The sequence below is a fragment of the Pelmatolapia mariae genome, linkage group LG20 (assembly GCF_036321145.2).
Source record: "Pelmatolapia mariae isolate MD_Pm_ZW linkage group LG20, Pm_UMD_F_2, whole genome shotgun sequence".
NCBI classification, from domain to species: domain Eukaryota; kingdom Metazoa; phylum Chordata; class Actinopteri; order Cichliformes; family Cichlidae; genus Pelmatolapia; species Pelmatolapia mariae.
Window position 1 is genome coordinate 30,880,410 of NC_086244.1, and position 61,400 is coordinate 30,941,809.

Here is a 61,400-nt window from a genome sequence, read left to right on the forward strand (position 1 = left end):
ACCCCCAACCTCCATTAATGACCCCCACACCCCACATACTCCTCCTGCACCTCTGTAGCATCCGGAGTAGGCAGTCTCCTGGTCCAGTCTATGCGCGCACACATACACACATAGAGACTGTTCCAAACATTTGCGCTCTTTTTCTATAAACCTCACACGCACGACACACGATCTCAACGCGGTTTTTGGCGTGGGTATCCCATCTGCAAGCTTCTAATAGGTCCATGTTGTTAGGGTCCAACTGAAAGAAGCTTTGCATCTATCGCGTTTTACTCTATGCTGCAGTTGTCTCCCATAGCTTGCCTCTGTTTTGTTTTCTTTTTTTTAAGCGTCCACGCTATCGTGACATGGTTTATCATAACTACACGATAACAAAGCTCAATCTTTTCACGGAGATGAAAGATGTTTGAGCAGGAGTGCATGACTCTGTAGATATCTTTTCGAAGGAGTATTATTTTGTCTTACTGGAGACAGTGGTAGAAAAAAATAAAATAAAATATGACTGTAAAATTCTAAATTCTACTACTAAATTCTCTAATATAATATATATCCTATCTTTCCACCTGGTTCAGTTTGAGTTAATAATTTTTTTAACGCAATAGGGTATAGGTATAATATTGCAATGGGGTCGATTTGTGAAGCTATCTTAGTTCAGCATTTAACTTCAAATGTAAATAAATAAATACTAAAAGGGTAAAATATGGAGATCAGAAGCCCACAAAAGATCTTCAAACGAAGTCAAACCCTGTCCTGAAATTGAGAGGCACACTTGCTGCACGCGCCCCTCGCGCCCTGCTGGGATTGCAGGATGATGGTGGTGGGAGGGGTCGGCTCTTCTCTGTTTTGCTCTTACGGTTAGAGTCCTCTTTTGTGTTTTCAATCAAATTCGGCGTCGACAAACCATCTGTGCAGACCGATAACAGCGAGCCTTTGTCTGAAATGCACCGACACTTCATGGGAATTAAGGGTGGAGAGACTTTTTGCCTCATCTCGAGATTCGATGCTTTTCACGACTCAAGCAACGGAGAGCACCAAATTCAGTATTTTTTCTAACCATGTACAGTTCACCTATTTTAGTGGAGGCTATCAATTCGGTGGAAACGTAAAAATATCATTTGTCGGTGAATGTAAAATTGAAAAAAGTTTGAAAGAGTATGAATACTAATTACTTCAGAAGAGTGTCAATTAGGCTAAACTCCCCAAACTGAGCTCTTACTACAACGTCTATATGTCTGCTCGAGTGCAGAGCGTCAAACAGGGAGTTAAACATCTAAAGAGTAGTGATATGAATGAATATGAATCTCTTTTTACTACTTCATATAAGAGTTTTTTTTCTGACACCTAAACTGTGAAGTTCTATGACAACTGACTGTTATCATAAACTGTTCTATGATAAAGTCAGAACTATGGAGAAATTGGAACAAATGGAAGTAAATTCTCGTACTGTGCAAAAGTTTTAGGCAGGTGTGGAAAAAAATGTTGTAAACAGAGAATGCGTTCAGAAAGATAAATAATGATTGTTTATTTTTTTTTATCAGTTTAAAAAATGAGCAAACAAACAAACCAGCATCAGTTCTCATAGGTACACTTGCTCAAATTCAGAGACTTTGTAGGATTAGAGTCAGGTGATCAACCAATTATACCAAACAGGTGCTAATGATCAGAAACAGCTGTGTAAGAGACCTAAAACTGGGTGATGAACAGCCAAACCCTGCTACCAAGGTGAGGTTGTGAAAGACACAAGGTAGTTTTACTGAATCAGCAAGGTCTCTCCCAGACAAAGATTTTAAAGCAGACTGGGGTTTCAAGATGTGCTGTTCAAGCTCTTTTGAAGAAGCACAAAGAAACGGGCAACATTGAGGATTGTAGACGCAGTGATCGGCCAAGGAAACTTAGTGCAGCAGATGAAAGACACATCAAGCTTATCGCCCTTTGAAATCGGAAGATGTCCAGCAGTGTCATCAGCTCAGAACTGGCAGAAACCAGTGGGACCCAGGTACACCCATCTACTGTCCGGAGAAGTCTGACCAGAAGTGGTGTTTATGGAGGAGTTGCAGTCAAAAAGCCATATCACTGACGTGGAAACAAGGCCAAGTGACTTAAGCATGCATGAAAACATAGGAACTGGGGTGCTCTGGACAGATGAGTCAAAATTTGAAATATTTAGCTGTAGCAGAAGGCAGTTTGTTCATCAAAGTGCTGGAGAGTGGTACAATAGTGAGTGAGTGAAGCAACACCATGCTTCAACAGTGAAGCATGGTGGAGGTTCCTTGAAGGTTTGGGGCTGCATTTCTGCAAATGGAGTTGGAGATTTGGTCAATTAATGTGAGGAAGCCTACATCCAAGCCTTGGATTAATGGTGTTCTTAATCCTGAGAAATACAGGCAGATACTTATCCATCATGCAATACCATCAGGTATTTGCAAACACACGGCCAAAGTCATTAAGAACTATCTTCAACGTAAAGAAGAATAAGAAGTACTGGAAGTGATGGTATGGCCCCCACAGAGCCCTGATCTCAACATTATCAAGTGTGTCTGGGATTACATGAAGAGACAGAAGGATGTGAGGAAGCCTACATCCGCATAAGCTTACATCCAAGCCTATATTTCTCCAAGGTGTTTGGAACAACCTTCAAGCCGAGTTCCTTCAAAAACTATGTGCAAGTGTACCTAGAAGAATTGATGCTGTTTTGAAGGCAAAGGGTGGTCACGCCAAATGTTGATTTGATTTAGATTTCTCTTTTGTTCATTCACTACATTTTGTTGATTGATGAAAATAAATGATTAACACTGCCATTTTTGAAAGCATTCTTTGTTTACAGCAAAAAACTTTTGTTCAGTACTGTATATACACCATATATCAGTTTATCTTTAAATTTGGGTTTGTTTTCAATAATAAACAGAGTATTTTGATCTTAGGATCAAAGGACACCCCTTAAGAAGCTTCCAATCAGAGATAATATCAGTTTATCAGTATTATCTATGGTTAGGTTTTGGGTTAGTCTATCCAGCTGGTGTTAGACATCCAAGTTACTTAAATATATTTCAGCCCTTGAGTAAAATGGAGGGACAGTATCCTGGCATAACCACCAAACTGAAGACACAAGAACAATCCATATAGGAATGGGACAAGTGGAGGGTTTTTGTAAAGCCTTTTGACACGAATAAAGCAGTACTTTTTCATTTCAGAGGCAGAAAATGGGTAAATGGCACATGGTCATAACATCAGAAACATCTTTATTTGGCTACATTTGTGCACACAAACAAGGAATTTGCTTCCAGTTTACTTTGCTCCCTGTATGCAAAGAAAAGAAAAATCTTTTTTAAAAAGTAAGAAATAACAAGTTACAGAAATTATATGACCTGAACAATATAACAGTGGGTTATTTAACTGTGTTCGTCACAGTGACAGCCTGTGAGAAAAAATTGTCTCTGTGGCAGCTGGTGTTCGTAAACAGAGCTCTGTTGCAGCAGTTTGAGCAGTGTATGTCCAGGATGTGAGGGGCCAGCAGAGATGTTTTCTACCCATTTCCTTTATTAAAGCTGAAAATCTGAACTCCAATCACATCTTAATGTTTTCATGTAAAATGTACTGTGGTAGTGCAAAGAGGGATCATTGCAAAAACACTATCATTGTATCAGTGTCCAAATAAATATGGACCTAACTCTCTGACTGACATGATGGAGACCAAATGAGTAATTCCATGGAAATTCAATGAACCTTCCATATAACCCCCTCCAAATCAGCAAATTGTAATTTTTGGACTTTATCAAGTGTATTTGACCATTTTTGTAAACATCAGTGTGTTTAATGAAAGTATGACAAATTTTATCATCATACTATAAATATATCACATGTTCTAGCCCCCCAAAGCTCATAGAGATAGATTCAAACTCTTTTTTGAATTCTTGAATTTTTGAACCTTCATAATTGCTTGAGCATGAAACATAGCCAGATTGAGTTCTCAGCACTGGGAAACAAATTTAAGCTCTGTTAAAACCTGGAAACAAATAATTTTGCGTTATATCAAAGTGTCCCAGTCTAAAGCCAGAATCTCTTTTGGTTTCTATAACGAAGTTTAAGTATCAGTGTACCAAAACTGCACCGATATAATATCAGTGACTAATTGTGACATAAACAAGGACAATACATGGATGTTTTATCTGTTTTCTGTAGAAAACTGTAGAAAAGCACATTTTGGTTAAACCTTCAAGGGTTGTATCATCATGTGGGATGGGTGGTTGATCAAAAAAAGTTATAGTATAAAAGGTCACCTTTTTGCTCTTTATGCCAGTCGCATTTTGGTAAATGGACTGGTTCTTATATAGCGCTTTTCTACTCATCTGAGCACTCAAAGCGCTTTACACAACTTGTGCATTCACCCATTCACACAAGCACATCTTTTTAAGTGCTTCATAGCTAACATTCACACTCCGATGAATGCATCGGAGAGCAATTTGGGGTTAGTATTTTGCCCAAGGATATTTGGCATGTAGACTAGGGGAAGCCAAGAATCGAACCACCAACCTTCCGATCAGTGGACGACCTGCTCTACCACCTGAGCTACAGCCACCCCCCGCATTTTCTAGCCATGATTTCATCTATTAATTGATCCATATGTTCTTTTTCCAATTCATGGTCATGGGTAGACCCTGGACAGGTTGCCAGTCTATTGCAGGGCAACCACAGAGACACAAACAACCACTCATGATTGTATTCACACCCATGGCCAATTTAGAATCACCACTTAACCCATATATGCCCATACATGTCTTTGGACTTTGGGAAAGACCTGGAGTAAGATAAGATAAATCTTTATTAGTCCCACATGTGGGAATTTTTTTTTTTTTTTTTTGGTTACAGCAGAAAGTGGACAGTACAATTTAAGAGCAGCAAAAAATTTACAAAAAAAATAGAATAAGATAAAATAGAATAAAATACTATGTCGTATCAGGGAAATTGCACTTAGTAATATTGCACATAAGGGAGACTGGGCGAAGGCTATCATGGTGTATTGGATGTGTGTGTCTGTCTGCGCATGTGTGGTCATCTGCAGAGACCATGTTGTGGAGTCTGACAGCAGTTGAAAAAAAACCCCTGCGAAATCTCTCCGTCGTACATCGTGGGTGCCGCAGCCTGCCACTGAAGGAACTGCTCAGTGCTGTTGGAGTCTCCTGCATGGGGTGGGAGATGTTGTCCAGCAAAGATGACAGCTCATCCACCATTCTCCTGTCGCTCACCACCTCCACTGAGTCCAGAGGGCATCCTAGAACAGAGCTGGCCCTCCAGATCTGCCTGTTCAGTCTCTTCCTGTTCCCAGCAGAGATACTGCTGCCCCAGCACACCACACCATAAAAGATGGCTGAGGCCACCACAGAGTCATAGAAGGTCTTCAGGAGTGGGCCTTTCACTTGAAAAGACACAGGTACAGCCTGCTCTGCCCTTTTCTGTACAGAGTATCTGAATTGCGAATCCAGTCCAGTTTATTGTTCAGATGAACACCAAGGTACCTGCAGCTATCTACAACCTGAATGTACAGATGTTTAGTGGTTGCAGTGGAGGATGTTTGTGCCTGTGGAAATCTACCTTGGTTTTTCTATTGTTGATCTGGAGGTAGTTCTGCTGGCACCAGTCCACAAAACCTTGGGTCAGTTCTCTGTACTCCCCGTCATCCCCATCAGTGATGAGGCCAACTATTGCAGAGTCATTAGAGAACTTCTGCAGAAAGCACTGGGTGGAGTTGTGAGAGAAAAAGAGAGGGGAAGACATGCGGCAAAGGGCCAGGGGTCAGACTCAAACCTAGGCCCACTGCTTTCAGCCATGAGGCATGTGGTTGCCTGCTCATCTGACTGAGCTAAAACCGCACCCAGAGAGAATCCAGAGTACCCAGTGCCCAGAGAGAATACACGCAATCACAAGGAGAACATGCAAACGCCACACAGAAGGGTTCCCACTGGCTGGTGGAGTCAAACTCAGGACCTTCTTGAAGTGAAGCATCAATGCTAACCGCTGCACCAACATGCTGCTCCATGATTCACTGTGTCAAAATAATTTATCATCAAATCAGATTTTAACACTCATGAATGTAGCTCAAGGCTATGAAATGGAGAAACAGCATAACAGTTCTGGTGAAACAACTGAGAGGTTTTCTCTGATATATTATCATAAAATAGAGAAAACACCCGAGTCTCTCTAAGTCTGAGACCAAAATGCAAAAGGTAAACATTTTTCAAAGTCACCATCAATGGGAAAAATAGATGAAACACATGAAAAAATAAGTTCATATTCCAATTGTTAAAATCAGTATTAGGGGTTCTAGAAAAGGTGCCAAATAACTAATTTGTTTTTATCACATGGCAGTTGGAGCCTGTTTAAACCTTTGATAGGTCTAGTGATCTCGAACATATAGAAGTGTGTGGATTCGTGGCAAAACAAATGTGCAAAGGATCCATTGATACCAGAGATATCTCCAGGAAATGTTTCCTGTAACCAGAGTACTGACAGTAATTTGACTGCATAGGAGGACCCTCAAATATGTTGCAACTAAAAGAATTATGCATGAAATAGTGGTCAGAAATTTGATTAAGCATTATTGTAAGAGTCAAAAAATACCATATGGAAAGCTGACATGTAAGTGTTGCAAACTCAAAAATGCAGATAGAAGTTTCTAGTTTTTAAGAAAACATTTTACAATGTTTTAATTAAATTTCCAAATGTATACATTCGGCAGTATATATCCTTCTCCTAATTAAAAAAAATGCTACAACACCAGCAGCTATGCAACAAACAATTTAACGTAAACACCTGAAAAACATCAAATGCAAAAATTAATTCTTCAAAAAAATTTCTGCATATTTCATCTCTATAAAGTACAACCATCTTTGTTCTTCACCAGCTTCTTTTTCATTTTTTTTAAAAGACACATTGATGCTTTAGGTTATGCGCTGTCACCATATTGGTTGAAAACAAATTTTTAGTTAACTTAATAATTCCTCTTAGATTCCAAATTTTCCTCATTTTGAGCTCATGCAGGTCTAACAAAATTTCTGCACAATATGATTTCTGCAAGATTTTTTAAAACCTTTTATATTATCATTTGTATCTGAATAAAACATAATTATAAACGGCTTTCTCTTTTCACAAACTGAATGTAGATAAAGTACGGGGATTACGTCTACCATCTACGTCACACCAAATGCGTTTTCTGCAAAAGGTGTTTCATGGTTTTCTGTAATAAGGTTATACATTATTTAAAAGCAATACAAGACATACACTGCATATATATATATATATATATACATTTTTATATATATATATATATATATATATAAAAATGTATATATATATATATATACATTTTTATATATATATATATATATATATATATATATATATATATATATATATATATATATATATATATATATATATATATATATAGGGGTTTTTTGTTTGTTGTTTTGAATTGTCTAGTCTGTTGTTACTCCCGCAGTAATCTCTCTGTGTTTCCTGTGACACAACCAGTACTTCTTCCCACAGATTTGGCGGCAACTAGAGCGGCGCCTCACATCAGCAACAATAGAGCAGCTGCTCAGCAGCATCAATGGGCTCTGGATGACCTGTGGCTTTGTGCGTTTGCGCGCCTTTTTTCTTCTTTCATTTCCCCGAGAATCGTCTCATTAAGGCATCCGGGGTCAGTGATAAATTTGAGGTCCTTCAATCACCGCAACAAAAACGATCAAACACCATAAACATCTTTGTCGAGCATACGTTTATTGAAAATATTTTGTCATTGATAAAACAGAAATGTCACAAAACGTTTCTTTTCTTACATAAATAATATATAATCCTAGTTAACACATAGTGTTTACAGAATATTCTGTTGCACAGACCAAAATACATTTAAGTCAATCGTGCAAACCTCAAACAAAATAACCCGTGGGGTTTACAAAAGTGTTGTCTACAACCCGTAACTCTGAAACCCCAAAGAGGATTGCATTTTTTAAGTTCAAAGCCTTCAGTTTCTTTGATATCTGTGCTCGAGTCTTCTAGCATTAAACGCAAAATGACTTAAACTTATATACAGCTCCAACAATTCTTCTTCACCTTACTCACTAAAACTACCACTGATTTAGTACAAATAGTAAACAGCACAAAATAAACAGGCGTGAGATAATTGTCCGTCTAATCTACCAAGGTCTCCACATAGCAGCGCTGACAGCCTGCGGGTCTGCCTGCGCTCTGCTTGGAGCAACTGTGCTGCTGCTGCGGTGCTGAGTCTCCAGCCTGGAGGTGAAGCTGGATTTGAGGCTCATAATTTTCTCTTGGATCTGAGGTAAAGTCCTGGAGCTCTGGGCACAGCAGTTCAGGCAGGTTGGAGTGACGGTGGCAGACATGGACTGCTGGACGAAGTCGTGCACCCGCTGGCACGCGTCCTGGTCCAGGCTTTTGGGAAGCAGCGCGGAAACGCGCTGGAGGCAAGCTTTGTAACCTTCTCTGTAACTGTCTGCGGAGTCTGGAGAGAGGACAGGAGATATTTGATCAGTGGCTGAGACTTTCACAAGAAGCGTGTTAAAAACTTGCAGGATAACAGTATGTTATGCATGTCGTAGATGTAATGCTCACCTTTGACTGGGGTGGAAGGAAGATCTCTGAGGAAGCGGACTGTCATTTCCAGAATGTCCGCTTTTTCCAGCTTGGAGTAGCGTGCGTTATCTTTGCCAACAAGGGGCAAAATCAGGCTCTTCAAATGATTGAGACTGTCATTGATGCGAGCTCGTCTTCTCTTCTCCAGCAGGGGTTTAAGAGTCTACAAAAAATAATTTCAACACTGTTACTAGGCTGTACCGATAGAGTTAACGCAGAACACATTTCCAGAAACAAAACAAACAGCTGCGTGGTGGTTCATCTTCTCCTTACCTTTCTAAGTTCGTTGGCTTGTTTTCTCTGGGCCACGGTGGACCTTGCAGGGAGAGGCTGGCTGGCCTCAGTAGTGAAGCTGGGACTCATTCTGTTTGCGTTTTCTTGTTGTGCTTTTTGACGGGAGATACTTGCTTCTTGAGCGGCTGAGCTGAAGTGTGCCGCTGAGCTGGTGAGCTTCCTATTTATGTGGAGCCGGAGCGTCAGAGGGGAGGGAACACAAGCCATTGCAGCGGGGGGATGACACAGGGGGCGATGCCCTTGGGAGACGAGTAGAGATCCTGTCTGGACCATCTGGCCCCCCGCTTCTGTATGTTGGTATGCGGAGTTTCGTGATGCTGCTGCGTTTTACTGCATTTAAAATTTAAGGCTTCAACGTCTATCCAAGATCAAATTACAAGTGCAGGGTATGAAATCTTGTTTTTTTCTAAGTGTAGGCAGACAACCGCCATTGTAAATATCTACAGTGTATCATTGTTCTTTTCGTGACGTTGTTAGTTAATAACTTAAATTATTAAAAGTCGCCTATGTATCATTTTGTTTATGTTTGTATTAAGCACTTCCTACAAGTAAAGTCAGCATGTTTTTATGAGACCCATCAAAGTTAAACAGCTATAAATGAACAATTACAAGTTAGATTAAAAAAAACAACAACAAAAAAAAAACAACGTCCTGCATAATGAAAATTAATACCGTGCGTTTATTTATGGTTTCGTTCCCGCCACAACAAAACAAAAAGGAGCTAGATGAATGAATTTGAGGGGAGGAGAGTAATCTATTCCAAAATTAATAAACCAGATACCCAAGCCACGCCATGTATGGATTAACATCTGCTTCTGGACCCTCAGCAGCCTGCTTCCAATATCGACAACACGGTGTTTACCTGTAGCAGTGGGGGAGGTGACGGACACCTCGCAATGCAAGCAAAAGGAAGCGTGTATGTGCAATATAAGATCGCATATCATAGCCGTGCAATACATGTGCAATACAATACACGTTTAAAGGAAGAATTGAAAAAAAAAAGATAAATACTCCCACGAATCGTCGCACTTAAATATGAATTTTGAATTATGAATTATGGAAATGTTAAGTATTCCCTACAAATTATGTAAATACAAGAATAATGCAATCTGTAAACGATAACTGTGACACATATAACATCAACCTCCAGAACTTTAAACAGCTTTTATTTAAATGCTGTTTTAAAGAGTGTCAGTTTCTCAGGCCTATGAGCTGCCAGTAGGATTCACGCGTTCGGCACGCGCCACGATCGGAGCAACAGATGGGACCCCCCACCCCACCTCACCCCCGCCTTTCTCGTCTCCCGTCTCTATGCACACCCCACCCTCCCCCGTCTGCCGCTGCTGCACCACTCTCGCATCAGCATCCCAGCCCCTGCTCCAGATCATGTGTCCTCTCGCCATAAATGTGCTTCACTCTTGTTTTGTCTCTTTTTTTTTCTTTTCTTTTTTTTGCGAGGGAGGGGGGCTGTGGTGGTGGGGTGGGGGAGGGGGACATGGCCACAATGGTGCAATTGTTGAATTTTTGTAACAGTCAAGTTAAAACGACATGATGAGTAGAAAAGGGAGAAAACATCTAGAATACTCAGAACTAGGAGTTCATAATAAAAACAAAACTGCAAAAATGCATATAAGCTCTCTCTGTTTTAAATGATGTCAAATAAATGTAGTTACAGATCTTTTGATGTTTAATGTCATTGGAAGCACCTTAGAGTTTTATGGATACATTTTGCCCAGGGAATTTCCAAGGAAACAAGAAGGAGCGAGACATGTGCATCACACTGAAGTAAATTTTTACACACGCGAAACCAGATATACCGCACAACAAACTCATAATTTAGGCAAAGATACGCTGTCCCATCGACTGCAATCTGCTCTGCTCTATAGCTTTAGGGATTTAACCTACCTATTTTGTCAAGCATTACACATGCACGGTTTTGCACGCGCCCAGCCCCATGGGGCCTCAAATAACCGCCACCAAGTCCAGTATGGGAACTGGCACTTCGCGATAAGACGAAAAAAAAGTCCAGGAAAGGCTTCGGTTGGGACCCTTTTTTGTTTTGGTTTCAGCGTGGGTATCCATCTGTGCACGATCAGGGCACAGTGATCCTTTGTTGAAGGGTGTACAGAAAAGTGGAGTCACTCAAAGTTTTACAGCAACTGTGTGGGAGATGCACATAATTTGTTTTGTTTGTTTTTTCCAGCAAAACTAGGTATTTAAATCCCCATTTCATTTCTTCAACTCAACCAAATGAAATAAACTGTCAAATTGTTTATTACCGCGGAAATAAATCAATAAGAATACCAATTATAACATCTTCAGTATAATTTTGGACAAGGTACAATCTGGATGAAGAGATGAAACGGTAAAGAGCTATCCTGTGCATTCAAAGAAAACATCTTTAAAATCCTAATCGCTGAGTTTGCGAATGAGATCTAATAGAATTTGGTTGTATAAACGGCATGAGACTGACACGAGCCAAAGCGTTCAGACAGATGGAGCTGAAGCGCACTGAGGCGTAAAACCAAAAGCGTCGAAGGACTCTGCTCTGCCAAAGGTGATCGTCTCCACTTCATGGAGCCACATGAAAATTTCCAGACTTGGAGATTTTCCAGACTTCAAATCGCGACTGCACCCTAAACGATGTTTGGCGACCCAAGCCAAATTCTACGCTACCATTATCCACATGACACGAAAGCATCTGCTAGACTCAGGACTGACCTTTGTGTACGGAGCAAAGGGGGGGGGGTTGTTTGTTTGTTTTTTTTAACTATTTTATTCTATGTAACCTAAAGTAGACTGAAAATATATATACCAAATACATAGCGGTAAGCTCAAAAATACATATTTTCGTGAAACGCTCAAAAAAGACACATCCAATAATCGTTTTTTTCTGCCAGTTTCCATTCTTTCATTGACAAACTGAACTCTTTATTGTCATTGCACGATCATACTTTGTGCAATTGTACAACGAAATTAGAGTATTGTCCCACTTCGGTACTAAAAGAAAGGCAAGAAGTAATCGCAATAAACAATATATATGAATATAATGTGCAGAAACATTAAAGACGACAATTATATATAAAATATCATCTTTTTGTTTGTTTTTATTTTAAAATACGCCTTTTCCATGGTCACTAATGTTTGGCTCCACATTAATTCTGTTAGAAAAATCTCCCACAACTCTGTATCGTACATTTAGTTAAGAAAATAAAACATATCATATTTTAAATTACACTAAATGTGTTTAAGATGAAACATAGAAGTCTTTGTAAAGCATGTTTCATACAAATTTGATTATAACAGTCAAAAATCTGATTGTAATCAATTATTAAGCTATTTATACACATAGTACAGATATATAAGCAGAAACTGCTTAAAAATTACAAACATCCATCCATTTTCCTAAACATTTATCCAGTCCAGGGTGCTGGAGCCTTTCCTAGTTGTCACAGTGCAAGGTTTTACAAAAAGCAAGCCACAGCAAAGTGATGGCAAGACCAAGAGGTCACAAGGCGTAGCAGAAGCAATGAGTCTTATTTTGATCTACAAAGTACCACAAAAAACAAAAAGACTACAGTACCCTTCTGTTTTGGCTCAAACAAGAACTGACTTTTGTTGATGTGATACTGTGATGATCTGTGCACTCAGTGCTGGACTCATGAGAGACATAAGACAAACATTTCAGTTGATTTTTTTTTTCTTAAAAGCATATCAGCACTGGTGTATTTATCATTATTTCTTTTTTTTCCCTGAAAGCTTAAACAAAAATGCCATTCCAGATGAAGGCTGGTGAAATAAATATTTGATTCAATTGAAATGTCAAATATTTAATAATTCTAATTCCTTGACTGTGTCCTTTGTTTGACATGATATGACAACCTGGTAAATTGAATAGCTTGGATTTTCCAACAGATAAGACACAAACAAACTGTGCACTGACTTTGGCTTTGTAAAAAATTATTATGGGCTTTACTGTTTGCCATTTTCTTAAGAAAAGGTTTGATCCATGGTAAACTAAGTCATCTGCATTGCACACTTACTGTAAACTTTTAGTATGGTTTTAACACCATGACTATGTTTAAACCATCTAATTTTCTTTTACCATCCCCCTATATTCTTTGTAGTTTGTAGTAGAATTCACATTATATGACTGAAGTATACTGGGTCACCTACACTACACCTACAGCAGCTGCTCAGCCATGGGAAAACCACATTCCAACTCAATGATCTCTTTAAAATGAACCTTTTTTTTTTCTTCAGAAATGTAGCCACATTGTATGGCTAGGTGTTTGATTTTATATATCTGTGGCATTTTTGGTATCATCCAATACAGGAAACTGAGCTTAAATGTTTGAAAATAGAAAGCTTACACCTTAGGGATGCGAGACAATAGCATAGACAATGAAGGTAACTCAGTTTCAAAAATTGGGAAGCTGTGTAAAAAGTAAATAAGAACAGAATGCAATGATCTGCAGATCTCATAAACCTACATTTTAAAACTCAAATCTTTACATTTGGAACATGTATCAATTTAAGAAAAATATTTAATCGTTTTAAAATTGATTGAAGCAAAACATCTCAAAACCGTTGTCACAGTTTACCACTGTGTAGTATCCACTCTTCTTTGAGCAACAGTCTGTAAACATCTGGGAACTAAGGAAAAAAAGCTGCTGAACACCTGGGAAAGCAGTGTTGTCCCAGTCTTGTCTGATATAATGTTTTAGGTTCTCAGGAGTCCTGTGTCTACTTTGTCATGCTTATCATTTCATGATGCTCCAAATGCTTTCCATTAGTGAAAAATCTGGACTGCCTGCATGATAGTTCAGCACCTGGACTCTTCAAGTACAAAGCCATTCTGTTGTAATAGATGCTGCATGTGGTAAGGCATTGTCTTGCTGAAATATGTGAAGCCTTCCTTAAAGAAGGCTTCTTCTGGATTGGAGAATATGTTGCTCTAGAGCTTGCATGTACATCTTTCACAACTGATGGTGCCTTTCCAAATGCACAGTGCACCCTTATACCATCATCAGCATTATGCAGACTTTTGAAATGAGTACTGATAACAAGCTGGATAGATTTCAAATTCAGATTTGTCTGACCACAGAAGAATTTTCTACTTTGCCGGAGTTAATTTTAAATGAGGTTCAACTCAGAGAAGATGGCAGCATTTCTGGATTATGTTCTTTGCATAGCTTCTTCTTGCATCATTAAGCTTTAATATGCACATTTGTGGATGGCACAGTGAATTGTCAATTAACTTTTATTCCAGTCCTAGGGTATCCCAGTTATGCCATATACACAGATATGATGAATAATGCTTTCAGCTTTAAGAGATGAGCACTTTCCTTTGGTTTGTGTTTCTGGTTTACATGTTTTGACATTTTTAAAATCCTGGTTGCATAACTACTGTCTGATGTAATCAGAGATCCTTCAGATTGTGTGTTTGTGCTAATGTTGTTTGGGTTTCTTGTTAAAAAAGTCTTTCAACCCAATTTCAATAGAGTTGAATTCAACTGAAAAGGCTCCTATTTTCCCTTCAACATATTGTTATGAAAAAAACTTCAGAGCCCTAGCTTACACACTGCTTCTTATCACCACCAACTTGTAGTAAGTAAGTAAGTAAAATTTATTTATATAGCACATTTCACAGATAAAAATCACAAAGTGCTTCACAGTAAAATCAGAAATACAAATAAAATAATATAAAACAGTGAAAAAATTAATTAAAAGCTCTTTTGTATAAAAATGTCTTTAGCTGCTTTTTAAAGGAGTCAGTGTAATCCAGACAGCGTAAATACAACGGCAGAGAGTTCCACAACCTTGGTGCCAGTGCCTGAAAAGCCCAATCCCCACGTGTTTTAAACCTAGTACATGGGACAACCAGTAACCTCTGACCTGACGATCTAAGTGCTCGGAATGAAGCATGAGGTTTCAACAGGTCAGAGATATACTGGGGAGCTTCACCGTGCAGAGCTCTAAAAGTTACAACTAAAATTTTAAAATGAACCCTAAAATTTACTGGCAACCAGTGAAGAGAAGCCAAAACTGGAGTAATGTGCGAGCTCTTGTTTGTGCCAGTTAAAAGTCTTGCCGCGGCATTCTGTACAGTCTGAAGGCGATCCAGAGCTGATTTATTGAGACCAGTAAAAAGACTATTACAATATTCCAAACGAGAAGAGATAAAAGCATGAGTAATCATCTCAAGTTCTGCCTTTGACACCAGTAGTCTGAGTTTAGAAATGTTTCTTAGATGATAAAAACAGTTCCGGAAAAGTTGTTTAAAGTGTTTCTCAAGAGACATTGAACTGTCAAATATAACACCTAAGTTTCTGAGACTCGGCTGAAATGAAGGGTCTAAAAAACTGATATGCTGCTTAATTTCTGAGGTGCAATAATCAAGGTTTCTGTTTTATCTGCATTTAACTGGAGGAAGCTGTCATTTAACCATTGTTTGATTTCTGACAGACACTTATTTAAACACGACAATTTATAAAACTCAGAGGTTTTGAAAGAACAGTATAACTGAATGTCATCAGCATAGAGATGATAAGAAATATTATTGTAACGTTTGATAATTTGGCCTAGGGAGTATATACAGCAAAAAGAGAGTCGGACCTAAAACAGATCCTTGAGGTACCCCAGAAGGCAGAACTAATGTTTCAGACAACACATGATTCATACAAACAGTAAAAGATCTCTTAGATAGATACAACATAAATCATTTTAAAACAACACCAGTAATCCCAAACAAGTCCTTCATCATGATGCTGTGATCAACAGTATCAAAAGCAGAGGTGAGATCCAACATAACCAGAATGGAGTGCTCTCCAGAGTCTGCTGCCATCAGAATGTCACTAGACTCTTTAAGTAAAGCGGTTTCAGTGGAGTGCAATTTGCAGAAATCAGAGCGGAAAATGTGCAGAACATCATTCTTTTCCAAAAAGTTGTTAAGTTGTTCTGCAACCGTTTTTTCCAATATCTTTGACACCAATGGTAACTGTGATATTGGCCTGTAACTGCTTGGAAGAGATGGGTCCAAATTTGTTTTCTTTAATATTGGGTCAACAATAGCTTGTTTAAAATAGCTGGGAACTGAGCCAGTATAAAGAGAAGTATTAATTATTTCCAGAATACAGAGGCCAATAGAGTCAAACACACTAATGAAAAATGATGGAGGAAGTACATCAAGGTGGCTTGAAGTCAGTTTCATATGACCAAGCAAGGCACTGATGTCCTGTAAGGTAACAGGAGTAAAAGAGGACCAGGTATCAGAGGTAAGCAAAGTGTCAGTGTGATACTGGGAGGATGATGGAGAAATATTTGACCTGACGGCAGCGACCTTATCAACAAAATAATTTAAAAAGTCATTACAATCAGATTTAGTATAGACTGGTACATGAGGAATATCAGGAGAGAAAATGTTCTTAATTGTATCAAACAATACTCTTGTAGCAGCAAATGGCCGCCCCTCCCTGAGCCTGGAGGTTTCTTTTTGTTAAAAAGGAGTTTTTCCTTCCCAGTGTCACTAAGTGCTTTTTCATAGGGGTTCATCTGATAGTTGAGTTTTCTCTGTATTTCTTTTTCTCTATATTATTGTAGGGTCTTTACCTTAGAATATAAAGCACCTTGAGGCAACCATTGTTTTAATTTGGTGCTATATAAATAAAACTGAATTGAATTGAATTGAATTGAATTGAATTGAATTGAACTGAACTGAATTGAATTGAATTGAATTGAATTGAATTGAATTGAATTGAATTGAATTGAATTGAATTGAATTGAATGGGTATTCATAAGTCCTCTGGTCTAATGCGAAGAACACTGAATAAAAGCTTTATTTTAAAGTCTTACTTTACTGCAAATTGTTGAAATCCTATCAAATTGAAAATAAAAAAAAATATGATATTCAAGAAACTATTTGAGTTTTACCAATAGAATCTTAATATTGTATCACTTGGGCTTCCTTGGCCATAAAATGTGGACGCTGTAATGCCTGTCATTTTGAAAAGAAAGGGCTCTGTTTGCCCAACCCCCACAAATGTGGCATCAATACAAAGCCCAAGATGTCCTAGTGACTCTACAGTAGGACTAAGATATATTGCATAAATTCTATTTGATGTAAAAGTTTCAGACTCATGTCCTTCATAGAGGAGAAGAACAAATTCCGGGGTCTTGGGAGAATATGCAGTATGTAATCTCTGAGAAGCTGACAAAGTAAAGTCAAGACTTTACAAAAATGAGAAATCCAACAGTCTCCTCTTGATGGCTGGTTGAGTGTAAAATCCCCTAGACATAGTGTGCCTGGGTCTCTCTCTCAAGTGGTGGAGATGAAAAGACTGCAAAAAAATTACATTTAGAAAATATCCGACATTCTAATGTGTCTGTATAGTACACGCTGCATTGATTTCTAAGAAATAGCATCCTGGGTATAAATCAAAAGAGGCATCTCCCAAAATCAAAAACAATTCCTGGAAGGAATCTTGTGTCTTTTTTTTTTAGTTCAACAACATGGTAGACAGCAAGACAGCAACATGATCACTGATCTCCAAAGAACAGAGCAGACCAGGACGTGGGATTCAACACCTTTGAGATGTTGCAAGGGTATCCTTTTTTCTGGTACTTTTTCTGATACTGCTAATGTCCACATTGCTGAAACATGTAAAGTAAAAACATTTGACAGGTTAAAGTTATGGTTTGGTGTCTGATTCTGTCTGTGCATTCATCAATCCAGACCTGACAATCCATAACACATTGCTCTCTGTGTGTGGAAAAAGCTTTTTATTTAATTTATTTTTTATTATTTTTGCATGTATCACATGTTTCAGATCATCAAATACATAAACCATCCAAACTTCCTTGCCCCTATTTCATCTTCAAAGCAGACACACACAGAAAAGGAAATTATACTAAGATCATTATTAGATTATATTAGAGTATACTAAAGTCTCATTTCACTTTGTTAATCGGTCTGTGTGTCCCTCCACAAATAGTAAACAGCTTTGTTTGTGTAATAAAAGAAATGACGCTTTTTTTAGCATCAGATGTGGGGACAGTGCGCGTAATATGCGTATGCTAATGTTTTTACATAGCACCAGCGTTGTTTTTATAGATGTCGTCAAAGCACTGATGTCACATTTTATCATCTGGGGACGCAAACAAACACTTATTACAATGTGCCAACAAGCTCCCCACGCTTAAACCAACGCCGTTTTCATAAGGCATCTGCGGATTGGGGAAAATCCAAACTTTTTTTTTACCATGCACGACGACCATTTGACGTCACTGAATCTGTCCCCTGAGCGTCCCCCCAGGTCACGTGCTATAGGAGACAAAAGGTGGATATTCTTATATTTTTATTTGAACTTAAACTAACCTCTCTAATTAAAACACCACTATCAAATAATAAGAAATCAGCCCCATCAAACTGTTATATTGGCTCTTTATTTATTTCAGATGTTAACTGTGAATATCAAAATCTACAATTAAACATGATAATAAATCATTTTAGCTATTTTCTAGTCAAATATTATGCTATGAGCGTTATTTTATTGCTATTGCCACTGTTATCAGTGCACAGAATGTATTATTTTTTTACACAATGGAATGATGGTTAAAACTGTGTTTGCACATAAGAATAAGTCCATAATGTCATGTTGCTTCACTCCTGACAAAAGACAAAAGGATGAAATATAAATAAACCAACTGAATGAAAGAGCAGCTATGATTGCATTGAGCCAGTAGTTAATGTCGATTTATTAACTGTAACGACTTATTTATTAATTTATTTTATTATTATTATTTAGCTGTGCCCTCTTTAAAATGAAATCTATTGCAGTGCAAAACAGCAAGCCTAGCGTCTTTGGTTTCAGAGGCGGGGAGATATTTTCGTGTAATTGCGCATTGCCCAAACCAAATGGATGGCTCAGACAGGATTTGAATATCCAAAGAAGCCTAACAAAGCCAAAAGCCAAGCTCCAAGCACACATCTGGTGACGCACATTTGTTTTGCTCTTCAAAGTTGACATAGGTAAACTTACAGCGTCTCATTGGCTTCTCCGCCAATAGCTGACGTTTCCAGCTCTGACACACTTTTCTTTCACCCACTTCAATGCACCAGCACACAAAAACTCAATTGTGCGTCAGTGACATGTCATATGTATGTCCTATAGTATATAGAAGACCTAGCTGTAACTTCAAGACTGTGTCTTTCTTAATTCTTTAGTAAATAGTGAAGTATAGTGTGGATAAGAAAAGCCAGCAGCTTCGAGGCAGGCATTGGACAGGCAGGACATGCGGCGTGGTGGCGGGGTTTTTGAATATTGGATTTCTGATTGAGGGGAATCCATTGTGCAGCCGTATCAGGGGCACGAGAACAGCACGAGCCAAGAGAACAAAGGCACCAGATGGCTTCCTGCTTCGATACATTATTTTTGAAGTTACACAGACACAGGGGCCATTAAGAGCTGCCCAAAGGGAAATCTAGAAGTGGGCAGTTAATCACGAAAAAAAACGCAGAAAAAAAATCATTTTTACTACAGCAGTGCCCGAAATAGAGAAGTGGTCTTTACCAGGGGTTTCTTTATGTTCTTAAAAGTCTTTATTTGATTTGCCATTTATTATTTCCGCAGAGAATAATAAACAAGAAAAAATAGCTTAAAAAATAACAACAAAAGGCGAAAACGCTCGAAACGATTCTTCTGCGTTTCTTTATTTTCAGAATGCAAAAGCAAATTAGTACACTATTGAAATGCTCCCCTTATAGTCAAACTGATGAGACTTTAGCTCGCAGTCCAGCGCAGAACATTAAAACCAAACTGGGTTCAACTTCAGAGAACTGTAAAACATTTAATCTTGTTGCTGTTTTCTATTTTTATTTCATTTTATGTTATATTATTTTTCTGTACTATTATAAGTTCCTGCACAGTCCTTCAACCAGTGAGTGGGCGTGGTCTGCAGGGGTGCCCGCCCACAGACAGAAGCGTCTCTGTCAGTGAGCCTCCAAATCTCGTGTTCTAAAAGGGCGCTCAATACAACCTTAGCCATCAGACTGACTACACGGGACTTGATCCACGAGCACAGGATCGGCGTGTCACACGTGGTATGTTTTTCACTTTTAATTTAAACGGCATCATACCCTTTCTGATTACAAAATATATAGATAAAGGTTAGATACAGTGTAGTAGTGTTGCTTTTTGTAGGAGAGCTCAGCTATTTATAATAACATTTGTCTGCTGCTCTTTTATTATAATGGATGTATATATTTGAGATATTTGGTGTCACAATTTGAAGTAGACTATGTTGTTTGCGCTGTAGTGTTTGGCCAACAAGCTGATATGGCACCTGTAACTAAAGCTGCTATAACACGTGACCATGGGGTTTTACAGTATTGTAGATTATCTTTAACAATGCTTACAAAGGGAACACTGGGAGTCCATCTTTTGAGTTAGTCCAATTATGTTTATCTGCAGCAGAATAATATAGCTGAGCTTAACTTTGAAAATAAGCTTGTCTTTTTATTCGACTTTTATCACTAGAGCATCAGAGTGCTGCTAAGGCCTTTTTGATTTTTTTTGCTGCAGATGTTGCATTGTTAAAACGCCTGTCTTGTCAAATTAGTTGTCCTGTTTCTGTCCGGCACTAATGACCCTGAGTGTGAGAAACTCTGACCGCAGATATTCTCACTGCAGCTCACGGATGACTGGGTCGCTGTGGAGCAGACATCACGGCTGCAGGGTAAGTTCAAGGGGACACAAGACGTCTACGTTTTGTCTCAAAGGCTGTGAGAACAACAGTAAAGGAAGTTTAAAGAAAGGAACTTTAGCAATATGATGGTAGGACTTGTCAATAATGCCGTATGCTTAATATTTCTAAAAGTGCATTGTTCCAGGTATCATAATAATGCAAATTATTCAATAACTATTACTATAATAAAAAATGCAGATTATCTTTTAGGGTCTTACAAGCCTGGAGTTTATTAGTCTGAGAGGAAAAAGGTATAATTTTACACAAAATCTGCGCTCAACCGCAGATGTTAAAAAGTAAAAACTCATTTATATATGTTCAAACTGCAGGTGCACTCATATTTAGATTAAAAATAGGAACATTATAGAGGAATTACATACTTTATGTCTTTAGAGCACAAATGTTCATATTTTCTAAATATATGTTGTCATACCGACTTAAGCTGCAGAAAACTGAAGTTTTTATTAATATAGGCCTATACAAAAAAAATTGCAGCTACAAATACAAAAGGGTTGTTGTTAATTTAAATCTCTGGAGTATGCTCTATTCCTCATTACAATAGTAATTCAATCTATGCATTGTATCAATTTCAAGAATATGTCAGTCAAACCGAGAAGAAAGAAAGAAAGAAAGAAAGAAAGAAAGAAAGAAAGAAAGAAAGAAAGAAAGAAAGAAAGAAAGAAAGCATTTGGGGATGGGAGAATGGAAAAGAATAAAGTATTTTCCTCGTTTTGTGTGTTGGTCTTCTTTCAGCAAATAAAGTTTATTTTTGGTGTCTGGTGTCTTTTTTATGAACAGTAATCTTACCGCAGTCCTTTTGTGGGGTTTTTTAATATTACATAATTATGTTGTTTGTTTGGGAATTTTAGATTTGACACGATGATGATAAAGGCACACCTGTGTCTGTGGTTGAGCATGCCCTGCTGCACACCGGAGGCCCCTTCCCTGCACGCGCCCGAGTTTACCCAATCCAAAGCAATTCCTCTGTGGCACGCGTCGACCAGCAGGCTGGACAGGGAGCTATTACTCTGGCATATAGCCTAGTTATAAACGGGTTTTCAAAACTGTGCCTCCTCACACGATAAACTGAGACTGAAAACTGAATGAATATATGGTGGCTTTAATAAAGATGATAACGCATTTATCGTCAGTAGGTTAAAATGGTCAAGCTAAAGTTACAATTTCCAGTATTTATAGAGGATTCCCCCCCCCCCCTTTTTTTAATAAAAAAAAACAACAACAAAAAACAAGTGTACTATTTGTGGCAGTCACTGACCACAGTAAACTCTCACGTCTAGATTATTTTGGGATCTTATTGTGTCAGAAATACTGAATTTTCAGTTGTTGGGTTACAAGAGGTTGGTTTGAACTTGGTAGAGAATATCTCATTTAAATGTTCCCGCGCAGCAGCAGATGTGAACACACAATAGGTTAGATGGGGCCCACGCTCTGAATAATCGAGTCCAATTTGAATAACTGTCGCACTTCTGACGCGTGCAAGAAATATCCCAGCTTTCCCAGGCTCTGAGGGAGGGGAAAACCGTTGGCAGCTTCTTTCCAGTTCAATGGGGATTTGGCTCCTCACTGGTTGAGGTTGTTGGAATGTCTTTTAACAGTCTGGGAAAAGACTCCACAATTTCCTACACTTGATTAAACCCTGTGTTAGACCGATCATCAAAAGCTACAGCTGCAGCACAAAAGTACCCCGTCTTTCACGTCTAGAGTCCACATACCAAAGTGGGAAATAATAAGCCCAAAACAAGGAGATGGGATTAGTGTGGCAGTCAAATAATCTATACCGTATTTAATAAACGGACAATCCAATTTTAGTGAGTAGCTAGAAGTTGAATACTCTACTATAAAAAGGTCGACAGTTTTTGAAACTGTGGGTCTCGTGATAAATAAAAAATAAACTTTATTCAGATTCAGCTGAGGTTATATTCAGTTGAAGGTCATTATTTTTTTTCCTGTGAGTCAGGGCAGTGTGTCTGAAAATAAACAAACAGTGCTAGCGTATGGAAATGTGCGAAGATTTAATAGTGCCCATAAAACGACCACAATGTGCTTTGCTTCCGAGCTAACGGACTTGTTCCACATATATGTACTTTAGACTGAGCTAAAAAATCTTCTAGGTTAAATGACCTCTCCTCCCCCCTCGTTTATCTCCAGCCTGTTTGAGAGTTATTACTGTCCATTTCCTCTGGGGAATTGTAGTTAGCACGCTCGTGGGAATTCCCCCCCTCAAATTGGCGCGCGGTGTCCATGACAGTTGGACCTGTGAGACAGATGGGCCGAAGAGGCACGCGCCGAGCACGAGACTCGCTCATACCCCGCCCCCCGCCACCACCTCCTCCGAATACTCCGGAGTGAAACCACCCGCATGCCGCAGAAGTTGCCTGAGCGGAAAAATCAATCAAGTTAGTCTGGCAGAAAGTTAACCTGGTGTGAAGCTTCATTATTTTTCAAAATTTGCCCCACATCTAATCATTTAAATACCCTAGTCTTAGGCTGTAACTATAGCATAGTCTTGTTTGAATCCTGCTCTGGCAGTGTATACCAAGGCTGTATGTTTACAAAGCAGTTAGGGGAGCATATTGCTGAGTTTTGCTTATTTTTTGAGATAAAAATGAAGACTTTCAAATTTGTCGTTTTTAAGACATGTTATCTGAGTCTTCCGGTGTGCAAGCTTATTTAAATTTGTAATTTTTCAAATAACTTGAGGTATCAACACCTGTTCCAGGTGGAGTTAAGCTGCAGAATACGAGGCTTTCCTGCCACCGTTTGGTTGTGAAATGTATTACAGTTCGTTGCAATATGTTCATGGAAATACAGACAGCCTATCTGCATCATTTGCATTGAAACTTGACCTTTGAAACTTTTGTTAAAACTGTCAGTAAGGCCACGTAGAAGATAATGCTCACCAACATGTGCTTCTATACCTTCCGCAGGTATAGCTGCTAAACGTTTAAAGTAGGTAGCTTTTGCACTATATGGACAAGAGTACTGAACATTACACCTACAGGAGCTGCTCAGCCCATGCCATTGAGCTCCCTGTACAGTTTTTGTCCTTACTGTAATGCCGGAGCAGGTTCGCAGCCCTGCAGTTATTGGGTCAGTAGAGCTTTGGAGACTTTTACTCAATATGCGCCTCAGTACTCGGCGACCCCAGCTGCTCCATAACTTTACTTGGTCTGAAACTTTGTCTTAGTTGCTGAAGTTCCGTCAAATTTTCAGTAAAACCACTTACAATTAGTTGATCGTGGAACATCTTCCATAGGGGGAAACATCAAGACATTTCAATGGCATCCTGTCACTAATCGTGCTCCAGAAAGACCCATTGTTTCACAAATATTTGCAAAATCAGAGTGCGTGGCTAGGTACTTGATTAGACACTGAACACACATGAATTCAAAGATGTGTGCGTGTGCGTGTGCGTGTGTGTGTGTGTGTGTGTGTGAGCACAAAGGTGTGGCTCAGTGGGTTTTCTCCATAAAGTGCACGTAGGTTGGACTTCAGCATCGCTGGAAGACAAATTTGCATTCTTATATGTAATGCAAAAAAAAAAAAATTAAATAAAAAAAAATCATAAAACTGCTTTTGCAATCTTGCACTATACGTTTCATATTGATGAATATTTACTTTCTCCAAATCTAAAAGATGAAACTTTTTTTTTTAAAGAGTCCTGCATCTGTGACTTATCTTGCTGTTGGATAGCTTGCAAGCAGCATTTTGTTGTAGTTGATTAAGGGAATGTTAACTTAAGCTATTTTATTTCATGTCTGGCACCCAAACAATGAAACACACACCACTGGCGTAAATGCACTAAAATGCATAAACGATCATTGAGCAGCGGTTTAGGACTACTTCTCATGATTTATCCTGTTTCAACATCACGTTTTTATTCCTCAGAAATAACTTGTTCGTCTTTTAATCTGGCACCATTTAAGATGTATAACTATTTCCAGTTGACGTATTAACATGCGGTCTATAATGACAATCAATATAGTTACTTTTGTTTTTCATCTCAGTGAGGAACCGACTTTTATTGGGACATATTGGCTTGGTGAAGAAAAAAAAGTCGTATGTGTTCAAGAGTAACATTTGAAAAAAGGAAAAAGCAGGTCTAGTGGCAGCTTACTTGCGAATTTCTACAGCGTGGTTATGTGCTCACCCAACAGAAAAACAACAAAAAAGGTTTTGTTTTTTGTTTTTGTTTTTTGGGGTGGGGGGTTGTTACACTCCTGCGAAAGGCCACTAGATGGACCTCTGGAGTGTGCAAAAGTATGCTCGGGTCCTGTGATGCTGATTTCACTGCCACATGTAATATTAATGCTGTTTGCAAACAGGATCTGGGGTGTGTTCAAAAAGTCCATTGCTGAATTAATGTTTCCTTGTGGGTCTATTTTGACTGGCAGCGACGAGCACCGTCACCCCAGCAGCATAATTAATGTATATCCAGAGTTGTAAGTAGCATGTACGTACTGCTCCTTTAATTTCTGAGCCGATTTCCAGAAAGCAGCAACCTGTAACAGGCTCAGTGATCCTCCCCCTGATGGATTATTTAACAGGCGCTGAGTCCCATGTCGCCATCTGCTATAGGAAGAAAAACACAGCGGAATATTCCCTGGGGCGCATGATACGCGATAGTTATTCAGCAGCAAAAAAAAGGTTAATAAACTAATTTGGGGGGAAATGATAGTTTAGACCGGCTGGTAACCCAGAACACAACTTGTGCAACAGGTGGATGCTATTGGAGACAGACAGCGGATAACCTACTGAGCTACAACGTCGGGCCAGACAAAGCCTAAGAAAGAGGTTAGTTTGTCAGTCGGGTATGAAGTTTTATTTCAGCATGTAAATATTGCACTACCTGGAAAACAAAAAGGGATCTTGCGTTTGAACAGCGCTTTGGGAAGACCCATGGAGCGATAACCGAGCGTCTCTCCCACCAACACCCCACCCCAAAATTAACCCGGCTACTGACATGATCCACTCATTTATAAATACAACTCTGACCCTATCCGCACTATCTGCACGGTGATCGGGTCAACGGAGGCAACCAAAGGAGGGAAGGAGTCGCGCAAAATTCAGCAGTCATGGTGGTGGAGGGTGACAAGACCCTGCTGGCCGCAAGGCAGGGGGACGTGCAGACTTTAAAAGTGCAATTAGCGGCAAATGCGCTGACCAGCGACGTCAAGGATGCGCTGGGAGCTTCGCCCGTCCACCACGCAGCCCGGGCGGGGAAGTTAGCCTGCCTGCGGTTTTTGGTGGAGGAGGCAGGGCTGCCGGGCGATTGTGTGGCAAATAACGGGGCAAGCCCGGCGCACGACGCAGCAGCAACAGGCAACCTGGCATGCCTACAGTGGCTACTGACCCAAGGTGGATGTCGGCCAGAGGTGAGTTACTACAGTTGTAGCTGGATCGGTCTAAAAGTGTAGCAGACAGTAGCCTAACTCTGCTTCATCCGACTTGGCTGTCATTTCTCATCTGTGGAGCCTACTCCAACCCCCATTTGAATCAGCTCTCCTCCTTAAAGCACATTATATCTGTATAATATAGTGTCTTAAACCTACACGTTATTTCCTAACATACACATTAAAATCCCTCTCCTTAGGAATAAAGTCCTTAAGCTTTTATTTTAACATTACTTTCTGTGGGGTTTGTGGGGTGTTTTGTGTCACTGTCAGGTATTTTGCTCCCAAGTCCATTTGGTGTGCTCTAAATGTCCTGATGATGTTGTTAATTCTCTTGTAATCTTCAAGGTTTTGACTATAAAAGCAGAAGGTTTAAAAACCCACTGGTCTTTTTCAAAAAGGGACCTTCCTCTTTCACAAGGCCCTGAAAGTTGTTTTCATATTGTTTTGGTAAGACAGTAAAATGCAACAAATTCAAACACTGTTGTAGGTATGAAAGAAATTACATTAAATACCAGAAGTAAAGTAAGTACACAGAAAATTTGACTTTTAAAAAAAAATAAAATTTAAGACTAAAAACCTAGTTTTCAGTCTTATGTCATGTTTCTATGGTAATAAAGTATGCAAAACTGGATTTGCAAATCCAATATCTCCTGTACAGTAAAAACAGTGACTCACAAAAGGCACAAAAAGAAACACATAATGACAGTGTAGTTTGATATTATAATGAGGGGTGGTGTTTGGTGCTGTAAGGATTGTGATTGAAGTTTCACATGATGAAATAAATCTTATTAACCTTTTCAACCTTTTATTGTTCCTATTTGTGCGCATGGCGTTTTTTCACCTGGGAAGGAGTCATAGTAAAAGCTCCAACACAATAATATAATCCATACCATAAGTATTCAGTGGGTTTCTCGTCTTTTCTTCTTAGGTAATACATTAAATCTCTCAGCTTTAATTTGTGGAGGTTTAATCAATACTCAAAGGCCTGTTTGAGGAGTTTTCTATCCCTCTTAACACAGTTCTTGGGCAGCTGCGTGTCTTTTTAGTGCTGATACACATAAGAGCTGATGGAGGTTAGTCTGTTGACATTTAGACTCATGTGGAGTTTTCTGATGATATTAAGAGTAAAGTGTAGACAGTGTCACTTAAGAAACCACTGGACCCCCAAAATGATGAGACTCAAAAAGCACAACTCTATCAAAAAGGTATCAAAGATGCCTTGCAAAAATAAAAATTAGACTTCTATTAAAAAAAAATATGAAAACAGGAGCAGAAAACTTGTGAGGACGTGCAAAATCCACTCGAGAATGATCTTAGGGCATATTTTTGCTTTATTTGAATCTCAGATTATTCTTAAATCGATTTGCCTTTTACTATTTAAATCCCAAAATGTGGACACCTTGTAAAGGTTATTCTATGTTGATATAAGTCTTTTCAAATTGAAGCTGAGCTTTGCCTTATGTATAATTTCTCATGAAATACAGATATCAAGATACAGATTTACAGTTTGGCGTGGCCCCAATTTACAACACTTAAATGTATAAACACATAAAAATTATTCTTGTATATTTTCTTTGTAGTGTACTGCATATTCCAGAAAGATACACAGATGTGCATCATTTGTGCCCTTAAAAGGAAATTCAGATTTAGACTTTACCTATGTAACCAATATGATAATGAGGAGGAGGAGGAGCTTTGCTTTGACTCACCCACATGGGTCTCATTTATCTTCACCTTCTTGAGCAGAGGTAAAAGTGAAACTGACAAAGTGACAAATTCATATTATGTTATTATGAGTACAACACAGTCCTACAACCCTGCAGTATTAAGTTATCCACGTGAAGAACAGTCATAAGCACTCCATCTTCAAGTGACAAAGAGTGCCCACAGATGAAGTGGTAACATGGCTGGTATGTAGTCAAAACTCTCAGTACACTTGAGTGGTTAATGCTGGCTTTCACTTTTGTTTTCTTTTTTTTCTTGTTTGTGTTACGAAACTGTGATCATGAGTCTACTTGATGCTAACACCATTAGTCTGTACCAGTGCACTACCTCAGACCTAAGCATCTGTGTTAGTAAGATGTTAACAGATGACATGTCTGTTCAAGGACCACACAAGTTTGGTCTTTTAGGTTTTCTGTGTTAGCTATTGGTCTGCCTCTTGTTAAAGCTAATTGTTTTATAGCACTGAGAGCAATTCTGTGCTTGATATTCTTGCTACTGTGGTAAGTTGTGAAGGTTTTTTACTTATTTCAGAAAATAAAAATTGATTCCCCTTCCCGTAACAGTGAACAGTACACTATACTTTGTAGCCAGTAAAAGTGGCTAGAAAAAAGTATGGGTATCAACTATTTGCTGGAGGTTATTGTTTTCTGGAAAAACAAGTAACCAGTTCAAATTAAATTAGTTATCAAATCATCATTTTATAATGCAAAGTCAGGCTGACAGTTGGTCACAGTTATTTTAAAAGGAGGGATTACAGGACTCACTAGTTCAGCGTGTTCCTTATTTGTTTGCTTTACAGGCCAGGGACAGTTCTGGTGCCACTGTTCTTCATCTCGCATCCCGCTTCAGTCACCATGAGATCACCGATTGGCTGCTGAAGGATGGTGAGGTGGACCCTGGGACCCCCACCGATACAGGTGCCCTGCCTGTTCACTATGCTGCTGCCAAGGGAGACTTGCCCTCTCTCCGACTGTTATTGGGGCACAGCCCAAAGTAAGAGCAACATGATATTGTCTTCATAATTTTGTCTTCATCCTGCTGTTGATTGATAGTCATATATTTTGGTAACTTGTAGGATTTCAGTTAATGTTTTGAGCAGGAACTACAGATGCCTTTATTTAGAACAAAATCTCTAAAAGCAAGTCGGGTGCCACCACCTAAATTTTAAAATGCTCAACAAAAATTCTATAATATTGTATTTAAATTAGGGAGGGGCATATGGACTGCGATATGTATACAAATTGCAGTTCACTTTCTTAACTGCATATCCAATCAAATGTTCAAGAATATAAAACAGAAAGTTAATGCATAGGGCTGTTGTATCTGAAATATGTAACAGTAGATCAATTCCACAGATTCAGGTTTCAGACTCAGTAAGACCACTTAGAAAGTCTGCCGCTGATAAATGACGTACTGTGATTTACTAAGGTTAGCACATCAACTCTTATTTCTTTTCCGAGGTTTAAAATGTTTAAGTCTGCTACAGAAATAGCCGAAAACACCAACTTTCACTCACAGTCTGTAGAGTACAACTTGGCACTAGTGTGAAGTAACTTGAACTTAAAGATTTAATTTGATACCTGATACTAAATGCTACCTATTATAATGTAAATGCTCATATATTGTTTTGAAAACAAAGGGAAAAAAAACCTCTTGGTGGTTTAACTTTCCCAAAATACTGCACACTACTGCACCATTCATGCTTCATATAGCTGCATTTTAAGTATATATTGTATTGTACATATTTTAAAAAGATGGTAAACTGCAAGAAAAAAAACGTGTTTTGATAATTAATTAATCATCAGATTATTTTCTTGATTAATCAATTAACAACACCAGTGCAAAAGTCCTAAATATTGGATTTCCTAATACCTGAAGTCCAAGAAAAACAGCACATTTGTGAATATGTAACTAGCATTAACTTATATAATTTTTTTAAATGTTGTTTTATTTAACAAGACAAGTCCTACTGAGGTAAGACATGGACAGCACCATTACAGGTTTTAAATACAACACCAGCCTATAGAACAGTTAATTGACCAGTAATTGTAAGATATGTGTGCATATGTGCATGGGTGATTGCCTCCTAATGAATTTTACCCTAATCAGTGCAGTGTCAGACCCATCTGTGCCAGAGATAATATTTGCTCATAACCACTGCATTAGTGCCATGATGAGGGAGTCATTGGTTGAGTTCTTTGCAGCAGCAAAACCAGATAACATCTTTTATACATGTTGATACACACACACACATATATATATATATGTATATATATATATATATATATATATATATATATATATATATATATATATATATATATATATATATATATATACATATATATATATATATATATATATATGTGTGTGTATGTGTGTGTGTGTGTCTGTATAGTTTCTACTTCTTCTTCTTTTAAAGAAATCAGTCGTCATTTTACAATCAAAGTTTGCCTTAGCACTCGTGTCAGATGCATTTAGCTAACACGTACGACTGTTAGTTAACACATCCCTGAGCCACATACATGGATTAGGTGCTCAATCACATGACTGTCGTTTGGTTTGTTTATTGCTGTAGCCATCACTAGCTCTATTATTACTTGACATACTATAAAAGTTATAAAACAGAAAACATTAACTGCTCAGTGAAAGGATATTCTTTGTGCTTGTATCTGAACAACTATCAGTAAGAATTACATACTGCTACCATAAAGAAACAGAAATGAAATAATGGCTCAGTACTTTAACCCAAACTCTTTTCTAGAACTAGACTGACTTAAAATGACAAGCATGAGCCTTGTGCATTGACCCTCCAATATTGTGTGTTTGCACCCCAGATGGATGCATACCATCTGAAATTTTAATGAGTCTCATGGACATGTTAGCTCCCCGATAGCTGGGCTTCATTCACTCTTCTCCATCACCCCTCCCACTGTTGCTGTTTACCACCATCACCATGGTGACACACAGTAGCTCCAACTGGTGATAAGATAATGAGGAAAACAAATCCATCTGAAAAGACAAGCTGCTCTCTAAGCAGTAGCCTCGGGCATTGTTTAGATTGCAACTTTGCAGCCGAGAGATAAAATTGTTGTTTCAGGGTTTATTACAAGCTACAAATTTGTATTAATGAGTTTTAAGAGGCAAAAAATCACCAGGATAATCTGACTCTTTCTGTTACATCGTCACAGCCTAATGATGGTACAACATAATGAGAAAGTGGCTACAGAGACCCACTCTCTCTGTTTACTGACAGATAGTAAGCAAGCAACACCAACCAGAACAAGAGGTCTTTTTACTCTCACAGCATTGTTCATCAGTATAAACCAATGGGTTTAAGGTTTAGGAAAGAACTCCTTATACAACATCAAAAGAGTGAATATTTTTATACAAGACCTCATAGAGTATTTCCCCCTATACTTACTAGTCTTGAGCTACACCTCATTTCTTGGTACTTTGCCTCCAAGGAGTTGCAAGCAATAGTCTTTGAGGCTTGCTGAGCGTCCTTTAATTTTTCTTTGGAGATTGGCTGCTTTTTTGTTTTGTAAGACACTTAACACTGAAATATGAATCATTCAAGTATCAAAGCTGTACATAACTCAAGAGATGAACCATTTTTGTGTCTACACATAACAAACAACTTAGCAAAGGAGCAGTTTTTAATTGTATCTTTAGGCACTTTGTTAGTAGTTTCCTGTCACATTATTTGTTCCTATTTCTAGTTGAATCTATGAAAAATAACAAACGTAACACAGTTTGACAGGGATAAATTAGTATTTCTGCACCAGAAAGGCGATTCTCAAAGAGCTTTTAACTGAAAATGCAACAAGTCCTGAAAAAAATTGAGGAAACCAGACAAGTGAAAGACAGAAGAAGTGCCAGGCCTTAAAAACTACATACAACTAATGAACAGATTCTAAAAATCATATCCCTAATGAACAGGAAGTAGTTTAAGGAACTGACACAGGGACCTTCAGTTAATCCATCTACTGTCCACTAAACCCTCATCAGAAATGGTCTCTGTGGCTGCCAATAAGCTGTTCTTAAGGAAGGCAAACAGGGAGAAAAGGCTGAGGTATGGCATATTACACAAGAACTAGACTGCAAATTAGTGACAACACGTCTTATGAATCCAAATTTGGAATTTCTTTTTTAAAATCGTCATCAGTATTTATGGAGGTCATTTGGTAGTTTAAGGGCCTAACGCCAGTTACAAACTACAAAATACTGTTCATCAGTTGTCTGTAGTGTCCCCCAAAAAACAGACAAATTATCAGCAAATGATGCGATGTGGATAAGGTTTGACAAATAGTGTGTTTTTGGTTATTCATCCTTATAGATATAACATGTAGCTTAAATCTTTAAAAAAATCAGCTTGATACTCGTGAACTCATGAAAGCAAGAACACACCCCTTTGAATGGCAACAAACATCATTGTTTGGGTGCGCAATCAGACCGTGACACATTAGCGTCTTTACTTCCAGATACACATCACAATACACATCTAAATTGGTAGTTCACCCCCACTCACGTCCCAGTAAACGAAAACGAAAACCCTCCTGGGCTGTGTCTCTGCTGATAGCCTCAGTACACAAAAGAGTGAATGAATGTGAGATGGTGAAGGAGGGAGTGAGCGTGAGAGGCTACAGACAGGTTATGCAATCTATTAGTGCAGCTTAAGATCTTTGGCCGTGCCACAGTTTCTACATGCAGTCGAAAAGGTTGCACTTCTGCATTAAGATAATCCAGAAAAGTGGCCGCCTTAACCTCCTCTGGAAACATGCAGAAGGAACAAGCATCAATTATTTGATTCCTTTTATCAAATCAGCTTGTTTATTTCTTGCTTTTCGCAGGTGTGTTGCGTAACAGTTGCTGAAACAGGAGTGGTTATGACTGAAATGGTTAGCGAAATCCAGAATGTAAACCCATTTCTATTAACAAAGCATGTCCTCTCCCTCCAAGAAATAACCTTGTGTTGGGTCGGGTGTCGCTCATGTATCTGATGATCTGAGCATCAAGAGCACGGGAAAACCTCCCTGCTGAAAAACATAAGAAAAGACAGAACATTATAACTAGTTTAAACATTTATTTAGACCATAGTACTTAATAAGATTATTGAACATTAAGTGTGTTTTCTAAAGATGTGTACGCGCTCTCATTTTTCTCTGAAAAACATATTTGTTATAATCCAACAGGTGTAGCAGCTCAAAACCGGTGTTTATTCTGTCTCTGACTTGTTTAAATATAATGTTGTTTGAATTCGTGATCAGATACACAGAAAGTAAAGGGTAAACAGGCCAGTGGAGTTTTTTAGTCAGCCTGTGGCTTAGCTGCACTTTTTTTTTTTGTTTTAATCTTCTTAATAACGTCTTGGTACATGTTGAGTAGACCCACTTTCTGCTCTCGTTAATAAAAACAGGTTTAAACTGAGGGGCAGTCGTGTAAATAGGCTGCATTTTTGTAGTGCTTTTCTAGTCTTAGTGACCACTCAAAGCACTTAAATTACAGCCCACACTCACTTTCTCATTCACAGATGATAAAAATAAATCAGGTGCCCAGTGTCACGTCATCTCACAGACTGCAGTTGGGGATCAAACCTTCAGATTAGTGGGCAACTGAACCACAGCTTTCTTTCTCAGGCTTCTTTCTTTATCAAGCAGGTAGCACACCTGCCATCAGGATAACATCTGTGCAGTGTGTTTCTTAAAGTGAATCAATAAATACTTTCACAGATTTCAACATGAATAATGTTTGGTTACAAAGCCAAACAAAGTATATTTTATTCAGTTTTCATCATGCACAGTGTCAGTTAAAGATATAAGCCAGAAGTGTTGTTTATATTTAGAACCACATCAGACATCCCTGTATGTTCCCGCTGGTTTATATCTCTGTTTCAGTTATACCTTTGTGGCTGTGCTGTCAATTACTGTATATAGAAAAGGTGCAGATTAGAGCTAAGTATTGTGCCATCAGATTTCCATTGTGAAATATGTAAAAACATACAATTTCATACAAAGAACTCACAGGTTGGGAAGCTAAATAAATCATATGCATTCGTCCACAATATTCTTCATTATTCAGATGGGAAAAACCACTGAGCGGGTAACAAGCTTTATCAAGCAAGAAGGCCATTAGTGTGACACCAATTACTTTACTAGTAATGAAGATAACCTTGGTCTTTGTTACCGTGTACATGAGTGGCTGACGAGGTAGCGTCCCTTGTGCCACTTGCTAGCTGTGTTGTCACACAAGGCTAAGCACTTTCTTAGCTCTTTGAAATCTACACCAGTTTTCCGCTTCTTTGGTAGAGAGAATTCAAGCCTCTTCACTTTGAAGAGTTGTGACAAAGGGAGACTGTGCTTTGTTAGCCTGGTAACCATCAAGATTTTCAGCTATGATTAATGATAAATAGACATTTTCTTCTACACGGACGGCTGTGTGCAGATACAATTGTTCCCACTTTTGTTACACTCATGAATAAATAATTTGACTGCCCATTTCCTGATGACAGGAATGCAGATTACTTCCCCTTCTTATTTTGAAATATTTAGTATGTACTTTTTCTACTTGGAACTTTTTTCTCAGTCACCCAATAGGCCCTCCTTTTTTGATCTTCAAAGGTTAAGTTATTCCTTAGCATATACTTTTCCTGTCTCAGAATAGGACCTGACTGATTGTCATTCACATGTGGCGTTAAGTGAGGCAAATCCTTTTAAGGGAAAGCACGACAGGTTTGTGTTTGACTCTGCAGGAACCAACCATCCACTTAAGCTCTGCCTCTCAGTTTACTCAACTTCTGTTGCTCTCTGGCTACTCAGTTTGTCTTTTCTACTTGCACTGTTGGACGAGCACAAAGCAAGCCAGGTAAAGCCAGTGGAGTGATAATCCTCTTAAGAGACTCCTTGCTCATTTGTCAGAGTCCAAATAAAGCACTACCTTATAGGATTTAGTGGAGATATGTTTGTTCACTCTCTGACCTCCCGTTGTGACTATAAAGATCTGGGACAAGAAGGGATACAAGCATCAGATGAGGTTTTGCATTGAAGGCGGAGCCAAGGGTAATAAAGGTGAGCAGGATCTGGCTGTGCATCACTGCTGTCTGCTCTCAAAATAGCTGCATGTTGATGCTGACAAGTGTATCTTTTCCTGTCCCAGCTAATTGTTAACTACAGCCTACACTTTCAATTTTTTAGATTAATACCATTGCTTACATGTGAAGATTTAAAAGGAAAAGGCTTGTGTTGTTTCAGGTTATTTTCATAGAGTGCTCTGTGCACACATGACGAAACTGATGTTTTGGCTGGCAAATAACGTGCACACCCATCATCTTGTAAGGAGCAGACACAGCCAGGTTTCTTCTCTTCAGTATAAAGACTGCCATCTTTTGTCAGAATTGCCACAAAGAGATTTTTTTTGTTTTGTTTTTTGCCTTTGTGACAATTGAAATACAATTTAAAATGAAAAATCAGCAAATCTACAACAGAATGTATTGGTCAGTCATTAACACCTGACTGAAATACGGTGGTGGGACCTTAAGAGAGCTGCATACAATCAAATACCCACAAATCTCAATGAACTAAAGCAATACTGTAAATAAGAGTGGGGCAAAGTTCCTTCACAACAATGTCAGAAAACCATCACTTCATGTCATTTTTGCTAAAAGCTACTGAATCATGTGGTGTACTTGGCTTTTCTCACACTGCTTCTGGAGTTTGGACTTTTTTTGTTACACAAATAACGTCAAATATCACATGTTGTTGCTCTTCAGCGGTTGTTTTAAACCAATTTAGAACCTGGTATGGACCAGATTTTTTTTTTTTTTTCATGATACATTAAAGCATAACATTGAAACAGGGTTTTACAGGTCTGTATTATCACCAATTTGGTTTTTATTTTTCTATTTATGCAGAAGTCTTTCATTTTCCTTACTGATTCACTTTCCTACAGCCTTGTCAACTCCCAAACCAAAAATGGTGCCACACCACTCTACCTGGCCTGCCAGGAAGGCCATCTGGAGGTTGTCCAATACCTGGTCAAAGACTGTGGAGCGGATCCGAACATTCGAGCCAATGATGGGATGACACCTCTGCATGCTGCTTCCCAGATGGGCCACAACACTGTCATTGTCTGGCTGGTGCGTTGGACTATCAGAACACTGTAGATCATGTCCTAATAATGGAATAATTTTTCCCCGCTAAATGTGGGGTTTTTTTTTAAACGGAACAAGTGAAGGTACAATACTGATATTTATGATTAAGCAAATTACTTAATATTAGTAGTATTAGTATAATATGCTTGTGATATCTAAAATAGCTTGTGATATCACCAGAAGTCACATCATAATTGAACTTTTAACCAAAATCTTCCTTCATCATTTGCTTGAAAAATGTGCCAAAGCCACCGTTTACTACTGGAGTCACAAAAACTGGACCAAAAGCAGCTGAAATCTTTCTGATGACTGCTAAGCATTAACCTCCATCTCGTTTCCTGCAGATGAGTTTCACGGAGATCAGCCTGACAGACAGAGATGGTGACGGAGCCACGGCGATGCATTTTGCAGCCAGTCGTGGTCACGCAAAGGTCCTCAGCTGGCTTCTGCTGCATGGTGGGGAGATCGTCACTGACAACTGGGGAGGGACCCCCCTCCATGATGCTGCAGAGAATGGTGAACTTGAGGTGTGTGTTAGGTCTTATAGGATCAACGCAGTAGCAGAATACGTGTAAAGAAGCGCTCTTTCAAGAATTGTATCAGAGTAGACTGAAAAAAAGAGTCGCTCCAGTTAAAATATATACTAGAAGTTCAATAAAGTGCCTCTCCTGGGATGAATTTGGCATATTGATATGTGTTCTTGTTGCCTTTCCTCTCCTCTTTCATTAATATTACCAGAGCTGGAAATATTGAAAGAAGACATATAGTGCAACAACACATATTGTTAATCAAATCATTTCTGTAGTTGTGTTGTGATTCTCTGTCCTTACATACTCATAGTGGATGTGGCAGCCATCTGTTTTGAATCAATGGTATCTTGGTTATGGTTTTCAATACCTACCACTTTGACTAAAAACTTAGCTGCATCCAGGTGTGCCAGTCAGCTCAATGTGTTGAAGTATATAGAGAAAACTATGTTTTTCATGATTATGTGTTTTTTTCCCTTTTTTTTACAAAAGAGTTGATCAGTGTGGACTTTTAAGAAGCTCACTGAAACACAAGTCAATAGGGCAGAACAAAGGTTGCTCAGTCTGAGAACAACAAGCTTATTCCAGCTTCCACTGGTGTTTGGTAGAAAGCTTGTTAAATTCATGCTTTAAACTATTTCCAAGTTTCTGTAGATTTTGAAACAGAAACTTTTTCGTGAGAGAGAGAAAAATGAATGATAACAAAGAGAAGATCAAAGAAAAGCATGATACTGCTACATGAAGTATTTTTGCTTTTAGCTAGGACATTTACATTAATTTTGGGGGCAAGATCGTGGCCGTGAATTAGATGATCAGTGAGGGAGTGTGGTGATATAATATGGTGTTTTTCTGGTCTGATGCAGTGTGAAACAAAACACAGTTTGTGTTAACATGTACTCTAAGCCTTGCATTTATCCACTCAATATGTCAAACATTTTACATGTTGAGAGTCTGTCACACTGAACTGAGTGGAGTGTAAACAATTTTATCGTCGCTGATTGAAGATGAGTTTAAGCAGCTTGTTTCACAAACACTGACATCAATCCACTCTGGAACTTTCTCTGTCTGCTTTTCAGTGCTGTCAGATCCTTGTTGTTAATGGAGTTGACCTGGGCATAAGGGACCAGGATGGCTTCACTGCAGCAGACTTGGCCGAATACAATGGCCACTCCCAGTGTGCCAAGTATCTGCACACTGTGGAGAACATGGTAAGAGTACAACATGTCTAAAAAAATGTAAATGTCAGATAGATAGATAGATAGATAGATAGATAGATAGATAGATAGATAGATAGATAGATAGATAGATAGATAGATAGATAGATAGATAGATAGATAGATAGATAGATAGATAGATAGATAGATAGATAGATAGATAGATAGATAGATAGAATAATGCAGACATTTCAATAATGTTTAGCTTTCTATGAACCTGCCTCCCATGACAGACTTCAGACTCAGATAATTAGTCAAGCTACCTGACACACAGTGCTCTCCATGGCCTTAACCCTCTGAAGTTCCTGAGTGGCCAGGGGAATAATTCTTTCTCACAGAGCTCGTTTGGCATTGGTGACATATTTCTCTCTTCTTGTGCTCTTTCTCATGGGGCGCATTCAGCCAATTGAGTCCTGCATTGTGGGAAAAGCAAAAAGATCCCCAGAGCCATTCTCACTAGCTGTGAGGTGTTTCATTAGTGTGCCTGTAATGCTGTTCTTCTCCTCGTTAAGTCACCAGGGACTGAGTGGCAGTGAGATTTAACAGCTGATGAATGCACATGTAGATTTTAATAAGAGACAATTTATGAGCCTACCACAATGACCCTGTGTCTTTCTAAATGTAAAAATTAATGAACCAGATGTGTTTTATTAATGATTAATAAATAATTAATTAATGTACAAATGCGTTTTGCTTTGTTTTAGTAATGTGGAAATGATATCCATATATCAGACAACCAAGTAGAATAAATTGAACGATCGTGAAAATTGAATGTTCATAAAACTCGTCCCCTCGCAGAGTGTGGAGCACCGCGTTTTGTCCCGGGATCCCTCGACGGACCTTGAGTACAAGCAGCCAGACTCTGGCCTGTCCTCCCCAAACACCACCATGCCTCCTTCCACCCAGGCAGCACACTTTGACATCGGTTCACCATCCAGCTCCCTGTCCAACTACGACTCAGCCAACTCCAGTCAGTCCAGCACTGGGGAGAAGAGGAGCAGCTTGACAACGTCACGAGGCCCACCTGCTCAGCTGAGCGCAGTTGCACACACAGGTCTGCTGCTCTTTACACATTAAGGATATAATATGTATCTTTTTGAAGAATTTCAGAATGACAAATGCCGATCAGATCAACAGCTACATATACTTTTAATCACATCATAATAAGAATGTTGCATGAAAGGCTTGCTATCTTCAGTCTTTATCCTGACTCTACTATTATGGTGTTTCAGCAATAATACAGTCAGCAAAGCACAGGAAACAACATGGAGCAGTTTGCTTAATGTCAAAGGTGCCATACTAGTGCTGCACCCTAGTGGCCTGTGTGCAGACGTCATTAGTGTGACATTCATGTTTCTCATTCATCTCTCAGTTGTGTAATCAGATGTAGACTGGAGGGAATGTTTTACAAATGCACACATTTTCCTTCCTGTAACAGGCTGTTGTTTTCACAGGTGCACCAGAGACAGCCATTTCAGACATGCAGGCATACATGGATATGCTAAACCCAGACATCAGCTCCGATACGCACAAGAAGAATGAGGAGCCTGATGATGGAGCCTCCAAGCTTCCGCCACCACCGCCGCCCTTTCCCCCACCGCCTCCCCCAGAGTCTCCTCCGACACCCCCTCCACCCCCCAGCTACCCAGCTCCACAGCCTCCACAAGAGCCATTGGCAGCCGAGTTCCTTAAAGTCAAAAGCAACTTGCGCCGTGTGGACAACAAATCCCAAAAAAAAGAGACGCCGGTAAGCTCCCGGTTCAGCTCAGGAAAAGCTGTTTGTCAGAAGTGCCATGAGGTTGTGCAAATATTTTCTCTCCTAGAGGAAAATCTGACAGAAAAATGAAAGCAATCATATTTATATAAATTTGTGTTTGTGCATTTATTTCAGCAGGGATAGGAGGTGGGTTTCACAGCCTGGCTTATTTATATCGCAAGACCAGCAGAAGATTTCTTTAATGTGACTTCACACATCATCAGCTTCAACTTGCTCACTTTTAGTTAAACTTCAGATGTCATTAATTTTCATCATGACACCAAAAGTGACATGATGTGACCAATACTAGAGAAACAGAAGGAGCGGGATGGGGGGGGGGGGGGGGGGGGGGGGGTAATAAACTGGCCATTAGCTGTTATTTTCCCTTGTGCCTAATCAGTGAGCTATAACTCTTATGTAACAATGTGCCTTGTCTTATACCCACAATGATGTTATTGTGTTAGCATTGCTAACGAGGGCAAAGAATCTGCTCATTACCGTAGCAGGGCTCTGGCTTGACGCACAAACAATGGTTGATGTGATGGGTTTGATCTTAATGCCAGTAATTAATCTGGCCCAAGATCACTCAAAACTGTAGTTGACAAGAAGCAGCCATTAGGACTGGCATAAACATTAGTGTCTGTAATGCTTTTGTTGGTTTAGTATTAAAAATGGTTGTGTAGGTGTAATTATAATTGAAACGTAAAGAGCTGTTCTGGGAACACTGCAGTACATGTGAATTTATTTAATATATGAGTCTCTCTCCAGTTACAAGTTTACTTAACTGCCACAAAACACTCAAACCAAACATATATATATATATCTATATATATATATATCTATATATATATATATATATATATATGAAGGTCAGGAGGCAGCAGAACCAGCTGACTAAACAAAAAAATCAATTGTTCAGACAGGGGCCGTGTGTATGGTTGTTGTTCGCTGTCATCAAGTCCACAGTTAGTGAATGTGTCCTTTCGCCATAGATCATCTCCATGGTGAGTTCTGTGTGTATTTGTATCTAGGAGCATGTGCCGTCAGCCATGTGGAGCTTTTAATTAGTACCCCCACCTCTCCCTCCCTTCTTTGTACCCAGGTGACCGGCCCTGGGCGGCCATCATTAACATTTAACAATGAAAGCACACATAAGATCATTGTGCGCAATATACGTCGGAAAGAAAACAAATTACCTTGAAACAGTGAATGGTGCCATTTCATAATGTAGTAAAGGAACTTCATGTGCAAAAAAATTATTTTAAAAGCTTACTAAAACATTTTTTTTGGGGGGGGGGGGGGGGGGTGCATCTGCAGTCTTTCTGGAAAAATCTGGACTTTGAACTCTCACTTACATGAGATCTTTGCTGCTAATTCTGGGCCCTGAAAGCTAGAAAATTCTCATAATCCTAAAGCCTGGGAGATTTGCATGTGACTGACCACGGTCAGGGAAACACATGGGTGTTGGTGTTTTGCATAAGAGGAAACGGGTAGAGTTGAGGAGTGGTTGGTCTACGGGTTAGTGGTGACATCACTGCCAGCATTGTGGCCGGCCCAATAGGTTATTGATGAGGCCTGTAGGTAAAGTGAGAGGGCAGGTAAAGTGACAGGCATAGCACTGAGGAGAGAGGAGGTGAAGCTCTGGATCTGGTGACAGCTACCTTCTTTGCTCTGCTGGGTTTTTGTGGATGAGACTCTGTCTGTACTGGAGGAGAGCTATAAGAGAGGACTCTCAGCGCTGAGGTAAGGTGTTAACAGGAAAAAGTGCTGTCACGTAGTGGAAAAAATGAAGAAAAAAGATGCTACAAATTGTTTCACATATTATCTCCAGGTTCAGGTTGGAGCGGTTTAAGCCGCTGTATGAACGATGAGTGTGTTGCATAAAAAGTCATGCTTGAATTTTAGACTTGGATTTACTTTACTTTTTAAAAGGTTATTTCAATAGTTTGCTTTTAACTTTTAAAGGATGTCAAAATATTTTAATACGACCGTGCCTTTTGCAAGGCTACATGCAAATGTGCTGAACCTCTTCAACAACAAACAGGTTAAACAACCTTCAGTAGTCAGGCATACTGACCAACATACCACTTTAAACAGGTATGTTAGGTTATCTATCTATCTATCTATCTATCTATCTATCTATCTATCTATCTATCTATCTATCTATCTATCTATCTATCTATCTATCTATCTATCTATCGATCGATCGATCTATCTATCTATCTATCTATCTATCTATCTATCTATCTATCTATTTGTGGGTGTGTGCGTGCATGCGTGTGTATAAAACATATGACTTTATGCTGAGAGATAGATCTATATAATGGGAAGAAAGGTTGTCTGTGTGTATGCTTCTCTGTGGCTGATGGGAGCGGGGGGCAGCTATAATGCTTTGTACAATTGCTATTGTTGACCCACCTCCCTGGAGGATGACAAACCATCTGTAGCACTCCCCAGCTCACATTACTTTCCTACTTGATGAGTGCTCAGGGACCATTTCTGTGACAGCAGACATGAGTCAACAAAGTTAAATAGGCTTATAAAAACTCAGAACATGACACCACAGAGGAGGAGAGGTCAGGGGTCAGCTGTCAATTATTGGTTATGTTAAACACTGTGCTCTTGTCTGGATTTTGTGCGAAGCCATGACCTATGCACGCATTACAATGTAAATGACCGCAAGTCTGTTGCCTAGCCCTGGATTTGAAAGGCAAAGTAATTGTATTTTTTTCCGTCAATGACTCTCGCACGCTTGTAGCTGAAAGCTTTTAAGGTTCATTTTTGACATTAAACATTAAAAATGTGCTGTGTTGTCTTTTACACACATTTTGTAGTGCACACTTTTGAAAATCAATTATTTCAATTTTAAAAAGTTTTAATTGAATTCGATTTGAGTTGAGTAAATGCAAATTTGAGGCTTTTTGCATTAGTAAAATCTGTCCACAGAAAGACTGGAAAAGCATGTTAGTCATAATGCAACGTGATCGCATCCATCGCTACTGTCCGGTAACCTGGTAACTCTCATCTATATGCACGCTTTAACCCACACAGTTTCTTTTAACACCAGCTTTGATATCCTGGCTTTACAGCTCCAATTGTCAGATAGATGTCGGAGTGGAAAGTGAGAGTCCATAACTAAAGGTCCAAGTTAGTGACCTCTGACCTTGCTCTTAGAGAATGGTCTCCCTTACACTGGTGTAAAAGTTGCATTGCATGTGGACCATTATGTCCTATAGCTCCACAAATTTAGCATGAAATATCAATGCCTATTGAACCAAACTAAAGCCTTGTTGTGAAGTGTTGTGAGTGAATAAAGCCACTTTGGTCACAAGAGAAGGCTAATCTGGGAATAAAAGATGGTAAATATTTTGTACACAGCATCGCAGAATGAAAGGTTCACTCCCAAAGCATTGACAATGATAATAAGTCACAATAAAATAATTCAATGCAATTCAGCACAACATAAATGATTATACATTTTTGCATCCAAATCCAATAATCAGTCTATCGATAGCAATCATTCATTGACTGGTTTTACATGCACTTCAAACTAAAAAAAAAACTCACGTGAGTGAACATTAACGTACTCCTGTGGAAGTCGGTGGGTTAAACAACATAAATTATATTTCTCCTTTCTCTCTCTTGTTTGAATCTCTTAATCAGTTGACTCTTGGAGAGAGCCACGACAAATTGCGCCGTGTGGATTCAAACAGGAAGTCAAGGAGTTTCAACAAGCAGCCCAGCACTGGGGACTACTACAAAACCCTGGGGAGCGACACGGCTGAGCCTTGTGGGAGCAAAATCATGGCACCCAACGAGGAGGTGAGCCCGAGCTCTGCCGTTTATTCAAACTATACATGGTTAAAAATGATAATAATAGGTCTGCCTCTAAATATGTTTGTTGTATTATAGGTTCTTATTTTAATGTATGTGCTTGTCTATATGTTTCTGGAAATGTGTGTGAAAAATGCTTTTTTGCCCTGGTATGTTTGCTTTTATTTCTTTATGTGACATACCTTTTTTAACACAAGGCAGCTTAATATTGTGTGCATTATACAAAAATATAAAATAAATATTACTTTGTTATAATTCAGTTATCTCAAAATTTTTGGTGACATTGAAAGTCAGTACATGAGCTGGAAGTCTGATGGATGTAAGGTTAGTAGTGGGTTGACATAGTGTGCCCTGGTTCTTCCATGAAGGCTCCTTTTCTCCTTTTTCCTTTCTTAACTCCTTATAAGGTCATTCCAGTCTGAGGTTTAGCTTGCTGACGATGGCATTCGGTTACAAAACTGGCTGCACTATTTGCCTAAGCATTGCCACTCAGCATGTTATATAATGTTGCGTCCTCTTGAGCTTTTGTTTGCCACCTGATCCAAATTATCCCCTTATTTCCATTGCCTCTTGAGTCTCCACCCCATTGTGCAAACTGTCCAAGAGGCTACAGTAGATCAAACTCAGTATAATCGCTGACAACAAAGCATTTAGCAAGAAATCACCAACGAAAGGGACACAAAAAGGAGAATCCCACTGAAGCTGAATGTATTTGTTGGATAAGTGGCCAGCTTGTATGTGTTAGGCTGTAATAAAATCCCCCACATGTACATCAGACTGCAATGTAAACATTTTGATAATGCTTTTTTATTGACTTAGGCACTATTTATTTCCCTACTCGGTCACCATTGACATAATGTGCTTACACAACAGAATTTCCCCAGAAAGGACAAAAGGTTAGTCCAAAATTATGTGCCATTGTAGGTGCCCTGAAAAGTTGATCAAGGAAAATTTCTGTTCGCGTTTGCATGTCAATCCCAGTATTAAATATAAACTGTGTGCTTGTTGCCACATACCTTCACAGGCAGCTGAATGAATAGAATCTGGCAGACTCTCACCAACATCCCTAGAGAGGTGTTCTTATAATCTCATGGGTATCAGGGGTGGGGGTGTTTTGGGTGACATGGGTTATAATCCTCATTGAGCCAATTAAGGCCTCAGCGGGGCCCCTCCTGGTCTCAGCAGAACCCTAGCAGATGGGCTGGCTAATCAGCAGAAGCGGCACGTGCTGCCAAGACCCATCTGGACATGGCCAACCCCCTTCCAGCTCTCTGGGGGGTTTGAAAAGTAAAGGCGGCAACAATGACAAGCACGCGTCTGAGGAATAATGGAGCGGTGGAGTCGAGTTAAATGTCATGGCCTATTAATTTGTCTCCACAGGATGTACGGCACACTTTCAGAGTGTGTCAGACGTATGCACTGGGCGGGGCGGGGCAGTGACAGATGGCTGTTTTCCCCTCAGACTTTTCCCCCTTGAGATTATGTCATATTAGCTGTTATTAGCAAAAGGCATTGTGTTGTTACGAGTTGATTAAAGACAGGAGGAAGCTGAGGTATTGTGCCACTATACATCTGTGCCTGTCAACTGCCTCAGCGCAGGAATCTCAAGCAATCTCTGAGATTATTTTAGATAAATGTCGTGGCATCTTTTTTTCACCAGTGAATTTTTTTTTAAATTTCCAACACTGAAAAAAAAACCTTTTTTTTGTAAGGCACAAAGAAACTCTCAAGAGTATGCAAAAAATATTTAATTTGTGGAGCAAAAATAAGTGTTATTTTAATTCTTTCAGGATAAAGCAGTGTTTCCAGTTAACTACAATGTAGTTTTTAAGACAAAACCTCAGAATGCAGAATGAGTGACATTTTTTTTACTCTCCCTTATGTTGGTTCAGGGTTCTGTGTTATTGGAGGAGCCAAATGAAAATCCCGCCCAAAGCTCTGAAAATGGGACTACAGAGGAATCTGTCCCTCAACCACCACCTCCTCCACCACCACCTCTTCCCCCAAGCAATCCGATGCCAACACCCCCGCCACCTCCTCCTCTGCCTCCGGAGACACAAACCCCTCAGAATAATGCCAACGTCACGCCCACCAATCAACGACGCCCATCTTCGTCGTCAGGAAGTAAGTCAACCAAACCTGCTTTTTTCCCTAATCTCAATACTTTTTCCCCATCTTTGTTTCCTGCTATATTAGTCCTAGAAAGCAGAGACTGGTGTATTAATGGGTACGAAGTAATCACCCTGGGTAAAGATGAGTTGAGTCTGACCCTAGCATTCTAAATAAGAGATTATAAATTAATGATGTAGCGCTAGCATTACCCTGAGAACTGGTTTAGTGTTCTGCCATTTCCTTAAGTGCCCTGGAGGCACTGGATGATGCAGTCTGACGGTGCACATGCCGCTCGAGTTGCAGGGAAATTTTAACTTATGTATAAGGTTGTTTTTTAAGTACTAAAAATGTGGAATTTTAAAAAACATAAGTGTTTTAAGATTCATGATCGGAAAAACAAAATATCTATCTTGTTCTAACGTTGATTAATGCATTTCCTTATCTAGAAACTCATTAATATACAAGGAAATTCAGTGAAAGTGAAGGTCCTAAATTTGATTATGACGAATCCAGTTCTTGTAGCTGACATCTGCCATTCTTTGCATACATGTCTACATATATAACTTCCTGCTTATACAATTGGTCAGTCTACTACAAAAGCAAACTGGAAACTGACCAAAAATCTTTGCTTAAAGAATCTTGTTAATGATAGGCAGATATCAGTTTTACCTGATAAAGATATTACATGAAGAGTGACGACATACAAAATACTTTTTTCTCTTGTAATTCTAAATACATTGATCAAAAACTGTCAATTTCAATTCAGCGTTGCTTTTCTGCTTTATACGTTTCTGTTTACATGTTCTTTATCTCTCCTGTTTGCTCTCCATGCACTTCTCTCTGTTTTGTTTCTTTTGTTTTTTCCCTCTTCTTGCCTGCCACCATGTGTTCTGTCAAGGCGGAGATAACTCTGCCTCACAGGCAGAGGGAGGAGCACTTAGACAGATGAAGAGTAAGTACAGACTGCGAATCAATTGCATTTAAGCTAAATCACTTCATCCTGTTTAGATACATTCAGAGTTCACAGTTGTCCTTCCCACTTACATGACATTTTATAATATTGGTCTAAATTCTAGAGCATTTTAACCTGTCCATAGCATTTTATGTAAATAACTTTATATGAGATATTGTTTCAAACCATATGTATCCAATTTATCAAAGCAGCTGTTCTATCACCCTTTGAAAACTGAACTGAAGGAAATTTACTTCTAAGTACAATGTGACCGTGATTGCTGTTAACAAAGGCAATGTTTGAATGATTACCTACATTTTTTTTTATGTATTTTTACCCAATGCCGTATGGTTTTCATGTCAATACAGTGAGGACTAGTATTAGTGCAGAGTGACTGTATTCCAGGTAAAACAACATTAAAAAAAAAGATTTTTACTAAGATTTCAGAATCAGTGAAATGGAAACATAAAACACAGAATAACAGAAAATTCAACATTAGAATCGAATTAAGAAACATTTTGTAACAAGTACAGCAGGCGAGGCATTTTGTTACCTCAAACAAAGCTGTAAGTAAACGCACCATTAAAGTATAACCTGGCTATAGAATAAGTGACAATTATACCTTTTTACAGTCTCTTTATGTTATCTGTATGCTTTGTTAAGCAATTATCCAACTGTCCTATCTGTTCATGCTCCTTCTGCCGACTAATGGTAGGAGAGCAATAAAAGACTTAAAGCTAAAGAGTGGTGTGTGCTCGCTAATGGCATGAGTCGCGTGACACTGTTAAACAAGTTGTTTAGTGGTCATAAAATTAAACACCACCAACTCGTTTGAGAGCTTAAGATGAATTTACAACTCAAACACTCGTTGTCGCCACAGCAGCAGAACAAGTGGCTAATTCCAAATGCTGCTGCAACAGTGGCGATGGTTACGAGTCCTTTATTGTCCTGTTGCTCTTCTATTGAGAACAACCATTTACCTTTTATATTGTACTGCACACATTTTAATCTAATGATTTGTTCAACAGAATTAACCAGTTGTGATAAACAGGCCATAAAATTAAAAGCCTTTTATTAATCTCGGAGCAACAAACCAGGCGGCTGAATGAAGAGGTTTGTGCAGCACTGTGGAAGCTCCCTGTGGTTTTCTGTTTGTAAGGGTGCAAAGGATCCTGCTTTTTATATCATAGGTCACAGCTGACCTTAACAGATGTAGCAACACACCATAGGAACATGTCACACTGTTTGCCCACTGTGTGAGTCAGTTCGTCAAACCTCCACCCTCTCCACCCACACCCCAGGCTAAATACAATCTTACTAGCAAAGACTCAAAAACACGCATTTTAGTCTCTTTTCAAAAAGTTGCAAGCACACCAACTTAGAATGTGTCTTTTTTTGAAAGATACAGCTGTTTAATTTGCCAAAAGTTTGAAAAAGCATTTAATCATGCTTATGTGCAACTGATCTAGTTACATTTTAGCCGAGGATATTTTAGATTTGTACCTCTCGTGCGATGTACTGAGCTTTTTAAAATGAATTTAAATAGCTGTCAAAGGTGTTTCAGAGATCTATTCAGCTCTTTCTTTTTTATGCTGAAGCTTTACACAGGCCACAGTTTCAATCAAGCACACATTGTAAAAGGCTTAGTGGTGTCACACACAGGCAAATCTCTCTCTCTCTTTCGCTCTCTCACTCGCTCTCTCTCTCTCTTTCTCTCTATCTCTCTTTCTCTCTCTATGTGATGCAGAAAATATGAGGGGCAGCTGTATGTGTCTCGAAACAGTTTATCAGGTCGATCGAACTGAATCTTGGTCCGGCTGTGGGCACTGAGAAGCCGGGGATTGAAACACGGTGTGCGTGTGTGTGTGTGTGTGTGTGCGTTTGTGTGTGTTAATTCCTAGCTGGCTTGCCAATGGCTGGCTGTCACTTCCAGTTACGGGTGATTCCTTTAGATTTCCCCCAACTGTGATGATAGGTCTTTAATGGAAAGCTGTTCTCTCCTCCCCACGAGAGAGACAGAGAGAGCAGGGAGAGTGAGGAGGGGTGGCACGCTAGCGAGTCTTTGTGTCCGGCATTGCGGTTGCCTCAACAGGGAGCACTTTTTCAGAAGGACTCTTTTTTTTGTTTTGTTTTTTTGCATTCCGCACATAGAGGATGAGTAAACATTGAAGGATTGAGGATATTTATTTTCCTAGAAAAAAACATTCGCAAAAACAGGTGAGGTGTCCTTTTGTGCATTTGCTTCAAAATATTCTACATTTAAATCCTGGTAAAAAGATATGCGTAACTGTTAGTTGTGCACTACAGCATCATCTTTGAGCTTTTTCCATTTACACTTTAAATGTTTTCTTGCTTAAGAACTCAAATGACAGCTGCAGTGGTGTTTGCATGCAGTACTTTATGGTTTTCTTTATGGTTAGTATAATCATTTTGAAAAGCTGATCTATATGTATAATTGCATAAATTAGCAGCATATTTTGACATTGCCTGATTGGCATAGTACCAATTTTATTTTTCCTTTAAAAGTGAAACTGAAGTTAATTTTCAATTGCACTGAAACAGAGTTTGAAGTTGAAGTGTAGTTAAATTTGTTGAAGGATTCATTCAGTAGATTATTGTAAACGGGAACTGAATGTATATCTTTTTAGGGTGTTTGACAGCAGCTGTTGGCCGATTTAACAGTTGCCCAACGATATTTATGTCTCCAGCAAACATTCGACCCCAGCAGGAATAAAGGCAGATGCCAACCAGAGTAATCAAATCTAAAAAGAAACTTATCTAACTTATCCATGAGTGAGGTTTAGAATACCATTATGACCTCCCATCATTGTCCAACATGCTCCAGGTCAGCATTGTTACCTTGCTGATTGGATAAAATATTTAACAGTGAAATGCCACACAAGCCCTTCTTCTCCTCATCAGTCTATCTCTCTCAGTCTGTCTGTATCCATCTCTCTCTGCTCAATCTTTCTACCTGGTTTCACTTGCCTGCTCCGTCCTTTTGTCCGCAGGCACAAAATCTTTCAACATGATGTCCCCCACCGGCGACAACTCGGAGCTGCTGGCAGAGATCAAGGCAGGGAAGAGCCTCAAGCCCACACCTCACAGTAAAGGCTACACCACTGTGTTTTCCAACAGCGGGCCCACAGGAAACAATGTAGGTCACTTAGCTTCCTTAGCTACAGACAGTGACTCATGCAGAAGGGATCGTTCTGAAAGTTAACTCACAGTTTTTACCATCAACTGTGGATTTGATGTCACGCTCTCTATTTTAAATGAACTACATGCAAATCCAATCACATTCTGGCCTGATTTATGAAAGTCAAAATCTCACTCTATTTTTGCCACATGTGTTAAAATTTATGTGACTCCTGTTTGTTTGGTTTTTTTCCATCTGTGCCTTTATTTCTCTTCAGGAAAACACTACATCTCCAGAGAGTCGATCATCTAGCCCACCAGCCAAACCACCATCCCCTCCGCCATCCAGCGCACCAGTGACCTCACAACCCACCAATCGGAGCCCCAGCCCCAGTCCCAGCCCAAGCCCCAGTCCCAGCCCCAGCCCTGCTGGCTCCGGTTCTGGCAGGACCGTGTCAACATCTGGGAGCAACGAGCAGCTGTCCTCCAACTCTGTGATCAATGGGAACAGTGGTGGAGGCACAGCAAAAGCGGATTCAGGGCGGAAGACGAGCCTCACAGATGTTGAGGCTCTAGTGCCTACTCACGATGAACAAGGGAAAGCCATCCCTGAATGGAAAAGGCAGGTGATGGTGCGCAAGCTTCAGGTCAAGATGCAAGAGGAAGAAGAGCACAAACGCAAGGTAGGCATAATGGCTGAGTGTTGTTAGCTATCCCATTTGTGGGCCTATAAATTTAACAGTGTACAGTAAAAGTGACTAGAAATGACTTCAGATTCAGATCATGAGCAAAGCAAAGGGGATAGCTGTTGCTTGGATTTGAGCGTGGAAGTTTGTGATTTTGAACCACAGACAGTATAAAAGATGGAGGTAGCTACTGTGACATCACCCACTGCTTCTGCAGTCTTGTTTTGAAACCTCAAGATGAGCGTTTTCCCCATCACCGTCTTGATTTCGGAAAAAAAAGGATGTGATGAGGAGTTTTGACTGTGAAACCACACACTCACTGGCAACCACAAGACATTTTCACAGATAATTTGCCATTTTGAAACATGGTATGAACAAGATTTGCAAAAATAGACTTTTTAGCAGGTTTAAAGCACTTCCTTCTTCCTAGCCAGAAACTACATCCATGTTTTATACTGTCTATGCTTTGAACACTGGCATTGTGCGAAGGCATGTATAATTTAGTTCCATTTTTGCATGAGATCATTTTTGCTCTTTGTGTTGGCTTTTCTTACAAGTCGCTAGTTTAAAGCTAAGCATTCAGTGGGGTCATATTTTTCTCAAGGACTACAGCCAGCATACACTGATGCACAGTCATAGCACTATATTATGACTATTTAGACAAGATGTTAATTCGCAGTTTGTACTGGAACAATCTGAACACTTGCTAATTCTGTGTAATACAAGAAGGACCCTAGTAGTATGTAACATGCTTGATTAAATTTGACTGATTAATAATTTACTGCTATCTAAGGAATTGTAATGTTGCACCACTAAACAACAAGCTTAAACACACTGCTCACGTGCAGTGTTTTAATTGTTTAGTTCCATTTTTTTCATAAAAACATTAAACTGATAACACATAAGCTAATAACACATGAAAACGTGTTCACGTCCACAAAATGATCATCTCCTTGTTCTCACATTTTTCAATTATTTATCCACTTCTTTTGCATTTCTTCACATGTTTCTTGTTCGTATTTGTACTTCTTGCCAATAACAGACCTTTTTGGAGTGCACTGAATTGAATACTTGGCTACAACAACCATCACAGCATTTGGCACACTTGACTAATGGGTTCACAGTGTGGGCTGGTGTTTGATGGTGGAGTTTTGCTGTTCCAAGTTCTTACATGCTGATTCAGTGGTGTGATGCCGGGTCCATTCACACTACAAGTCAACCATTATTGATACCAACAGTAACACAAATAGCATATTAACAATACTGAAAACTTGTGTCCATTGAGGATTTTTTTTATTTAAATCATCTCTATCTAATCATTGTAGCAGTCTTTTTTTTTAATTTCCCCAACATCTTTTTTTTTTCGGGGAGAAGCTGGCAGGGTGCGAGCAGATCATGATCTCATAAAGAGTAACGCCAATGGTTTGCAGTGTCAGCGTCCTTGTAGTAGAAGTGTTGTGTAGATGCATTAAAAAAAATATCAGACAAAAGTAAACACTGGCTCATAAAAACAGAATAGAGCCTTTGAAGAGGCATTACGCAAATGTTGTGAAACATCTGCAGTGTTAAGTGCCTAAAATACAAATACTAACATGTTGTAACTCTTGCATGCCAGTATTGGTCTAGCTAACATATAATTTCGCATATAACTCAACAAAGTAGTCACTGTTCTTTGACTCAAAATTCCATTGGAAAGCTTTGTGCTTGTAATCAGGCAGTGCCATTTCACCACTAAATCCATGTAAATCCTGTGTGTTAGGATGGATTTGCACTGAAGCGTGTGTTCGTACCAGGAAATTCAAGCTGAAGGAATCCCTCCCTCCTTCCTCCTTTTTTTTCCTTGTCCTATTGGTCTCCTTTGACCTCTGATTTAGTTTGCATCAACTGGGCACTACCAGCCTCTGGAATGGCACTACTCCCACGCCCACAATGCCATTTTGGGCCCATTTGGTGAACTGATGACTGAGGCCGACCTGAACCGAATTGAGAAGCAAATTGAGAACCTACAGGTTATGCATAAGGTATCAGAAGTTGAGAAGGAACTGAGTGAATTGGAGCAGGAGCTTCACCAGCTTCTACCAGTTTCTGCTGCTCTCAATCAGGGGCACTTCTCAGTCAATCCAAAGCAGGTGCATGGCAAAGCTGAAGATCTTCCAGCCTGGTGCAGCAAGATTTCTACCCTCCTAAAGAGTATGGCTATCCTTCTTGCCACTCTGGGAGGCAAAGAGATAGACATCTTGGATCTTATATGTCCTGGATATTCCCAAGAAGACACAAGAAATGTGAGCACAGGTCAGTCAGTGGGATCAGCTGGAATTATGGGACGCTCTCAATCCTTTTCAACAAGAGAGGATGTAGAAAAGGAAATAAAGCAGTGCGGCGTTTCAGTGAAGAACCTAAAGGCTAATTATGAAGTTCAGAATCAGCCACAGTCTGCAGATAACCAAGCAAATAGGGTTTACAAACGAAAGAGGTCACTCCCTGTGGTAAGTGAGTCTAGTTATCATCCAGAGACAGTCTGTGAGGATGAGGTCCCTTGTTCCTCTGCTTCCATACTGGAATCCAATACCAATGGTGGTTTAACTTCAGTGGAGGAATCAGTCTTGCCACTTGTTGAAGAACCAGCTATCACCGCATCTCATGCTCCTAAGACATATATGTCTTCTGAGGCAATGGCGCCAACTAATATTGAACAGTTCAGCCAGGTTCTTTCTGCAGACCCTGTTTTAAATAATGATCAACTAACAAGAAGCTTGGAGGTGCAGACAGATCTAAGCTATGTCCAGGAATGTATTGAAATGAGGAAAGAAAGAATTGTCTTCCTGTTCCTTGAACATTGGCGGAAGTATACAGTCTCTGAGTCTTATCAGACTAGATATACTGGCAGGAGGCGAAATCATTTAGACGTGGACTGGGAGGACTACAGCCAATTTAGTGCACAGATTGGTGGAGAGATGCACAGTGAAGACGATAAACTCCTCCTATTTATGAAATCAAAGCAGGTAGTAGGGAATCTGATTGGCCACTGGAGGGCAATCATGAGTCAAGTGCCCACACGCCAGATCCGCCGGCTGAGTCGCGCTCAGATGATCTATTGGCCACAGCATTTCCTGCCGCACATCAGCGGGTCAACTGTGAGCTATGAAAGCCTAACTCTTGACCTTTTCATGCTTGGCTATTTCCAGCTATTGGAAATGAACATGTCTCGAAGTGAGCGGAAATTCCGACACCTTTTATGCTATGAGATGTTTGACCGTCTTGGCAGCCATAAATGGGAGGTCATAAGGCAGTTTCACAAGGAGGTCATGGAGGAAATTGAGTGCGAGAAGCGAGATTGGGTGGATGGTTTTGAGGACATAAAAGTCAAGTACTTTGGAGACTCGGGTGAGGGAGGAGGCATGCTGACAGCATCGCTACATTCCATGTCTCCTGACATGTCCATAATGCCAATGCAGGAAACACTCCCTCCCCCACCATCCCACCCACCACCTCCACCACCTCCTGAACTCCCACTTTCGAATGCACACTCTGCACCACCTGCACCATCACAACAACCGTCCTTACCAGTCTCACATTCGGAGGTTTCTGAAGGTTCGTCACCTGCTGTGGCTCACGATGGTCAGTGTGTGGAGCAGGAACCCCCCAAGGACTTAGTGGAGGACAGTGTTCAGGGGAATGTCAGTTTAAATAAGCCTGCAATTTCTAATGGGAAAGGTTCAGAGCAGGACCACATGCAGGACTTGGCAAGCGTGCAACATGTTGAAGCAACAGCTAAAGTTGAGACACTTCCAGACACAACAACACCATGTCCAGTGAAAGATGCCCAACCTGTTACTGTTAAAGTCAAAGAAGAACCCCACGTTGATAAACCTCCACCCAAAGAAGAACCCAATGAAGATTCAATTAAAGTCATCTATGAGCTTAAAGAGTTCAGCAATGAGGAAATCATCAAATACATTGACCGAAGCTTTGCTTTTTGGAAAGAAAAGGAAGCTGAACTTTTTGATATCTAACAGCTATGTAGGCTAAGGTTGTGCTGAAAGTTCACTGCTGAGATCAATTCTGGAAAACTAGCACGCACAGTGCAACATGCTGACAAGAGAACCTAATCTGCTTTGTTAATGTTTAGGTCATGTCACATAATGGACTTAACTGCAGCAAAGAGCATCCATGCTGCTGTGCTGACATTACCGCTTCTGTATGTTTAAGTGGAGGAAAGTATGCATTGTATTACAAAAGATGCACATATTGCGTGGAACCAAGAGCTTTTCAGAAAAAGTATGATTGATTGCCACAAAACACAAGAAAAAAAAAGTTTTAAAGGAAAAGATTTGCCATAAAAATCAATGTTGTTTGTTTCTTTGGGTCATCTTTGTAACGGGGATGATTAGTAAAACTCTGCATAGTTGTTTTACACTGAATATTTCAGACTGCGTTTATGTGAGGGTTTTATCCCATCTCATTTTCATACAGTAGGTGATTAATTGGCGTGGTATATGTAACGTGCATAAGAACTTGTGGCTCACTTTTAAGTGACAGACTCAGGTCTATAGATAACATTCATATATTCCACTGACTTTAAAAAATGACATGGAATTGCACACAGTTTTTGCTACATAAAAGTTACATTTCCATTTATCTTTCTTTCTATGCACATGATCAAACGTGTCCCTTTTTCTCCTCTTTGTCACATTTTTAGCCAGTTGGCTATAGGACAGTTAAACACTGGCCTCAGTGAACTCACACAAAAACAGCAAGTGACAAACGTTGAGCAGCATCTGGCCTCTGTTCTACCTTCATTCTTGATAATTAGTGAAGGGGAAAATGGCATTACTGTCTAAATGGTTCCTTTTTGCTTGAACTGAAAGAGAAAGTAGCTCAGTCTTTAGTGGGTTTGAAGTTTAGAACTACTTAGTGGTTCACAATTGTCTTTGTTTAAATCCGAGTGGATTATTTACTTATAAGGTGTGCCTTTTAATAAACATTACAGAATTGATGAAATATGGTGAAAATGGTTCAAAAGTTACAATTTCTTTTCTCTGACCATATTTTAAAGTATTCACCAGTCAAAGCTTTAACTTAAATAAAACATCACATTAAAATGTTACAACTGCTTTATGGCATTTATTCCATTGTTTTGTTACTCTGTTATTATATAAGTATATTTCAAATATTGGCTCAGAGTTTCCATAATTGATTTCATGTTCTTCTATTTATTGGTTTCTAGGTTGGTGTTATAAGTAAATAAAACTGTCATTTTTGGGGATTAGCAGATTTAAGCAGCAATTAACCGTTTGGAGTTTTTGCACTGATGCACCTGTGTGGCAAAAAGGCCAAAACAATAGATTACCTAAGATATTGTTTCCATCCTTTTGAGAACTTACATAACGACACTGATTTACCAATGAAAGAGCAACTGTCAAACACACACTCTTCAATGTGTAATCCTCAAGTGCAATGCTTGTCGATGCAATAAACTGCACACTGCAAACTATTCTCATGGTGTCTGTTCTATTGCATCAAGATTACCTTGGAATAACCCTCTTAACACCCCCTGCTGTCCTTCTATCTGTGGCTTACAGGAGCCATAAGGAGGTTACAGTGAATCTTTATCAACTCGCAGCTCGCACGAGAAGGCAGTCAGCTGGTAAACCTAAAGCCACTTTCTATCAAACTTTTTCCCCTTTGCACAATATTTCAGGCAGAGTTGGAGCACGTACACAATACAGTAAAGAGTGATGTTAGTAACAACACTGCCTTAACAGATGGACAAAACTATAATAGACTATGATGTAATCTGCTGAGCTTGCACAATGCGCTCTTGCATATATGGAACTGGCTGCGAAGCCAATAATAAAAATAGCACAAATAACAAAAGAGGTCAGGTTGCTGTAGTAATTACAGTTTCAACAGAATTAGTCTTGACTGAACTACAGTTTATTTGTTTATTTTTCTTTCATTAGACAAAAAATAACGCTAGATTCAACAAAATTACCTAAAACTATTATTGATTATTGAAATAGACAGCTGCTAGCACAGCAAAGTCTAGGCAATAACTTCATCTTAATAATACAATCTCATTTTCACACTTCCAAATTTATAGATCTAATAGCCTACAATTGTTAGAATCCCAAACAGTATGCAGGCACAGCAAAGGGTTGTGTGTTCTGACCCTTGTGGATGTCCACTGACACAACAAATATGGCCCACAAAACCAAAAAACTTTATTGAGCCCATCAAGAGAGCCACTTAATTCGTATTTTGCAGCTTTTTCTTTTTTAATTGGTTAGCTTAGCTATCGCTCTTACTTAACTGCTAGTTGACTTGATCACACTTACTTTTAAACCTTTAATAGCTACTATCAGCTACTTTTTGGTGAAGGGTTTTGGTGGGGGGCGGTGTAAATTTGTTTATTTTTGTTTGTTTTTTCCATGTTTTTTCTTTTTCTTTTTTTCTTTTTTTTTTTTTTTTGAGGCAAAATTCCCAGGGGACTCATTAAATATTAATTCCATAGATAATCTTACCTGGATTCACACTGGCTAGGGCAAGTGAAATCCTTCAGTAAAATGAATGCAGAAGGGTAATGTGTCTAGTTGGGCGAAGATGAGAAATCCAAGATGGCTGCCCTCTTTCTCTCCCGCTCCACCTCCAGTTACAGCCTGAAAGGGAAAAAAAGGATCCAGTTACCATATGTGTACACAGAGAATATCCTGTAAAACACTGTCCTTTTCAAAGTCTTTGTTTCATTTTAAACAAACAGCAGACGCAGACATTTTGTGAGATCTGTTTGCTTTTGTGAGTTCATACATTAGTTTCAACTATATTGGGTTACCATTGTTTAGGTTCTTAAGTCTTACATAAAGGCCATTTGTATAAAACTGACATTTGAGAATCTGCACACGCAAACAGACTGGACTAACATTTCATTACAGTTGTTCTTTATGCAGGTGCTTGCCTGCTTTAGTGATGATTTATGCAGTGCTTCCGACATAAATCATCTCAATATCACCTTTAATTTAATATAATAGACTCAATAGTAATTTTCAAATATTTCAAATGTTAACACATCTATTATTATATCCAGGTGTATTATAACTAGATATTTTAAAAATGATCTCATGGGGCACATCTGTTCATGACTGTGTGCTAACCTAAAGGTAAAGACTGAGATTACTGCTTTTTTAATGAAGAAGGTTGCACACAAGATGATGCAAGTGAAGTCTGTAGCAGAGTTAGCTACTTAACTGACTGAAGAACTTGCTCACATTTACCAAATACATGTAGTACATATTTTGCACTCGCGATTTCTCTTAAACTTGACACAAGTCTCCTCACAACAGAAGATACTTTAAAAGTACAAATTCATTGCTGACTGCTGTGGGCCCCTATCTCTGTCTCTTCCCGGACCCCTCTGTCCCCTTACAGGCTGAGGAGGAGGCGGCACGCCTGGCGTCAATGCCAGCCTGGAGGAGAGACATGATGAAGAAGAAAATGGATGAAGAGAGGTGAGTAGCCAGTGTTACTCAGCACATCTCATTTTTGGTGGCAGGTTAGTACTGCTTAACCCAAATGGATGACATAAAGTCACTCTGGGCTGGAATAAGTTGGCAGAAAACACTTAGTGGCTGTGATGCCACCAAAACATCCAACCAATTGGGGGTTTTTTGTTACTAGAGAGTTTTTTTCACAGGAAAGCGCTTTAAATTCTTGCCATTGCAGGCCTTCTTTATTAATTTACTGTTTATTTGCATTTCAAGAAGCTTTTCTGCACAACTATGTTGTACTTCTCTATTTCAAAAATATTCAAAAATACCCAGCTTACTAAATGTATTTTTTGTGTTTGCATTGGGAAAATGTTGGACCTAATCAAAACTGCAGGTGCGTCATATGCACTAAAAGTAAAAGGCTAGTTTTGTATCTGTTTTTAAATCCATAAATCAGAGCCCGGAAGAAGTAAAGGAGTCGAGAACCTTACGTGAAAGGTTTCATTCATTTTTTTCCTCCAGTGGAAGCAAAAATATATTGACTAATTCAGCTTTACCTCAAGATTTGTGCGATCTTTAGCCTTCTTTGTGACATTTATTGTTGAACAATTTGAACTTGATGTTTAGAGTATAAAGTGTACTTCCTATTTTGTCACTTGCATGTGTTAAAATTATCATTTAATTGCTTTAACTTGTGGATTAACTGCTGTTGCTGTTTAAGATATTTAAACCTTGTCTTCTTGTGCTCACCATCTCCTGATGTGACAGGGAACAGAAAAGGTAAGAAAATTTTATTCATTCTGCTTTATACAACATGTAACACAAAATGTGTTGAATGAGAAATTTGTTAGGTGCTGTGAGTCTGAGATCAATTGATTAAAAACTTCTTTAATTATGTTTAAAAAGAGCAAAGAAAATAAAATTAAATATACAATAAATACAGTACTATTCTTTTAACAGTAAATACTGCCCAAAAGGTGAGATGCCTTGGTGGAGGTTTGTGCTTCTGAGTGCTTCGTGTCTTGAGATGTGGTCATTTGCATATGTTAGAAGTAACAACTATAAACTGAAGATTTACTGTACAGCTCTAACTACTGTGAATTATCCTTTATGGGTGCACGTAGAAAAGAAGAGGAGCAGGCCAAAAAGGTGAAGGAGATCGAGGAGAAGACGGAGTTGGAGCGAATACGAAACCTAGGCTATGACGAGACCAAACTGGCGCCCTGGCAGCGGCAGCTCATTTTGAAGAAAGGGGATATGCCCAAATAGTAAACAGGATCATCTCCCCATCCTCTGCCCTGCAGCGCTCCCCACCCCAACTTATACCAATGCCTCCCCCTCCCTGATCCTGCATCCCACACTGCACAGGTCCACAGGGGAAGAGCTGGTCTTCCTCTAAACTGTGTGTTACTCTTTGGCCTCCAGACACACAGGGCCATGCTGTGGCTGCTGCTGTCCACACGGGCTCTGAGGCTCAGCTTCGGATGACCCTGCACCTGTTTTATTGACACAAAATCTTGTTTTTTTCCTTGTTTTTTTCTTCATTTTTTTAACATTAACAACAGGTCTGAGATGCACTGATTCTTGTGACCCGATAAATGTATGTGTCCTGAACTTAGCATCTATCCGCTTTCCTGCAAATCACTAGACTTGAAGTTAGAACATTTAACAGACTTATAATAGAAAGAGACTACTTTTAAGCCTATATGCCAGACTCACTCACCTTTATGTAATGAATGGGGAAAAAAATACTCATGAAGCAGCTAATGCATTCTATATGTAGATAGTGTTACATCTCCATCATGGCTTAGTCATGACATTTTTGTATCAGTCTCATAGAAGCGCTTTCTAGGCTTCATTGTACTGCCACGGTTGCAATTCTTTTCAATTTTTTAAAGCAAAATCTCTGCTCAAACTTATCAGCGTCTCGTAGTTAAGCTTGTCGTACTTTCTCAGCGGATTTCAAAGGATGATAAAATATTCTATTTTTCAAAAAGAAAATGCAAAATGATATAGATTGATTTTCACTGGAAAAGGATAAAAGGATCCAAATTAGATTTTTCAGTGTGTGACCTAAACTTTAAACTTTAAGCTGTTCTGAGCACGAATGTTACATGTTGTGTGCATGTGTTGCATAAAGCGTATCAAGTTGTGTTGTTTTGTTAAGCATACTTGACCCAGGGGTTCCTGGATATTCTCAAAGTAAAGGAAGAAAAGAAAAGACACACAAAGTCTTGTCTAGGCATCCTCTATGTGAACATAGCCTTTAAAAGAAATGCACATCGGCAACTTACGGCAGTCATCATCTGAACACTAAATATTTCAAAAGTTAGAGAAAAGACAACATTTTGTCCTGTGTCATGTTCCGGTCTTTGTCCCACTAACCTGAACTATAAATCTTTGATGAGCAGATCTGCTTACACACATAGTCACGATACAAATTTTGTGAAACGACAGTTTCAATAGTCAACCCCAGTGACTACAAAAAAGCTGATTTTTCTTTTCCTTTTTAAGTATTCTTAATGATTCGCACATCTGTTGGACACAGTTTCGCCAGTTTTGGCCAACAAATAGAAATTTGGAAAATCTGTGTTGAATACTTTCGGCAGAACTGAGGAGACATACATACTGCAAGTTTTACCAGTTCACGCATTTGCACAGTGGCATTTAAGTGAGAGTAAAGCTCTTAAATGAAATTAAATCATGCTGTGTTTGTCCGGTGGTTAAAAACATGATGTTTCATTTTTGTTGGATGGACATTTTTACAAGTATGCACACGATGTCACATGAATATCATGGGACTGTTTGATCACTTGGATATATTCTAATTCACTTTCATCGGATGCCATATGATATTGAAATTGAGGATGGTGTAAATGTCATTGCCATTTGATTTTCTTTATATATAAACTGTGTACATAGTGACCCTCAGCATTTTGTCACCTCATTGTTTCCACATTGCATTATAATACATGTCTCAGCCTTGCTTGAATAGAATATTTGTTAATGTGTAATCATATTTTCAGACTGTTAAAGTTGAAAAAATTAAATCTTAAATTACCAAAAAAAGAGAAAATGTGTGCTTTGTTTTTTGTGTTACTTTCCCAAAAAAATATAATACTTGTGCAACACTAATTAACTCCCACACAAACTTGTAATGTATACTTTTTTTTAAAGAATGCATGGACGGGAACACACTGGCTCTACACAAAAAATGAATTGCCCTCTAAACCTAAAAACTGGTTGTCCCACTGCTGGTTGCAAGAACTGCAATCAAGCATTTGTGATAACTGTTGGTGAAGCTTTTGGACTACTCTTTGCAACTACTTACTTTTGTTTCAGCGACATTAGAGACTTGTTGAGCATTCAATCCAATTTAAGTTCTGACTTCGATTGGGCCACTTCATTTTGGGTTTTTTGAGCCATTCAGAGGTGGACTTGCTGGTGTGTTTCAGACTGTTGTCGCTTTGCATATGCTTGAGCTACGGGGCGTGAACTGACAGCCAGGCATTCTCCTTCAGGATTTTCAAGTAGAGAGCAGAACTCTCTCATGGATGCCATTTTTGCCCAGTCTCTTTTTTTATTGCTGAATCATGAACTCTAACTCTAACTAACTGAGACATTGAGCCCTGCAGTTCTTTAGATGTTCCTGTGGGTTCTTTGGTGACCTCCTGGTAGAGTCGTCAGTGTGCACTGTTTCAGGTTTCTCATAATGGCT

The 61,400-nt window shown here is 39.2% G+C and overlaps 3 protein-coding genes across 4 annotated transcripts; 2 read left to right on the forward strand and 1 right to left on the reverse strand.

The window, feature by feature from the left end:
- Nucleotides 1–8,160: 8,160 nt before the first annotated feature.
- On the reverse strand, nucleotides 8,161–9,036 carry LOC134619446 (transcription factor HES-2-like). The gene is made up of 3 exons (XM_063465280.1): nucleotides 8,923–9,036; nucleotides 8,629–8,812; nucleotides 8,161–8,518 (listed from the first exon to the last, which is right to left on the reverse strand). The coding sequence occupies exons 1-3, from the start codon at nucleotides 9,010–9,012 to the stop codon at nucleotides 8,193–8,195; spliced, it is 600 nt and encodes a 199-aa protein (XP_063321350.1). The 5' UTR covers nucleotides 9,013–9,036; the 3' UTR covers nucleotides 8,161–8,192.
- Nucleotides 9,037–25,225: 16,189 nt separating this feature from the next.
- On the forward strand, nucleotides 25,226–60,739 carry espn (espin). Of its 2 annotated transcripts, XM_063465463.1 has the most exons (15): nucleotides 25,226–26,084; nucleotides 28,630–28,823; nucleotides 35,778–35,964; nucleotides 36,324–36,506; nucleotides 37,583–37,714; nucleotides 38,519–38,774; nucleotides 39,175–39,467; nucleotides 43,140–43,298; nucleotides 45,203–45,434; nucleotides 46,321–46,374; nucleotides 49,386–49,531; nucleotides 49,791–50,195; nucleotides 57,624–57,702; nucleotides 58,441–58,462; nucleotides 58,807–60,739. In XM_063465463.1, exons 1-15 carry the CDS (start codon nucleotides 25,785–25,787, stop codon nucleotides 58,949–58,951), a joined length of 2,787 nt encoding a protein of 928 aa, XP_063321533.1. In that variant the 5' UTR covers nucleotides 25,226–25,784; the 3' UTR covers nucleotides 58,952–60,739. The 2 variants fall into 2 exon arrangements, with proteins under 2 accessions (XP_063321533.1, XP_063321534.1); XM_063465464.1 differs by lacking the exon at nucleotides 46,321–46,374 and having other exon boundaries at nucleotides 25,227–26,084.
- On the forward strand, nucleotides 50,202–55,282 carry LOC135932280 (espin-like protein). Its single transcript, XM_065469681.1, has one exon. It carries the CDS (start codon nucleotides 52,157–52,159, stop codon nucleotides 54,209–54,211), a length of 2,055 nt encoding a protein of 684 aa, XP_065325753.1. The 5' UTR covers nucleotides 50,202–52,156; the 3' UTR covers nucleotides 54,212–55,282.
- Nucleotides 60,740–61,400: the final 661 nt, after the last annotated feature.

Bases quoted from the DNA above. Each gene is read 5' to 3' on its own strand.
- espn (XM_063465463.1), top strand. From the start codon at position 25,785: ATGGTGGTGGAGGGTGACAAGACCCTGCTGGCCGCAAGGCAGGGGGAC. The intron at 35,965-36,323 runs GTGCGTTGGACT...CGTTTCCTGCAG, and splicing joins ACACTGTCATTGTCTGGCTG to ATGAGTTTCACGGAGATCAG. The intron at 50,196-57,623 runs GTAGGCATAATG...GTCCCCTTACAG, and splicing joins AAGAAGAGCACAAACGCAAG to GCTGAGGAGGAGGCGGCACG.
- LOC135932280 (XM_065469681.1), top strand. From the start codon at position 52,157: ATGACTGAGGCCGACCTGAACCGAATTGAGAAGCAAATTGAGAACCTA.
- LOC134619446 (XM_063465280.1), bottom strand. From the start codon at position 9,012: ATGAGTCCCAGCTTCACTACTGAGGCCAGCCAGCCTCTCCCTGCAAGG. The intron at 8,813-8,922 runs GTAAGGAGAAGA...TATTTTTTGTAG, and splicing joins AAGCCAACGAACTTAGAAAG to ACTCTTAAACCCCTGCTGGA. The intron at 8,519-8,628 runs GTGAGCATTACA...TCCTCTCTCCAG, and splicing joins TCCTTCCACCCCAGTCAAAG to ACTCCGCAGACAGTTACAGA.